General features: G+C 49.3%; 1 protein-coding gene across 1 annotated transcript; it reads left to right on the forward strand.

Annotated features, from left to right (window-relative positions):
- Positions 1-28,547: 28,547 nt before the first annotated feature.
- Positions 28,548-60,296, forward strand: myt1lb (myelin transcription factor 1-like, b). Its single transcript, XM_070920674.1, has 20 exons — positions 28,548-28,568; positions 30,986-31,499; positions 34,300-35,481; positions 38,299-38,433; positions 41,754-41,844; positions 43,254-43,361; positions 44,220-44,446; positions 44,906-45,192; positions 48,695-48,928; positions 50,525-50,646; positions 51,153-51,215; positions 51,904-51,972; positions 53,374-53,436; positions 53,637-53,720; positions 56,464-56,685; positions 57,395-57,489; positions 58,011-58,114; positions 58,215-58,358; positions 59,198-59,260; positions 60,156-60,296. Exons 1-20 carry the CDS (start codon positions 28,548-28,550, stop codon positions 60,294-60,296), a joined length of 3,969 nt encoding a protein of 1,322 aa, XP_070776775.1.
- Positions 60,297-61,219: the final 923 nt, after the last annotated feature.

Genomic DNA, 61,219 nt, shown 5'->3' on the forward strand with positions numbered 1-61,219 from the left:
GTGTGTGTGTGTGTGTGTGTGTGTGTGTGTGTGTACACAGTGAAGCCCGGCAGGTCGTGCTCGCGGTCAGTTCCATCTCTCACGTCCTTGAAGAGAAGAAGCGAGTCAGAGGACTGCTTTTACCTCGGCTCGCTCGTCCTCTCTGATAGGAGCAGGGAAGTCATAAAGAGAGCCGGGTCCACTTCACTCACCCGACAGCTTCTTCCTCCACCCTTGAACCTCGGGAGTCTGGGGCAACACAGCAGCAGCGTCCAAAGATATTAAGTGTGCGAGATTTTTTTATTCTTTTATTTATTTATTTATTTATTTATTTATTTATCTTCAGCTGTAACTAGAATCACCCAGCGGTTGAGATGTATGTATTGTTTTAATACAGGTGGTGAAGTGGTTCGCTCTGTGTTCGCCTGCCTGTGTGTCCCGGCTGGACTTACCTCCAGACCCACAACCCTCAATAAGACTATAGAACTTTTTACAAAAGCAGGTTTGTAGTCTAATCGCTGAATTTTTTTGACGTTGATGTTTGCAAAAAATAATGAATTACCGCGTCATTGCATCATTTTATATATCTAAAAGATGTACCATCCACATTGCCTAGTTTGCCTATTGCTATCGATGGTGAATTAACTCTCTTCCTACACAAATGATTTCACGAGCTCACACTATTTTAGGAGGGTAAAGTGGACAGCTGGAATACGGGACGCTGTGGAGCCCCAAAGCGTCAGTATTAAGTAAATAAACCAGGTATTGTGACATTAATGATCGCATGAATACTTGCAATCGCATATATGAATGAACCCATAAATTGGGAAATAATTTAATACATTATTCAAACTAAACTAAAAAAAAAATTTCAGATTATTTTCATTGATTTTTGTTTCATCTGAGAATTTTTTCATTCTCAAATTTCCCTCTTTTTTTTTTTTAAATTTCATAATGACATTTTCCACTTTTGATGACAGTGGAGTTGTCACCACTTCCTGTCCCTTCGAAACAGACGTTTTGACATTCAAAAGTATATACTGAAACCGGCCACAAACAGTTTTGGGGAAAACTGCATTTCACGGGCTCCCTGTTGTATTTTCTCTCCACTCGCAGGAGGATTTGCTGGTGGAAAAATCCTGCAATATTAAAGTTGTCTAGATGCAGGGGGTCATGGGATTTCTTCCGCTGGTTTCTGCCCGTATCGCTGTTTTGACAGTGTGGTCAGTGTAATGCCTCAGTGGGATTTAGAGGGTTGGGGTGGTTTAGTTTAGAGATATAGTGGATCAGGTGGGGGTTTTTTTTTTTTTTTTTTATAAACTGAAACTCCTTTTGAATTACTAACCTCTGTGCTGTCTGGGCACTGGGAGGACTCGTGGATAGACGCTGAGCAGACAGCCATCTGAAATAACAACAGAACAGACATATATATATCCAAATGTGGGCATGAAGCGTGGCAATTGATCTGCTTTCTGCACAGCTGGACATATAAAGAGCCCTCTCACTGTACAAGGAGACATTCGGGTTTGGGTCAAAATGATCCCTTTAAGTTTTGAAATGATGTGTGTTTCCTGTTGTCTTTACTGTGTCTGCAGTCCAGTAACAAACAACAAACAACACAACGCGCGAGCTCACGAGCACACGCTCATTTCAGCCCTCCTCGTCAAGTTATCCTGCTCTCGGCTCGCTCTCCGTCCCCCGCCGTCTCACCTCACCCTTTGGCCTGGTGCTTGACTCGCAGTGCTTTTGGGGGCTGTGAATATTTTTATTTGCAAACATAAAGGCAGAATGCGCGGCGATACTGCTTCTTGCCTCCACCGGGGAATCCATCACGACGCACGGAGCTGCGCTCCTGACAACGCCAGGCTTCATCTGCAGCACGAAGGACATTCAGGCTTCTTCACCTCCTCTCTCTCTCTGTGTGTGTGTGTGTGTGTGTGTGTGTGTCTGTCCAAGAGGCAATGAGCAGGCACTGAAAAGAACACAGGATATGGAACAGAGAGAGGGAGAGCAATAGAGAGAGAGATTTCATCTCCTCTCTGCCTGTATACATATCTGCTAGAATGTAGGTCAGGCAGCCCCAGTCACTCTCAGAGCCTGGGAGAACGAGATTGCTGTGTGTGTGTGTGTGTGTGTGTGCATGTGCATACACATCACATGAATAAAGCATGTGTCTCTCTTGTAATATGTGCTTATATATGTGTGTGCCCCTTGTCCTCATGTGCCATATGTTTCTTTATATGATGGGTATGATTTTTATTTCTGTGTGTGTGTGTGTGTGTGTGTGTGTGTGTGTGAAATGCCTGTCGTGTACAGCATGTGTCATAGAAAAAATGTCACAGCAGACATCACAGCCCACTTTCTATACTGCCGTGCACATAGGCATACAATAGGGTTTTCATTGCAGTTGTGTGTGTGTGTGTGTGTGTGTGTGTGTGTGTGTGCCAGAGCAGCCAGTCTTCCCATAGCTATTTACAGTGTGTACCCTGGCTTTGATAGATATAGGAGCCCAGGAAAGGGCAGGCACGGTCCCCTCGCATTCTCCAAGGAATAGACTGCGGGAGAAATCACACACACTTGTAGGATTCTGGGCTGAGAAGAAAGTCTCCGGGTCCTTGGTCGCACATTCTACCTTCGCAACAAAAGGGGAAGAATAATAATAGCTTGTGCACTTGTGTGTCTATAAATGCTTGTGTATGGGATCGTACAAGACGTGTGTGTGTGTGTGCGCGCGCTCCCATTGCAGCTGAAGGCCTATTCTTCCCTCGTTGAGCTCTGTCTGTCGCTGTCCTTGGTGCTGAAACTAGCAGCCTAGCGCCTCAGCTCCATGACTGGAACACCATACACAAACACACAGTGCGCTGCACCGCTGAACTGTGTCTCCTTCTGCCGTCTAGTTAGGCTCTCGTCGTTTGTCGCTTTCCATTTTTTTTTGTCTGTCTTTCTTTCTTTGTCTCCCTCTCTGGCGTCCTTTCTTCCCCCCCGATGCACCCGCCCCGACACTCCGGTGCGAACTGTGTGGTCCGTGTCCTGATGAGGAGTCAGAGAGCTGTGATTTGTCATCAGCCTCCACATGAAGACCTTCATCAGAGGACAGACCCATCACTTACACTCTGATTATAATGACCAAGGGGGCCGGGGATGAGCGTCTGTGTGTGTGTGTGTGTGTGTGTGTGTGTGTGTGTGTGTGTTTGGGGGTTGCTTGTATTTCATGGGGGTTGAAGCAGGTTTGCCTAAAAGTCAGTCAGAATACATTGGAGCCACTGTTTTATCTGACATTATAGCATTTTTACATACATACAACGTGCTAGCTACCCACGTTCTTCCTGAATGAAAATGCTTCACCAATCAAAAAACACAAACCAGCCTTTTGCCTACAGATTCCACAGCACAGACAAGACAGTCGTGCAACAAATAATATAGCCGGAGTGGCCCGTTGTTTGTGCCGTCCCCTCACAGCTCGCTCGCACTGGTTTCCAGCTCGGCCGCGCTTTTTTATTCACACTACAAAGGAAGAGGAGCACACACACACACACACACACACACACACACACACACACACACACACACACACAAAAAGGTGGAAAACAGAGGTAGGTGTGTGTGTGTGTGATTAAGAGTAAAATAAAAAAAATAAAAAAAGAAAGAAAGAACCCCCTGCTGGTTCAAAGTAAAGTCCCCTTATGCACGTAAACCACCGCCGCTCCTTTTACATAACACACACACACACACACACACACACACACACACACACACACACACACAACACAGGCACTCTGAGCACTCCCTGTATGCGTATGGTTGTGTTTGTCCTGAGGGACCAGCTATTGTTTTGATTTAAGCTGCTTTGAGATGAGTTGGGAATGACTGTGATGTGTGTGTGTGTGTGTGTGTGTGTGTGTGTGTGTGTGTGTGTGTGTGTGTGTGCATATATGTGTTATGGGCCGTCTGGTAGGCTCCCTATGGGGGCCTTCATTCTTTGTGATGGTCCATCAACACCTCAGTCACTTCTCTCCCATACATTCTCTCAATTAGCAGCAGCGAGTGGAGAGAAACAAAGGCAGCGTCTCAGTGCATATGTTCATTCACACCCCCATCTCTCTCCCTGTCTCTCTCTGTCTTTCTGTCGAAGGTTACATACCTTCTTTTTTTTTTTTTTGACAGAGCAGGACTCCCATCTCCCCCCACTCCCCCCCCCCCCCCCTCCTCTCCTCCTCCAGCTCAGCAAAGGATGGAGAGCCGAGGAGAGAAATCATGGAGGCAGGCACGGATCATTAGCTATATTTGTCCCCACTTCCTGCAGAAGATGATAGATCTGGCTAATTACCCCCATGTTGCCAAGCCTGTCGCACACGACGAGCGGCCGCCGCCACGGCGGAAGTCGGCGCTCGCTTGGCGTGTGCCGCATAGCTGATGCTATATGACTATTCATGAGCCTGGAGTCAAAGGAGAGGAGGAAATATCAGATCCTGCCATGGCTGTGTGTGAATGCGATTGTTCTGGAAGTGATTCTAATGATGCACGCCTCTCCCTCTCCCCTCTCCCCTCTGCATAGAAAATGAGTTCGGAGGAGACGCGGTGAGCCGTTCCCCTCCAGCTGAACGTCAGTAGGTCACGGTGGTAGCAGAGGTCTGGACCAAAGAGCCGTCTCAACCCCAAACCGTTTCAGGTAGTGTGGCTACATCCTGTTTTTTTGTTTTTGTTTTTGTTTTTCAACACACAAACCTGCTCAAATGTGTTTGTTTCTTGTTTGCTCGTGTTCACGAGCTTGCTCTGACGCAGATTTGCTTGATGAGTCTGAATTGTGCTAGTTTCCACTGACACTTTTTTCATTGTGTTTGATTGATTTAGACATTTTTTTACAGAAACACGGGCTCATAGCTCATGGCACTAACAGCTAATTAAAATTATTTTAAAGAAAGAAAAGCACAAAAGTGGCACGGCATTTGCCAGAGTACAATGTCCTAAAGAAAATTACAGATGAAACAATGAGTCGACCAGTCAGGCGGCAGGAGGAGGAAGTTGTTGTATCTTTACAGGTGCAGAATTAAAGCCACAGTGGGCAACATTATTGAATTATAATATTGGTTGAAGTAACTCATTTTCACCGTCGCACGTCACTAGCAACATCTAATTGAAGGGCTCCTTTAAAAAAAATGATGTCTGTGAGCCCCCGCCCCCTATTGTATATAGTCTTAAAAACTGACCAATCAGGGTAAACAACCAATCAGGGTAATGAGGGGGGGGGGGGGGGGGGTTCTGCGTCTTGGTTCCTCTCTTCCGACCGTTCCGATTCAAACTCCAAATCCAGAAATGTGGAACCTTCTGAAGAACGCCCTTTGTTTGTACAGAGTCGATGTGATTGGCCAGTTGCGTGCTAGCTAACCCTGATTGGTTGTTTGATTCAGACCTGGTCCAGACTAAATACAAAAGGGGGCGGGTGCTCACGGATACACATTCTTTTCCAAAGGAGCCCCTCAATTAGATATTGTTGGTGACATGCAGTGGTCAATAATTCTCCTTAGCCAGTAGGGAAGGTTTTGCTTTTAATTATTGATGAATAGTTCCCACGACCTGCATGTTTGGTAATATGAAATAAATGTTTTAATTTGTTAAATATGCCCCCCCCCCCCCCCCCTCCACAACTTACTTTGGTGTCGAGATTTTACGACGGTAAAAGTACACACCTAGGCCCCTCTTCCATACCAGCCAAGACTCACTGCCCAGATTTGAGTCTCCCTTTCGCTCTCTTTCTTCACTCTTGACTGTCAGCGCCCACTCAGATGCTATCTCCACAGCCCCCCACTCTAATTCAGATGCACTCAGCGTCGGTTTGGCACAGGTGTTTACTGTCACCAGATGATGCACGGCGTAAACACCTATTTGCAGCGAAATGCGATAGTGCCCGCGCAGTTTTGGTGGTGGCTCCCTGCTGCAGCGCCACGCAGAATACCAAGTGTGAGAGTGTGTGTGTGTGTGTGTGTGTGGCAGAGGAGGGTGGGGTTGGGCGCAATACGCCTGAAACGCGTTCTCCCAAAACTTCAAGGTGAAAACAAAGAGAAACTGATAACGATGTGAATTGTTGTGACAGATGTCAGAGCAACCCCCCCCCCCCCCCCACACACACATCCCCTCATCCACCCACCCCCCATCGCCACCACTAAAACGATAAACACACACACACACACATACAAAATGCTTGTTCCATCTCTGAGCATATTACAATAATCGTTGCATTTCTTATCATGTTTCATTCCCGATTCGTCTCTATCAGACGGCTTTTTCTTTTTTTATTCCCTGTGTATAATTTGTCTGTGCCACGCTAATAACAGGCACAGCCACTTTCACTTCCAAGGAAGAGGGTTCACTGGCTGTTTCCCGCATTGATGCCCTCCCCAGCGTGAGCGCGCCGAATGGAAAGTTTAGCTGCATTCCGCATCCCGTCCGCAACGGGCCTGCATTTCTCAAAGGATGCCAGTCTTTGCGCCGAATGAAGCATTGGTGTGTGCGTCTCATCCCCAGTCCTCCTGTGTTGTGGAAGTGAATTAAATCCTAGCACAATACATATATATATATATACACTTGCACACCAGCAATTAAAATTCATGGATGCAAATTACAATAACATGGAGGGAAGGAACTTCTGCCGTACACATTTGGAGGCAACGGATGCCAAACAGGAACATGATGCACGACTGGAGTTTTAGCTTATTGCCTGCTGCCCGGCGCTGAATCCCAACATGAAGCTTGTGCGGCGATGCGATCAGTGAGAAACGGCCTGCTCTTTTTGGCGCGATCCCTGAGAGCTGTCTGAATGTAACGTGCCATTGTCAGCCCAAGTGGACTCAGTTAATAATAGCCCATAATTATTATCATTATTATTATTATTGTTATTTAAGTGACAGATCACACCTAATAACTGCTGTTATATAGTGTCAATTAAAGTGGAAGTATATGATGTAAATGAGTAGTAACAACTTAAAAAACATACATATATTGGCATTAAAGCGCTCTATTGTCCGTGTCCTGTGAAAACAATGTATTTTCAACTTTTCACGAACCAATCCAAACCCTGCCCTGTCCTCTGCCATTTTGGCACTGCATTATTTCGGATGATCTGGTTCTGACTGCGAAATGAGAGATTTCCCTCAGCCCCAAAAAGGAGCGCTCGATCCCTCACTTTATCCGGAAAAACTGAAATTAAAATCCCTAAATTCCGCTGGACAGCAGCGCCACGAATCCCGTGTCGAAATTCTACGCATTTCTGCTGGTGTGGAGAAGGAGCCAACCCAAACTCTTGGATCAACGTGCACTCCGCGGTTAGTCGCCGGGGCCCCCCGTAATGGCATTGATCCAGGGTCTAATTGAGACGCAGACAGAGAGAGGGAGTGGGCCTCCTCCTAATCTCCAATAAGCAGGCTAACCTTCATTACAGCCGTGACATTTTCCCACGGGGCGCTAAGGGAGAGGCAGAATATGAAGGGCTCTCTACGACATATGGCGAGCCGCGGAGGCGTGCGCGCTTCCCCGGGTCCGACTCTTCACAAGGCGGAGGCGGCCAGGCTTTACTGCTGGATTCGCTTGTTGTTGAGGCCTGTGCTCAGCGCAGCCTCGCTTAAAACCGGGGTGGGGGTGGGGGTGGGGGGCCCTTAGAGAGAGTCTGACAGCTTCAGATAGGCACTGTTAATATGCTCGTGTGTGTGTGTGTGTGTGTGTGCGCGCGCTTCAGCTAAATATGCACTCCAACGAGTCAGTCTCATATTTTAGTCCACAGCTGATATGTTTACTTCGACAAGGGAAACATTCTGCAAGCAGGTTGAGGCCGTTGCTCATTTTTTTTCAATATTTGCTTCATTTCCCGACCAGGCACAGCCCACTCTGGTAGACTGAAGGAAGTTCTGCAGAGAGAGGCTCTTTTCATATTATTCTAATGTAATTATCAGCGGCGTGCTTTCCCAGCACACGTCCAAGCTTCTGCAGCCGCGTTCCTGAAGGGGGGGGTGGGGAGCAGGAAAAAGAGAAACACGTGAATCAGAGGAGAAGTGGGAGTAGGAACAGGAACAGGAACAGTGCCGTCCATGGCTGAATAGGCAGAAAGAAGAATTGAAAATGACCCAGACACACTTAGGCCAGGGTGCCCATAATGTCGACGTGAAGGAGTCGCTCCCGCTCAGAGAAGCTCTGATGACGACAGAACAATGACGAGACCAACGAGAGATGCTCGGTGAGGGTGGGGGGGGGGGCTAATTCCACTTTGCTCACATGACTACCTTGGAAACATTCAAGGTTACACACTCGGGGTTGATAACTTGTTATTTTCCTTTTCCTTCTCCATTGCCATGGAAACCACAGTTGCGCTTCACGTGAAATATATATATATATATATATATGAATGGTTTAGGTCACCCTCCCCAGAATACTCCAGGTCGTTCCCTCCCTGCTACGCTAATAAGATTTACAAGGTATCCTTGCCTTTCATCACTTTATTTTTTTCCCCCCATTGAAACATTTATGGGCGTTCATAAAGAAACACGCCATTAGGGCTGAGGGGCTCCACAGTACAGTAAGTGTGGTGTTCATAAATCATGTTTAATAAAAAGAGACATCCAAACGGGGCCAACGTCCCCGTCGTAGTCCGAACCTGGCGAGCATGAATATTTAGGGACATCTGGGTTAAAGAACAGAAACAAAACAAAACACAGCGACGTTCAAGGCGTTCGGGCTCCTCAACGATTTATGATGTGTTGGCGAGGGGATGGAGACCTACCTTTGGAAGGGGAGGGAGGGGGGGGGGTATTTTGTTTCTGACGTACATGAGAGAGGGATGGAAGGATCGGATGCCGGGGAGGAGTCGGGACAAAACGCGGGGCTTCATTTAATGCCGGGTGGAGTTCTGTCTGCCGGTCTGCGGTCTGAGGAGGACTGAATGGACGGTCCCACGTTCATGAGTGAGCGGTTGGACAGATGGATGGGGTGGCTGGAAGGAGACACTGATAAATGAATACTGACAAACATGGTGGATTGCATCATTTAAATAATGCGAATGTATATCTATTCTAAAAAAAAAGAAAGAAATGCACGTGTGATTATTCATAAAACATTTCCTCAAACATTATAACCCTTTTAGGCCGCATCCCCCGCCACACTGTGCGCCCATATAACAATATGTGCCTCAAAGAAACTCACTAAATATGACGCGTGCTTACACAAGCTTGAGCCAGCCAATAATATCGTGACATCCACCCGCCCGCCCGTCCCGCCCGTCCCGCCCCGTTTCACTCGGAAATACGTCACGACACACGGAAGCTCTCTAACTAGATCTCGACCTCTAACTTTAACCCGTAACACTGAGCACACCTCTGACGTCACGACCTTTAGGACCAGCGATACACTGAACATTGACTTTCGATCGGAGGCATCCACGCGGATAAAAAACGCATCCTCGCGCTCGCCCGAGTCGGCGGGACGTGCGGTTTGTATTGGCGGAGAGAGTTCACTCTGATGTGAGATGACAGGAACCCAAATGTTCCTCGGGCTTTAAATCGCTGACTGATTGTCGGTAAAGTACACGAAATGTTACATCTAAGTGTTGCAAACATCAGGTGTGAAATTCATGTTTGACAAGCGGGGTGGGGGGTGGGGGGTGGGGGGGTACGCTGAATGTGAAAGAACATGGATCCAAATTAAAGATGATTCTGCGCCGCTGTCTGTCGTGTGTTTAACAGCTTGTTTGTGCCTCCTCTGCAGATGGAGGTGGATGCAGACGATAAGCGCCATCGCACACGCTCCAAAGGTATCTTGCACGGATACACACACACGCGCGCGCACGCACACATTCAGGGTGACCTTCACTCCCCCGGCACAAGCACACACACACACACACACACACACACACACACACACACACCACTGCACAAATCCCAGACTGTCACAGCTGAGTTGCCTTTCCTCGCTGCTCTCCCCCTTCCTCTTCCCCTCTCTCTGTTTTTTTTTAGTTTTGTTTTTTTTATACATCTTGTAGAAACAGCACCACGTTTTAAGAGCTTTGTTCAAAATGAAATAGCCGCGGCGGCGACATCCAATCCTACAAAACGATACGCAGGGCAAAGTGAAAACAACCAAAAGGTAACTCTCAGTTTTAGCTTGCAAACCAACGCACTCTTATTTCATGTTTTCTCCGTTTTTAAAAAATGTCTCGCCAGGAAAGTGTTAAAGACTATCAGATATTGCAGTGAATATACCCACCTACCCGGGCTGGGTGGTAGGTAGAGCCCTAAAAAGCACACACACACACACACACACACACACACACACACAGACACACACACAGACACATTAAAATAAAGCACTAATGGCTAATGGTCAGTGTTGCTGATCTGGGAAATGAGGCTGTGCCTGTACTCGCTCCTGTTTGTATCCTAATGCACACACACACACACACACACACACACAATGCATGCTCCGGTGCACAGCATTGTATCCACCCACGAGTTGGTGTGTGTGTGTGTGTGTGTGTGTGTGTGTGTGTGTGTGTGTGCATTTCGACCAGCAACACAATGATGACCTGGTTGGCTCGCAGCTCAGCGATGCGGTGCGTTCAGTGCTGCCGGTTAACATGTAAACCCACGTGAAGCAAGGAGGAGTTCAGGGACCACCCAGAGCGTCCGGGAGTTCTGGTTTCACACTGAATATTGGGGGGGGGGAACGCTGGCTTTCCCTCAGCTTTTGGTCAGGCATTCGATGATCATTCCAAAACCCCCAAGGTCCACTCTCACGGCTTTAAAGCGCCGAAAAAAAAAAGAACTGAGGACCCTCTTGATGCATATTTTATTTTGAAAGTGTCCAACATCTTTCACGAATCAGAGAGCGAGGCGGCGGCCATTGTTCCTACATCAATGTGGACCTGGCACTTTGTGAGCTGTGTCGTGAAGGCTTATGACCACCAGGCCCCCCTTGTTTGATTGGGTCACGCGTGTCTCGCCTGGGCTTGTCGGCCAAAAAAAGGGCCACTCCATCAGTCACTCATTCTCCCTTCACATTAGAGACATCGGGGATCATTTTGGCAGCGTGTAACGAGACATGCAGAAAGTAGGGTGCCTGCCATTGACCCAACTTTTTTTCCCATTCCGTTCCACTGTGGAAGTAGACCCTTTTAACGGCAGACATTTTAGCTGCGTGTCATTTGTAGTTCCTCTTCGCCTCATTCACTTCCCCCTTCCTGGCATTATGTAACCGCATACGTCGCATGGAGGCCAGTTGGAGGGCAGAGTGAGAGTGGCCGGGTGGGGTGGGGGGGTAAGGACTAATGAAACGCAACTTGTGACTTGTCACAGGTGTTAGAGGCGTAAATAACAACGGCTCCGTTCCATTAAGTGTCCCAGCAGGCCGTGCCCGCGGGTGAGCATGCCACAGCACCACAGTCGCCTAAATGGAACGCAGCCATCAGTAACATTATCAATCGCACCTTTTTTTTTCCCCCTGCTTTGACGAGTCAAAATGTCTGCCGTTGAAAAGGGTCTACTTTTCAGGGCACCATAAAGTGGGTGCACCTCACACTTTAAATGGAAATATAGTGCAAATATAGTGCAAAACACTAAACACTAAATCAGCATACCAATAATGTCCTGACTTCCTTTTTTTTTTCAAAGCATGTACAGCAGACTGGGCACCCCCCCCCCCCCCCCCCCCACCACCACCACCACCACTTTCTTTTTTTGCCACTTCCTGTCATCACATATCGCCTTATAGGTTAACCCATCAAACGCTGCGCGCACACACGTATCAGCCCTCCATATACACTACACACACACACACACACACACTGAGGAACTATTTTTCACTGCAAGCTGTTGAAGTATTCCAGATAAAGGTCACGCGTTGTTGGGCTGCTCACACAACTGCAGTCTAGAATCTGCGCTTTCTGCATTTTACCGAGCTTCAAGCGTTCCGCCGGTGACTTATTTCACGGTAAACCTCCGCAGTACCGCAAGTCGCGATGATCAACTGTTCAGCAGGCTCCTTTTTATGTGCTGCACGAAGGGCCTGTGGATGTAGCATGCACAAGTCAGTCCTGTTTCATAATCAGCCTCTCTCTCTCTCTCTCTCTCTCTCTCTCAGTGCCTGTGGATCCGGCATTAACAGAGCTTTTCAGGTCAGTGGGATTGAAAAAGTGCACTGCACTGACACACACACACACACACACACACACACACACACGAGAGCAACTCAAACACAAATGCACAGACAGGCGGAAAATAGCCAGAGAGTTGCAAACACATACTCATACACACCCACCCACACACACACACACACACACACACACACGCACGCTTGCTGTTGTCTCAGTGGTGAGGTGGAGACAGTCAAACAGTGCCTGGATCAGCTGTCCCCTTATTACCGGCCAGAGACGTTGCAGCCTCTCCTCTGCTGTTTGATGGCTGCCCTCAACATCAGCCACCACAGTGACCTTTGGCGTCTGTCCCTCCCGTCCTCCTCCTCCTCCTCCTCCACCCGTCCCTCCGTTTTCTTCCGCCGCGGAGGAATACCTACGTTAGATAGTTCCCCTTCCCTTTCCTCGCCCTTCCCTTCCTGGTGTCAGCGTCCCACTCTGCCTCCCTCCCTCCCTCTCTCTTCAGACGTCTTCAATGTCACGAAAGACGATAACAGCAGAACAGAAACAACAAGCGGCAGATCCTTTCTTCCCTCTAGTTAACACAATTCTCCCGTATGAAATATTAAATAAGAGGGTTTTCTCCCCTTTTAATGTTCCAACGAGACGAGCTAAATAATTCCGTCTTTTGTCTCGTTGTGCTTGGTGATATTTAGCATGATAGCCAATTATCAATTCATTACCCATGCAGCGCAGCTCTCTCTTCTCCCTCCCTCTCTCCCTACGCCTACAGCCTTGAAGTTCTCGTCGGGTGAGTCGAGTGGGCGGAAGGTAGAACACAACTTTATTTCAAATTTGAGGGTTTTCTTGGTCACTGGAAAAGTTTCTCCCCAGTATGTTTCTGAAGTGCTATTGTCTTTTTTTTTTTTTTATGAAGGCAAAAGTGTGAGGTTGAGCTTCAAGTGAATTGCTCAGCCTGTTAAAGGACAGCAGCTGTCTCAGTTTACATGTTGTCGATACGATTGTAAGGTGTCTGCTTGACCCTGATCTTAGCGACGGTGGAAAACATACGAGTACCTCTGAGAAGCTAGTTTAGGCCGAATAAATAACTTTCTATGGGGTGGGGGGGTTCACTCATTTTTCTTATTTTATTTTGACATATCTGGCATGTGGTTCCTGCTTACCTATCTATGGGATTTTTTTGCAGTTTTTTTTTTTTCTAAATTGTTACTGGGATTCATGCGATTTCGTGTCGCAACCGGTGAACTCCGGATGCAGAGGGAGGAGGACTCAAACGCAGGCAAATATACACACCGGGCAAGCAGGTAGGATGAAGGGAAATCTACTCAAGGCGACGGTCAAGTAAATCCAAGGGGGGGCAAACGGGTGAAAATACAGGAAGAGGCAAAAAAAAAAATAGCAGGAACAAGTTTGGGTTCAGATGGCTGGAGAGCAAAGGAATGAGCAGCATTGGCAATCTGGCAAAGAGCAGGTGGAGATGGGGGGGGGGGGGGGGGGGGGGAGTAATTGGAGAATGAGGAACGGGTGAGCAGGTGGATGAAAGAGTCAGCTAACTGGGACAGGTGGGGAAGTCTGGCGGACGGGTCGACAACAATGGCGATGGCGGGGCGTGGAACGTGAAGACACGGTGACATTTTGCATCAACACACACATCACCCGCAATTACCGGAAATATGTCAGTCACGGCTGCTGCCCATTGCAGCCCAGCGCACCTGCTGGGAAGACATATGAAGTGGAACGCGGTAAAAGGACGTAAATCAATACGGAAAACAGTCATTAACACAAACAAGCGCCGAAGGTTTTTTCGCACAGAGTAGGCTGGAGTAGTTCTTGGCATGAACCTTTGTCAGTGGGTTCAGAGTGCGAGGCTGTGGCTATGTCCTGGAGGCAGTCCTGGCACACACACACACACACACCGAGCTCGTAAAAGTCACTTTTATTCCCCTCTAATTTTCCGGTTTCCGGTGTGGCAGTCAGGTCTTTGTAGCTGTCTTTCGTTGCCCCGCGCACAGACTCACAGGCCTACTTGCCATTGAAATGTACCGGCCGCTCCTAAGCATTGGCTTTAAAGGAGCCCTTATGCTTTTGCATTGTAACAGCCCATTGACTTGCGCTGCACACGATGCACAGCGCAGTCTCTTGGGAGGCCGAGGAGTGTAAGCTGAAGGCATCTAACTGGAGTTCATGAGTTCATTAAGGTTGTCGGCCACTCAGAGGACCTGTCCACACTAGTTCCACTTCTGCCATATACACAAATATATGTGTACCTTCCGATTATTTTCACTATTATTTGCCGCCTGTGAAGTATAACCTGTTCGGGAATTCAAGGGTGGGTATTTCAGTGTCCTCTACTTGTCTTTGCGAGTTGTTTCCACCCCAGTAATGTGTGAATTTAATTTTGTCCTTGGCTGTGTGTGTGTGTTAGGGGGTGGTTGCAGCTAAGATAAGGGTTCCTGCCTATATCAATAAATAATATTCCACCTGGAAGATTACCGTGTAGCCTTTAGCTGATATTCATAGATAGTACAAGGTGTGCTCTCCCTCCTCTCTCTCTCTCTCCCTCCCCAATCCCTCATCCCCTACCGCTTTCACTGTTTTCCCCCAGCTTTACCCATTTTCTGTCAACCCCCCCACCCACCTCTCTCTCTCTCTCTCTCTCCCTCTCTCTGCTGCTGCCTGCAGATAGTAATTAATCAGGGGATCGATGTGGAGCCTATCTCCAGGCTGAGGCGTCCATAATGTCGATAATGCTGCTCGATGGCCTCTCTCCTCCCCGGAGAGCTGATAGTCTTCAGGACAAACGCCCTCGACTTTGCATGGAGCAGTGTGGGCTGTGGCTGTTACGCTTGTGTGTGTTTTTATGAACATACTGTACTGGTACAGCAAACACACACAGGAATGGGCCAAGAACTATGCGCGATAACAAGGGTCGTCGGGTGTGTGAGAGCAAATGACAGCGACTGGACTGAGGGACTGTGGTAGCGTGTAAATGTCCCGGTATCTGAGAGAATCTCTTTTAGGCTGACTGTTCAGGGATCAGGGTGAAGACAGGAGCGGTGATTGTGGTTATAAGACACTGAACTGGTCCCACGGCACCAACAGGAAGCTGTGGGCCCCCGCTCTTCACGCATTAGCTTGATGCCATTGCTGAGGATTGGACGCGAGTCTGGATTTTTCGGTTCCTCCAGCCCGCCTCGAAAAAATCTACCTGAAGCCGTCGACGGAGCGTGTTGCTTTCTGATGCAGTGTTTTGCATTTTTGCAGTTGCAGCTGGATCCTGACATTATCACAGCGCCGTATTGTGCAACGCCACCTAGAACCTATGCGTGCGTGCATGCTAAAAATGCTATTCAAATAAAATCAGTACCCTTAAAGAAGGAGCAATTAGATAAAGGTTTCTAACTGTGATTGGTCCAACGCAACCGAAACATGTAATTATGGACGTTTTAATGTATTAAACGTACTTGTATCGCAAGTACATGTTAGAGCTGCACTGATAAATCACCCGGGCTCATATGCAGGCCGATACATCGGCTCACGGCCGATACATCAGCGTCCGTGTATATGGCAGCCGATAAGGAGCAAGAAACTACAGAAGTGATTCGGAAAGCGCTGACGAAGTTTGTTTTTTCAGCTGTGAAAATGTCCTGCTCAGCGCGGCCCGCGGTTCTTTAGTGACTTCGGGACTGTTATCAAACTTGTTTCTTCATGTTAGGTGTGAAAAATAACCCCTCTCATGTATCGATATTGGTATCAGCCTCCAAAATCAGGTATCTGCCGAGTTGTAGTGTACATGTCATACGCTCAGATGTACTCGTTGCTCAGATGTACTCGACTGCACCGTTTCAATTCGAGTCCGTTTCATGAACGAGGCATGGTCTCAAGCCTCAAAGAGAGTACGGCGGTGAGGTCTCAGGTCTCAGCGGTATTATTGTCGCCTCGTCTCCAGGACGTGGATTCCACGCACAGGATAAAGTTCGGGTCCGGGTCCAGGTCTGATGACGAGGCGTGGGATGAAAGCAGCTGCGGCCGACGAGAGCAGCCGCAAATAAAGAGAGAGAGAGACGGGGGGAAGGTAAAGGCGTCCCTCTCCGTTCAAAGCTCCAATTACATGGTTGAATTTCTTCTATGAAAGAAAAAAATAATAACAATAAAGACAGCTTTAACAGAGACCCCCCCATCTCAATAAAACCTCATCATGGTTTTCATACACGCGAGGTAGGGCTGGGGGGGGGGGGGGCCGTCTCTAGACACAGAGCTCACAGCATAAACATTCCCCTCCACATCTCTGTTGTCATTTGCATATTTACAGTCTGCTATGCTAATCATGTTTATTGGGGTGTATAAGTACTGTGCATGAGCTCAATAGGGAGGGATAGCTTTGTGACAGAGACTGCATGGCAGAGGCACTAGGATAAAAATTGCCCCCCCCCCCCCCCCCCCCCCATTTCTGGAACTAAGTCGCTTCTCCTGCAGTAATCAAATTTCAAAAGACAAAAAAAAAAAAAAAAAAAAGGAGCCATCTTACGTAACTAGGACAGCACAGGCTTTTGCTAATTATGGTGTTAAAGCAGAGGGAAGAATTCCCCCGATTTGTAACAAAGGCCGCGGTTTGCGAAGATATTCCTGCGGCTCTGGATGTTGTGCGGTTGGATCAAGTGCAGCTCTTACGGCGGCGGGGTCTATCGTCTACGCGAGGTGATGGACGCGCGGCTTACGGGGACGAGGCGTTTGTGTTGGTTTCGACTGCATGGGCCAGAAACATTTCTGGGGGAAATTACACACCATGTAAAAGCTATCAATATGTAAAGATTTTCAAAGTGGATGTCTCGGTGCCCGAGGCTGGCTGGCAGAGGTAAACTTATTCACTCCTTATTTGCATTAATCAAAAAAAAAAAAAAACCCGGGGAAACCAAATCCAGATTTTCACGATTTCACCTTGAGCGCGCAGATTTCACTGTCAGTCCCGGTGTGCTTTTGCACTGAGGAGTTGAGAACAGTTAAGTAAGGTGGATAACTGCTAAAGCCCCTCATTTTCCCCCCCCTGTCAGATTTCTGCCTCCACACAAAAGACATAAGGTTTGTCCTCCCTCATCCGGGCTGGGCTGGGCTGGGCCCGGATGAGGGAGGCGTGCGGTCCCGGCCCCGGCTTTAATTGCCGGTGTCAGCGCTGAAACATGGCCGAACAGGAAATGATCAAGTTAATGAAACGTTTTAATTATTCAACATAATTGTGGAACGTGACGAGCGTGTCGGTGGATCCCTGGCCTGGCTGTTCACACACACACACACACACACACACACACACACACCTGTACATTCACATGCAGGCTCTCTCTCATTCCCTTTGTCTCACCCACAGTGAACACTTGCCTCGCCGCGGTGGTGCTCTCCCCCATCCTTATTACTCGCCATTCTCTCCAATGGTGGAACGCCAGAGATCAGTCTGTGCTATAATTACTTGCCCTTGTCTGCTCGGGGTCGTTACTCCCGAGCAGCCCCCCCCCCCACCCCACCCCCCGAGCCTGCGTGCCCACTGGCCTGAGCCCCTGCAGCCATTCTGCACATCACTGCAGGGCTGACGGGCACTGGCGCATCGATCTGAGCGTCGGGGGGAGCACAGGAATGAAAAGAGCCTTTTCTTTCACTCTCTATCACCCGTCTCCCGGTCTGATACTGCACACACACACACACACACACACACACACACACCCACCCACATACACCAACTGTGCACGGCAGATAATTAAAGACAACTAAAACAAACACGAGCATATCAGTTCATCAGCACGCCTGAGACTCCCTCCTACCTCACCCTCTGTCTTTGGTCACCCCTTTCTTCCTTCCCCCCTCCCGCTTCCTCATCCTGACTTTCCTCGTCTCCTCTCCTTCCCGCCCCCCCTTTTTCTCCTCACACCCTGTCCCTTCCTTGCTCCTCTCCTTTCCTTCCTTCCTTCCTTCCCCTTCCTCTCTACCTCCTTCCATCTCTCTCGGCTGTCTCTGGCAGAGCTAATTCCCTCTTCAGATGGCGCGGCTCTCATTTGCATACTTATCAAAGTGTTTGGACTATCCGACAGAAGCTGTAGGAAGGTGGGGTCATTAATATGTTAATTACCCCCCCCCCTTCCTTTTTGTCCCCCTCGGATGGTGGCGCACCATCCGTATCCTCCACCTCTCTCTCCGCTTCACACGCAGCCTTTGAATGTTTGAATGCCCTCAGAGGCCCTGCAAATGCCATAAGACGCTGTAGACATCCACACATGGGGGTTAGGTAGGTTCACAGCTATCTATAGTGGGTGTATTCGCATGTGTGTGTGTGTGTGTGTGTGTGTGTGAACTCCATCAATGAAGCTACCATCAATTACATGGATTAGCTGCATTTGTACGTATGTTCATTAGACGTTTTAGAGCCGTAATAAGATCTGGTTGCACAGAATCCCTCCACGGGACTGGGGTTGTCCAATCATAGCCTTAGCAGCTGTAACCGAGCATGACAGGCCTGTCGACCTTTTGATTTCTCTACACGCCGAAATACTCTGTATCTGAGTGTGGTGGTGGTGGGGGGGGTGGGGACCAACAGCAAACGCGTAAGGATTAAACAGTGTGTTCCTATTCTCTGACGTAAGCTTCAATGGTTAGCATTCCCAGCTTACTAGCATACCACCTGTGTTAATTCTGCTTCTGAAGCTAAAGGGCGTGTCATTTCCTAGCTACATTCGTTCATGGGTTACAGTTTAACACACAGGCTAACGTTAGCAACCCCATCCCCGCCTTTCATTGTAGTCGGGGAAGTTTACGCTCCAGCAACCCCGGCCAACGTTACCCGAGGTAGCGCTACGTTTGCCAAACACATTAGTGTTCAGCCCTCACAACTGGTCAACATGTGGGCGTTTCGCCTGGGGCGTGTGGCTTCAGCCTGAGCCTTTTAGCACGATTGAAGAGCCCTTTTGCAGGGTTCCTCTTTTTAAAATGTCACCCGTCGTGGAGCTAATGTTAGCTTAAATAGCTACCACTGATGGCATCTGCCGCTGTTTTCGCTGTAAACCGCATATGAGCCATGCAAGCACTGAAAACTTGACCGGCATAGCAACAGCCTGAACCGTCTAAAGGCAATCTTGGCCCTCAACAAAGCACAGTTAATGAAGAATCTCTCCATTCATAGTCCAAGGCTACCGTAGACTGAATCTGCACAAAGTACAGGATGCTGTTCCCATGTCAGTTAAAGTAACGTGATTACTGTCCTACGTAAAGGTTGCAGGGTCAGTAGTTAAGTCACTGAGCTGAAGGGGGGGTGGGGGAGGCATCTTGTTAATTCTGACTTGCCTACTCACGCACAAAGGTTAATGGGTCATTTATGTGTTGGCTGTAACAAGGCTTGGTCGGCAGGGCACCGCAGATCAGTCAGTGTTGATACAGGCGATTGACTGACGCTTACAACAACCAACTCTGCCTGACATTACGTTGCAAACGTTGGTGCAAGGTATCTTCGGAACCGATGTCCTTGGCCAAGCTTATTTTGCGGGTTTGAATCTACCGTATGGGGAATGCCAAAATCCGCAGAATTTGAACGCAGTGTTCAGTAACGGGGGACGGCAAACAGAGGCAAGTGGTTCCTGGAATGAAAGGGGACAGAAAGGTAACAAGGGACTCAAATGTTTTCTAAACGAGGTTTCAATAATTGACCCATTAGAGTGAAGGCAGAGGAACTGTTACAAGATTCCTGCTCTCCCGTTTTGATTTGAGCTCTTCAAGGACAAGAAGAAATAGAAATTCAAATAGCTGCACACCGCCTCACTGAACGTGCTCTCTCTTCTGTATGACTCTGCCATCGCTCTCTGCCAAGGGGTGGCTTTTCTAGGTTAGCATTATATGCAGCGGATAGAGGGAATGTAGACGGGACTGTGGTGTATTATCACAGAGCCGTCTACAGTAAATTGGAGATAAATAAGTGTGGTTTTTTAAAGCAAGAGGAGACAGCTTAGACCAGCAACCCTCGTTTTGCACCCTCCATTTTGTCGAATGCTTTTCCTTTTTTTCTGAGGAGAGGAGTGTTTATGCAATTGTATTGTAAGATATACCATTAGGGACTGGGTGGGGGAATGAGGGCAGAAGCGAAGGCAAAGGCAAAGAGATTAGACGAAACAATGGGCGAGACGAGGAGAGCCCTCACCTTGTTCTTAGCGACAATAAAAGCCTCACAAAATCCACCCGGCCTCGCCTCCGAATACATATTTCTCTCTGTGCCAAACCAAGAGGGCGTTCAACTCAAACCACACAGGGCAGCCTTAATAATTACTTTCACTTTGAACGCAATTTCCTGGCTGGGGGAAATGATTGACAGATTGTATCCATGGTGTCAGGGGGCCAGCCACGCCCCCCCCTTGCCCCCCCCCCACACACACACCGACTAAGGCAGAAATTAAAGAACAGCAGGAGCTAAATTACACCTTAGCAAAGACCTCTGGCAAGAGGACAGGAAGGGAAGCATGATGAATGAGAAAAGGATCAGAACAGAAAGGTAGAGGGTGAGTCGCGTGGGAGCATGGAGATGATCGGAGGAATGGCTCGGAAATACATTTGCAGCCACACACACACACACACACACACACACACACACACACACACGCACACACACACACACACAGATGCTGGTGGACACACAAACATATGCACTGAGGTAATGGGTCTGCAGTACTATTGGAGTGCGAGGGGAGAGACACTTAAATGTCATCTCTTCAGCTAGGATGCTATTTACTCCCTCACACACACACACACACACACACACACACACACACATGCACACAGTCATCTCCGCTCTCCCTACTATGTCCTGCTCTCAAAGCACTCAGACTGATATGAGAGCAGCAAGCAACCAGCAGAGTGGCACAATGAGTCTCAGGGTATCTACATTGGAAGAGCTCAGCAACAGCAGGAAGTGCGCTAAGGAGAGAGACGGATCGTTGTTTTGTTCACGCTGTTAGGCAACAACATCCACCCATCGCCACCGCTCTCTTGTGGCTCCGCATTTGGTCTTGGAGCATAGGTGCGGTGGTCCACGTGTCGGGGCTTGGGGCTGAGCGCCACAGACAGGATGGGGAAGTCTTACGAGCGCCGCGAAACACTTTTGTTTGGTTTAGGTCTTTTCGTGGGATGTGTCGACAATAAGAAAAATAAAGATCAGACTTATCCTTGAAATTGCATCTCTTCCCTAAAGCAAGTCAAATCTGCATCACTGACATTTTCTCACTCAGCTGGCAGACGTATTTAGAGAAAAACAATATATTGCGAGCCAATAGAAGAATACAGTGAGTGACTTGTTAATATGGATATAGATACTCTTTGCAGTGTGGGGCGTTGCTGCCTGCCGGTGCCAAACCACTTGTGGCTGCTGTCTGATGGTCCGCTAAGTGTTTGCTGCTAAGACAGATGGTGTACTGTAGGTTTACCTCTATCTGGGTAAAGTGCTGCCAGCCTGGCTTCAAGGGGCCTCGACTTCAGAACAGGCTCTTCACCTGGAGAGAGGGAGGCAAAGGGCAGCACGCCGACACACACATACACACACACACACACACACACACACACACACATCTACACGTACATTCCCACATAGGCTCTCTCAATGCGAACTGACACAAATGCAGACATGCAAGACACACACACACACACACACACACACACACACACACCCCCTAAGCCCTCACACACACACAACCTACTTCACATGTAGAGCAGCATTCCCAGCTGAGTGCCTCTCTCCAACCTGGCAATTTCAGTGGAAAGAGAATCCAGCTAAAGTACACAGGGCGTCGTGCTGATTTCACAACAGGGGGGTTGAATGGCAGAATGGCCTCACCACAGCCCTCGTTACTGATCCGGCAAGATCCAACTCATCTATTTCAATAGCACTCTATCGCTCGCACTCGTGTGCGCATATACAGATGGAGCTAGTCCCAGTTTTGTTGGGGGTATTTTTTTTTTTTTTTTGACAATCTTGCTGCAGCGGCGTTGGGTCGCGTTGCTGCAAACTCTGCTAATCTAATGCAGGACATCGTCAGGGTGGACTCACACACACACACACACACACATGCGCAGACACAGTTCACGCACAGAACGCATTATGCACACGCTCACACGCGCAGCACCATCTGACAGTGATGTTTTGGGTGACATTTAGTTTCTAGGTTGCACAAGATGCTCCAATAAATGAATCATGAGTAAATCTGTGAGGTGTGAATAATAGATGGGAGGAGAGGTAAAAAAAAAAAAAAAAAGAAAAGAAAACACAAAACAAAGGAGTGCTGTTATAATTTGTTAATAAGACACTCTGGAGCATCACTAACTAGATCTCATTACCACAATACACGCAGGCATGCACGCACACACACACACACACACACACACACACACACACGCCCGTCCTCCCACCCACACGCGCACACACCTTGCGCACACACACACACACCCCACATGCCAAACACATGCCGGAGTCTCTCATCCCGCATGACTATTTTTACCTGTGAAGCCTGTCGTTGCCTAGCATCCTGTAATTACATCCCACACTCCACCAACGAATGATTAGAAGCCATGATGGATGGGTTAACACTGTCACCTAAGGATGCCTGGGCGCAAAAAAAACTAATTACGCGACTATACATGTGTCATACGCCCGATACATGCGATAGCCCTCTCAGCCTTCCCGCGCCATAACTGTGGAACAAGTGCGATAAAGGTGGACGACGTGTCTCCTGTTAATCAACAGATAAGGGATGATGAAGTAACTCCGCTGTTGATTAATAGATCTGTGTGGCTCGGCGGCGTCTTATATGCGGACTACCGGAGTGACATAGAGAGCTCCTCCGGTGGCATTTGGGTTGGAGTCCGCCTCGCCGAAAGCCCGCACCTCAAACGGCTCATTTCAGCTTTTTCCTCTCTCTGCAATAAAAGTGATCTCCTTTCCATAATTTGCGTAGCGGGGCTGCACATCTTGCAGACGGACCTGAGCACGTCACCTGCAATCAATGCCCAATTGAGCTTTTTTTCTTCTGTTTATTGCCGTGCACTCTGTGGAGGTGTACGCTGTTTTTCTTTTCCGCCGCCAGGAAAGATAAAACCATGGATTTCCTGTCATGTACGGCAAGAAAGTTGTTTAGACTCTGCCTCTGTGCATAGACCGAATTTGGGTGTTACTCGGATCAGGAGATGGAGCGTGTGTGTGTCTGCTTATACATGCAAAGTGTGCGCGTGTGCTGTGTGTGTGCAGACAGGGGTGATGTGAGGGGCTGCGGTTATGATTGCCACGGCTGCAGCTGGGGCTGTGGGCTGAGTAATTGCCTGTGTTGGTAGAGAGAGAGAGAGAGAGAGCGCGGCAGCGAGCTAAAAGTCAAGTGCTCTCTTCCTGCTGTAGACCTCATTTGGATTCCACATAGCTAGCTAGCAAGCTAACGCCAGCCTTGGGCCTGTATTATTCATAGCTTGACAGATAGCTCTCACTAAAAGCATTGGAAGTGGGCCAGGCGGAGATGGAGCGACAGGGCGAAGCGGCATCACTGCGCCTCACTTTCTCTCTGCCTGGCAGGAGGAGAGGAGGGAAGACGGGACGCAAGTGAAGGAGAGGAAATTGAAGGTAGAATGGAGCGGCGGGGAGAGATGAGCGGTTTCAACAGAGGCAGGGGGGTGTCTAAGTGGGATGGGGGAAAAGGAAGCAGGGATATATGGGGGTGAGGAGGGGACAGAGGGCGGAGGAGGAAATCAGACGGAATTATCGGAAAGGCCGCGTGAAGTTAAAGAACAGCGTGAGTACAAGACGTTAAAGCGCGGCTTACATTATCGCAGAGATAGAGGACGAGTGCGGCAGCGGCCACAAAAGGAGGAAAATGGAGAGAAGGCAGAGGCAGGAGCGAGCGAGCGAGCGAAGCCATTTCAAATGGAGGAGAGAAAGAGGCCTGGAAAAAGAAGAAGAGAAACAGGCAGCCATCCGCCCCCGCCAAGCTCAGCAACCCCTCTGCCTCCATGTGCAGAACCAGATAAGGTCGCATTAATCAAAATCTGCCACTTCCCCTTCCAAAAAAACACAGTCTATGCCATCAACCCCCCTCTGTGAAGTATCTGTCACCGAAACGGAAATTTCCATATTTAATGGGAAAGCTTTATATCACCGGGGAGGGGGGGGAGGGGGGGGAAAAAAAAAAAGGAAAAAAGAAAAGGCAGTGTGGGCTGAGGGTGAGGAGAACAGAGTCGGTTGGATCTGTCAGCTCGGTCTTTAGCTTGTACCCTTCAGACCCCCCCCCCCCGGGGTTCATTTCAGTTTTGGCTCTGACACCGTTGTTGTCATTTTCAACAGCGCGGTGGAGTCGGACCGGGATCGGCCCCCGTGTACAGTCACGTGTGTGACAATAGCTCACTGTACCAGTACCATACCGTCTATACTGACACCTAAAGCGCACTCAGAACCAGGGCAGCCAAATTGACAGTGGCAACTTCCCTCGTCATGCCTTTGTCTCTGATGCCATTTGTTTATTTTTTTTCCCTTTGTAATCCCCCCCCCCCATCCCTTATTTGCCTCCTGTGCATATTATGACAAGCCTGCAGACTACCTTACCCGGCGTCAGATAAACAGGTGGTGTTTACTTTTTCATCCTCCTCTTTTTTTTTTTCTTCTTCTTCCTCTTCTTCTTCTTCTTCTTCTCTGTCTCTCCCTCTTTTTTTTTTATTTTTCATAACCGCCTCCCCGAGGAAAGACATCAAAGGGAATAACAGATCATGTGCGGTGAGTGCAGAGCGTGCCGGGGGGGGGGGGGGGCATGAAGGGAGGATGAGGTTGGGGGGGGGGGGGGGGGGGGGGGCAGCTGCTTAGGGCCAGCTCCAGGCCCAGGCAAATCCTGACCTCTAACCCCTGAACCCCCCCCCCCACCCCATCCCCAGCCAGCACACCCCTCAGAGCAGCTGCCAACTAAATTACATCAATGTCAAATGCCCCCCCCCCCCCCCCCCCCCCTCTGCTGGGGAGATGGAGCCTGGTAAACATGACCCAGAGTGGGAATCGCAGTGTAGCACAGGAAGGGCGGGCCCTTGGGTCTGTATGATGGAACTACAGCAAAGGGGAAGGCTGCTGATATCCTACATTTCAGTTTCTGCCCACAAATCCTGTGAAAAGACCCAAACCAACTTCCTCAAGCCCATCGGCCCCTACTGAGGACGTAAACCTTTATGAGTATGAGTACTTATATTCCTCCTACAACACAAAAGTACTGTACTTTTTAGCACTACATTACTATTATTATTAGTTGGGGAGTATTTTCTTCTTCTTCTTCTTTTTTTTTTCCGGGACCAGGACCAGTATATGAGGGAAAAACTCCAATAACTACAGTGTGTGTGTGTGTGTGTGTGTGTGTGTGTGTGTGTGTTTTGGTCTTGAACATCGTCCACGTTTGTGTCCACGCTGTTCAGCAGGGCTGAAACAATTCAAGCCACTAAAAAAGACTAAATGAAGAAAGTGTGGTTTGCGTACTGCTCTGATTTTTACCTTCGTCAGCTCTTCGTTCCGAGTAAACAGCTGCCGCGACGGCCGCCACTGTGTCTTTACACAGACAAATGGACAAGCTGGAGGGAGGGGATTCCTTTTTCCCCTAAAATGGCTGCTGGGCTAGCAGCTAACTAGCTGGCCCCTCTCCGTGTGTGTCTCCGAGTCGGGGTGATTGATTGAAGTCATTACACCGGTGGAGAGACTCCTTAGCTGGCTAATCCAGGAGTGAATTTAGCTGCAGGATGACAGATAGCCGCATTACACCCCCAGAATCTGCCGCCGGATGAGCCCTCCTGCTCGGGACCGCCGCTGCCAAATTATGCAAACTTGCTTGTATGACACACTTATCAATATTTTACCAGATCCATCTCGAAAAAAAGTCCCCCGACCTCGGAGTTACGCTCACTCCAAGTGAGTCTGAAGACACATGGAATCGTCAATATTGTGTGCTCAAAATACATAATAAATGCTGTTTTGTCCCACATTCGGTCCAAAATCCAAAAGATACTTCGTTTGCTATAAAGTAAGACGACTTTAAGAAGCTGTGGTCTTCAGATGTTTGCCCTTTTTGCTTGAAAACGCCTGAAACAATATATCAAATTTGTTGCAGATTCACTTTCAATCAAATGTCTTGTGGACTAATCTCAGCCCAACATTGTGACTGTCAAGCCCTGAATTCCCTCTGTCCTTCCTGTCGCATCACAGAATCTACAGCAGTAGTCGTTTTTCGGCATCTCAGCTCCTCACCCGCGTCCCCCAACTACTCCACCTCAGCAGCACCAGTAAGGCGCACGGGAAAAAAACCTGCGAGGGCGACCGGCGGCCGGGCAGGTGGAGGAGGCCTCGCGTGGCCTCAGGGGAGCCTGTTGCTAGCCACTGCGCTGTATCTCAGTCATGTCGGGGCTGAGGGGCTTAGTGTGAGTCTTTGGCTAAATTACAGACTGGGTTTATTAGCCGCGGGGCTGCAAACGTTAGCGGGAGCGGTGAATGGGCTGAACAACGCGTCTGCCGGGTGCTGGCGCCTCTCAGCGACTTCGCTCGAAGCTCTAAAACGCATAAACCCCGCTGTATTGTCGAGAAGTGGGGGAATTCGGGATGCAACTGCGACCGAGCATGAAAAGCGTTGCATTTGAGCGTCGCTCGTGTTATTGAGATTATTATTAAGAGCGTAAATCCACGTGTGGACATGGCAAGACACAGCACATTAACTCCCGAACTCACACACGCGGCCAACAATCGTACGTGTCTCACATGACACCGAGGATTATTTCCACACGCACAACTGGGAAGTAGTATTGTATGAGTTTTAGGACAAACTGTCATGCCGCCGCTGCTGCTGCTGCTGTGTGTGTGTGTGTGTGTGTGTGTGTGTGTGTGTGTGTGAGCCAGAGCAGCTGATATGCGAGCTGGAGCCTGAGACGCCAGAAAACGCCCCAAATTGCAGCGTCTGCCATGCGCTGAGCCTCCTGCACCAAGACACTGTCTTTTGTTCTCCCCTAGCTAGCGGGAGAAGCCTGACAGCTCTGAAATGATCCGCTTTCCTCTTCCACACACACACACACACACACACACACACACACCTCTCCTTTTCTTTTCAACTACTCCAACATATATTTCCCAATTTTGCGCGCACACAAAAGAGGTATACGCACACATGCACAAAAACATACATTCTCCTGCCTGTCTCGCTCCTATAGCCTCTCATTTTTTCCTCCCCACCTCTCTTTTTTTTCTCCCCCCTCCCTGTCTCTCTCTCTCTCTCTCTCATTTTTTCTCGCTGGCTGGCTGTGAGGATGGCGAATCCCTCATGGATTTTCTGGAGGGTATCACCATGGAGACGGGGCTCTGCCACACGTGTCTATAGATCCTCTTGCTGGATAGGGGGGCACAGCCAGAGGTGGTGCATCATTCCCTCCATCTCTTGCGGAGGGAGAAGGGGGAGAGACAACAATGAGCCGAGGGTTGAGGGGGAGACAGGAGAAAATTGTCGGGGGGGGGGGGGGGGGTGGCAACAGAGAGAAGGATTGAGGTGATATATACTCTTAAGATATATATGGAGGAGGTGAAGAAAGTGGATGTATGGAAGGAAAAGGAGCAGGTGAGGTTATGATGGGTGAGAACAGAGAGGGACAAAAATAAATGAGGGGGGGGGGGGTGTATGGTGACAGGAGGAGAGAGAGAGAGAGAGAGAGAGAGGAGTCAAGAAAGAAAAAAAAAGCAGCAGTGGAAGGAGGAAGAGGAGGAGGCAACAGCAGCCTCATCCCTGTGTCAGGGAGACAAATAGCATGCGATGCTAATGACTGGCTAAAGCCTCTGCCCCTGCTGAGAGCAGCCGCTAATATGACTGCTAATAAAGGCGCCGTGGAACGCCGTCGCATTCCAGCCGTCGCTCAGCTGTCGCCCGAAATTAGCCCGAACGGGAGCTCTCCTTCTCCCGCCGCCCCGCTCTCCTGCCTCGCGTCAACGCTCCAGAAATGGGGGCTCCCTCCCCGTAAACGTCTCCAGAAGTTGTTTTTTTTTGTTTTTTTTTTCCCTGCATTAAAGGGCCACTTGTTCAGACTGTAATAGAATTTGTTCCATCTTGTAATGCCGAGGATGCCCACTCCATAAAATATGAAGTGGCCTTTTGTGTGTGTGTGTGTGTGTGTGTGTGTGTGTGATCTGAAGCTCTTTTCTTCTTTGATTGCTACCTCTCACGCTCCTCTTGGAGGATTTTGTGACTCTGCCATGGGGACTTAGAGCGGTACAGTGTTCTCTCATCTGCCCCGCCCCCCAGTCCCCACCAACCCCCCCCACCCCACCCCTTTTCCTCTGCTCAACGCCTGCAGAATTTATTTTCTTGTTAATTCAAATGCCACCAAATTATTTTAGGGGATTCTAATTGCCGAGCTCCGTGAGTGGGATGCGTTGCCTGCGATGACGGGCGCCGTAGCCAAGGTCAGGCGGCGTCGGAGCCAGGGAACGTGGGACGGAGGAGCTGCGGAGGCTTCCCGCGGCTTAGTCATCGCGAGGCTTAGGAGAATCGTTGGGGGGGGCGACACCTCTCACGGCGCCACAACAACCTGACAGCGCCTCTTAACACGAGTGTGATTAAAAGTCATTTCCATAAGACGCTCTGCGGCTGCTTTTTCCCGGTGAACCCGGGCCTCTCAAACCAAATATCTGCTCCGCTGTAGGCGGAACTTTTAGCGGAGTCACGTTTGAAAGCATGTTTGCTCTCTGTTATCGAGAAAAAAAAGGCCTCTTTGTTTGCACAGTGCTGACCCAAAACAATGAAGCCCACTTGACTCCTTTTTAAAGACGCAATGGAAAAAAAAAAAAATAACAAAACCCAACCTGGCGTTTATTATTTGCTGTCATTTAGCTGGTGTTGCGACGCAATTATAGCTATTCAACAACTTATTATTATTTTTTATTTTTTTTAGAGTGATTCAGGTGTAGTCACATTAATACCTGTCAGCCACTGAGCTGTGCTGGGGCTCAGTGGCTGACAGCCGACGCCGACTTAAGACTGCTTTATTGTTAAGATAAAGGTAGAGAGGCAGGACCAGAGGGGCCGAGTGTGTGTGTGTGTGTGTGTGTGTGTGTGTGTGTGTGTGTGGGGTGGGGGGAGTGGGCTGGAGGGCCCGTGTTGTCTATCTGCCATTCCCACACCACTTCTCCCTCTTTCCTCCCACTCACCTATCCTCCTCTCCTGCCAGCCCGCCTTGCCTTGGCAGCCGCTAACCTGCTGGGACTGGCCCTTGATTTATTTGGAGAGGGCCCTGGAACGGAGGGGGCCAGGATGAGTGGCATTTTAATGTGCTTTTGAGATGTTTGGTCACAAGCACTATTGATCACGGGTGCCGCAGCCCCTCCACCCCCCCCCCCCCACCCCTTCCCTCCCTCACTGTCCCACAGACCCTCATGCTGCCCTGGGGGAGAGGTCTGGCTGTCAGGCAGGGAATGAGTTTCCATGTGGGCTTAGATTAATGAAATGAGGCCCTTGGTTGCGGGGGGGTGGGGGGGGGGTGCAGGGGGTCAGACCATTAAGGAATCCCTGGGCTGGGCGAGATTGAGCCTGCCAGCTGACTGGACCCCGGCTGACTGATGGACGTCCGGGGCTGAGGAGAGAGGGAGAGGGAGTGAGAGCAGGATGGATTGGATATTAGACTGTGGGACACACTGACATGAAAAAGTGAAAAAAGAGGGAACAGGAATGGATTGTAAGGCTGCGGCTCGCCATCCCGCTATAACCACCGCACCACTGCGACGAGCCTTTTCCACAGCCCACTCCGCCACAAAAGCAGCACACATTGACCCACAACTACCATTTTCTTAGTCGCGCACGGAGCCTTGTGCCATTCATTCACATCAGGTCTTACTCTAAGTAGCACAGAGCCGGGGAAACATCCAGAGGTTGTAAAAATGGGAGCCAGGGATATTTCACAGCCGAGTGAACATGCCCAAAGCGTGTTTAGCTCTCTTACACTCCAGCCTGGACGGGGGGGGGGGGGGTTATTTGATGGCCAAAACACTCAGCAGAACTCATCATAATTCGGACTGTGTGTGGGTGCTTTTGTTCTAACGTGCCAAAGCCACACATGAACACACTCATACATAAATGTACAAGCAGCAGCACTACATTCTGAAGTCACACACAAACAGCTAACATTAGTGTGTGTGTGTGGGGGGGGGGGGGGCAGGTAGCAGCTCGGGGCCTCTCAGAGGTGTGATGAGTGAAATGGATTAAGCCCCTGTGATCAATAGCCTGAGCGAATACACAGATTATCAGATTATCAGATTAGGATCTGTCCCCCATGCTGCCGAGGGGAGCCAGAGAATACATTAAAACCCGAGGTGGCTCGGCAAGATTCAATTAATCAGGTTACAGGTTGCCCCCCCCCCCCCCCCACAGTCAATTCCAGACAAGCAGCAGTGGTTTGCCGCACCCGGCTCGCGTCGGAACAAGGGCATATCAGTCTGGAACAAAGTGTTTGCAGAGCATGCTCAGTGATTTTCTTTTGCCCGAAGAACAAATTGATGTTACCTGAATATAAATGAATGTGAATACAAACGGAATCATGTGCTTTGTTTTGCTTCGGAGACAGGGCTATGTATCCCTTTGTAGCTGTTTTCGAGAAGAAATGGAGCATTTTATTATAATTGCTCAATAGTTAATGAGTACACGTCTAATTAAGGCTGTTCAAGCAAAGTTTCATTTTTTTTTTTTTGTTTTTTTTTTTTCCCCAGCAGAAGAAGTGATATTCTTTCCAAATGTAGTTTGTCCACCGCGGCACCTTGACGCAGAGGCCTGACTGCAAGTGAGCGCTAGCATTTATGGCCAGGTGAGGCTAACGGCTAACGGCTAACAGCTAACGGCTGCCCTCTTATCTCCCCTCTGCAGTGTGTACGGCTGCCCTCTGGCCAAGAAGAGAAAGAGCCTAGACAGACAAACCCTGGAAACCTCCCCCAAGAGGAGCACCTACCTAGATGACATGGACAACTCCACCATGGAGGAGTGCTACGAGACAGACGGGACCGAGGAGATGGACGACAGGGAGGAAGAGGAGGAGGAGGAGGAAGGGGCAGTAGAGGAGGAGGAAGAGGAGGAGGGAGAGGTGGAGGAGGAAGTGGAGGAAGTGGAGGGCTACATGGACTACAACGTAGAGCAAATGGAGCATGAAGAAGGGGAGGTGGAGAGAGGGGACAGAGAGGGTGAGGAAGAGGAGGAGGAGGAGGAGGAAGAGGAGGTAGAGGTGGAGCAAGAAGAGGAGGACGAGGGCGATGAGGAGAGGGTGGAGGAGGCAGAGGAGGAGGAGGAAGCGGTAGAGGAGGTGGACTATGAAGAGGGAGAGGAGGAGGAAGAAGAGCAGAGTCAAGGGCAAGGTGAGATCACTTCTTCATCATATTGTACTAAAACACGTTGGATGGGACCAGAGCAAGTTTTTAGAATTTTAAATCGAGGTTAAATACACTCACTCGCTCTCCAGCTGAGGGTATAGAAGAGCGGAACATCGACACCACTCTCATGTCTGTGTGGTCAATATTTAGGGCTACGCCCAGCAGCTGCTTAGCTTAGCTTAGCTTAGCTTAGCTTAGCTTAGCACAAAGACTGGAAACAATGTGAAACAGCTAGCCCGGCTCTGTCCAAAGGAAAGCAAAATCCACCAGAAGCAGTAGCTCTGAGTCTCACTATGAGCACGTTATGCCTTGTTTGTTTAAGGAATGCAAAAAAGACTCTAAAGACGAGCTTTAGAAGTGGATTTTGTCGCAGCTGGATACCTGTTTCTCTCGACCAGAAGGTAAATGAATGTGTTTCCCAAGACGTCGAAGAATTCCTTTAAACATTTCGCTCTGTCTGTTGAAAAAAACGTCACCATTACTTTGCGTGTCTGTGGGTCATATTTGATGGGCCGGATGAAGCAGTTTACATGCAATACAATCATCATAAACTGATGGCTAAAATCATTTCAGTTGTCCTATCAATCAATCAATCAATCATCAAAGACCTTTGACAGACAGATTAGAGTCTAAAACTAAATCGTGCTGAATTGCTAAACCCACACGAAGTCCACCGACAACGAGGTACAAAAATAGCATCTAGGTTTGGGACTGGGATTTGAGAAACTCCTGCCCAATATGCTATACCCCCCCCCCCCCCCCACACACACTCCCACCCCCACCCCCCGGCCAAGACAAGATTTGGCAGATTCTGCCTTGCGCCCCCGCATCACGATTGGACCTGACAGTGCCTTCAAGTCCAATTAAGAGTAAAGCTCTGAGAGAGGAGTGTGTTAACCCTGTTTGGCGCGCAGCTCTACCACCCAAAGTGTTGATGTGGCATCTCCGCAGCCATGCTCTGATTTCCTTGCAGCATGTGAAAACATCTCCGCGGACTGGTGTTCATTAGAGCCCAGGCCTTACCCTTAACACCGAGACTGTGGACTGCTGCCACTTCAGCCTGTCAACAGCCTCTCTTTCCAAGGGTAGCAGCTGATTACCATTTTATTTATTATTTTTTTTTTTTTGATAAGTGCAATGGACATGCCGCGGTGCGTGTTGCCGTCGCTGGAAGGTATTTACTTTCCTGATATGAATTCTCCAAATCCTTCTCACAACTGAGCTCTACAATCATTATGTTTGCTTTATTGGAATAGAGGGACTTAACAGCATTTTAATCTGCTGGGCATTTTCCCCCAGAAAGGCAAAAAAAAAAATGTATTCCATATGCATCATTAGCATGTTCCCCATTCACCCCAATACGGCGGTGGTGGATGGTCGCAGGGCAGATTCCAATCTCCTCAATGTAATAAAGGTGACATTCAGGAGCGCCTCAGTTTTTCTCAGTGGTATGCACATCTCTGTAGCTAATCCAAAGCCAATTCAGGGCAGGGCAGCCCCTCCGTTCCCTCCTTAATCTGTTTCGCTTCCATATCCCTTTTGTGTACCTTGATTGCTCTTCAAATTGCTTCCCTGTGCCACGTTTCATACCATCAAAAATTAAACCCCTGGTGGGTTGCTGTAAGAAGCCTTCCACTGTCAAAATATGTGCCTGGTCATTCGTGACTGTTCCCTCTTCCTGCTCTAAAGCCCCCCCCCCCCCCCCCCCCCCTCACCTCGCCCAAGCACCAATACTGTGTTGTGCTCATTAGATTGGGGTGTGTGTAAACGTGTGTGTACAGTGTGTGGGGGAAGTCAGTAATGTTCAGATTTGTTTTTGAGTGCATATTCCAATGTGTTTGCATGCTCTGACGAACACAGTCAAGTTCAGACTACAATTACAGATAAATCTTTGATTTGACTGATAATTAATATTTCATCAACAGTTCCACTTTTTTCTATTATTATTTTTTAGGTTTTTTTTTTTTTGTCTCATGATTTGCTCGCTCCCACAAGAAGTCAAACGCTCATGTATTATTTACCCATGTGTGGGGGGGGGCCTCTGGGTTCATTTTCTCTGCAGGAATGTAAGTGGCGAACGTGACGCCAACGTGAGCGATGTGCTCTTGGCGGCTCTGGGCGGAAATGTGAAAGGAGAGATTGGAAGTGCTCCAGGAATGAGTGCTTGAAATTACTGACAGAAGAGGTTCAGTAACCTTTTGCAGCCTGTCAGAATCAATTAGGCAGTGAAAGGAATTCTGAAGATACTGGTGATTGAATGAAAAAGAACCTTACTAGCGAGCGATGAATAGCTCCTGACTGGGGTTCATCGTGTTGCAGATGGAACACCAGATTATCTCTCAGATTTTAGATTCTCCTGTAAAAAAAAAAAATGCTCTCTCTAATTCAAAGATTTCTCGCAGTGTTTTGATTTACATGCTGAATAATGAATAAAATGTTCTCATTTGCAGCTATTTACAGAATTCTTTAGTAATATTATTAATCATAAGACCTATGAATATCTTGTTCTAAAGACATAAGGGCAAAAATAAGACTTGCCAAAGATATATTCCCTGGTTTCAAAGATTCTCATCTACCAGAGCTTACCCCAACCGCTATATTTAACTTCCTGTTCTGATTCACAATTCAGAACACAATCTGCTGTTAAGACTCTCAAAGTAAATTATTAGGGGAAGCAAAGAGCTCCTTATCCAATTTAGATGGACCAAGCCCAGAAATCTGATTTACCAGTAAAATAGAATGACGGAAATGAAATTACAAGACGTTTGTTCTTTCTTTCCAACAGAGGATGATCAGATGAGCAGCGGCGAGGGGGGCGAGGGTGATGGTGGCGGTGGCGGCGGTAAAGCCAAATCTGGCCCGGCGACGGAGAAGGACGACAACAACAACGACAACGAGTACGAGAACTACGACGAACTTGTGGCCAAGTCCCTCCTCAACCTGGGCAAGATCGCAGAGGACGCTGCCAACCGAGCCATGACGGAATCTGAGATGAACAGCAACTCCTCGAACAGCGCTGAGGAGGAAGAAGAGGAGGAGGAAGAGGAAGAGGAGGAGGAAGAGGAGGAGGAGGATGAAGAGGAGGAGGAGGAGGAGGAGGAGGAAGAAGAAGACGAGGAGGAAGAGGAAGACGAAGAAGAAGGGGAAGGGGATGAAACGCAGAGGGGTGATCTGAGTTTGGACGTTGACAGTGATGTGGTTCGGGAGACGGTGGACTCCCTCAAACTGCTGGCACAAGGTCACGGTGCAGTATTATCTGACAATTTAGACGGGCAGGAGTTCGACACAGCCGAGAACGGGGATGAGAATGACTGTACTCACAATGGGGGGAATGCGCACAACGGTGGACAAGTTAAGACCGCCGGTAACGGACAAATAGAAAACAGCGATGAGGAAGTGTGTTTGAGCAGTCTGGAGTGCCTACGGAACCAATGCTTCGACCTGGCTCGGAAACTGAGCGAAACAAAGTCTGCTGACCGAATTGCACCATCCCAGCAAAATCATTTTTCATGCGGGGATCCCAATCAGCAGTCCCAGCATCACGGCTATGGGGATTTCCACCACAGCCAGGAGGACAGGCGGACGCTTGATAGGAACTATTCCGACATGGACAATCTCATGAAGCTCGAGGAGGAGCTGAGCCCGCGCTCCAAGGCCTTCTCCAGTTGCGCACAGGACGACCGATATCACACCAACCACCGGGACTTTGATGAGGACACAGCCTCGGTGACGTCGGACCGATCCGAAGAAGTATTTGACATGACAAAGGGTAACCTGTCCCTGTTGGAGAAGGCCATTGCACTAGAGTCAGAACGCGCCAAGGCAATGCGGGATAAAATGGCGGCCGAGGCTGCCAGGAGAGACGGGGTGAGGTATAACCATGAAGACCATGGCCCGCGGCATGGCTACGGCGTTGAGCGGAAAGCCCGGCTTCCTGATGGTATGAAGAAGCCTTTCTACCATAAAGGTGAGTGGGGTTCTTTCGAGCGGACACGCTCCGATGCACGCCAAGCCTCCACTGGAAACCACATCTACGCAAGTGAAGACATGTTTACCTCATTTAACAAGCTCAGGTAAAATGTTTGTCTGCCACTGTTTGGCTCTGTATTCTATCTATCCTGTACCGAAGACTAGACAGCCCACATGCATTCTGGGAACCTCGCTATAACCCCAGGACAAGCTTTTTCAGCCAATTTGGAAATTCGCATCTCGGTAGCAGCGGGAGCGGCAGCAGCAGCTTATGTTGTTAAAATAGGCCAGCATGGAAACATCAGAGGGTAGGCTTGTCAGGCATAAGTAATGGCAATCTGCACGGCCTGTTAGGACCGCAAATCTCATCCCTGCGATGCAGCTTGGGGTAAAGCTGTCTATTTTTAAACCTGCACAAGCACTTGGGAGAGGAAGCTACAAAACAGAGGCCCTCTGCCTTTTAGAAAGGAATTATTCTGTAGGGAACAAGGACGCTTTTTTTTTTACGTTTGTCGAAGACGCTTAAGACCAACCATTCAGATCGATACTGAGTGATACCACGGGAAGACAAACACACATCCTCGGATTATCACACAGCACGAAGACCGGCAGCACTCCATCAGTGGTAATTGGCATACAGTGGACTGGACGGAGCTGGGTGTCTGCTTGTATGCGTTCGGAGTGGAGTTGCAGCCGCAGAGACGTTGCAGTGGCATTCACAGCGGTCTGATTTCGAGCTCTCTTGTTTCACTCCCCAATTATTCCTCTCATCATATCCTTTATAGTGCAACAATATTCCGACTTTAGTTAGGTTAAATCATTTCCTCCCATAAGGAAGACATCAGATGAGGCCAACAAATAAGAGCGTGCTAATTCACAGCAGGGTGATATTACACCTTAAATGCCACACAACTCACAGCGGGTATATATTGCGACTTAAATGCCACACAAATGTTAATTCCAAGAGCCTTCCGCGGCCCCCCGTGTCTGGCTAATGTTGGAATAATGAGAGGACGCGAGACAGTTGCGCCGCGATTACATCTTTCCTCGGGCGAGATAGTAGCAGACACTCGTTGACCAGGGTTCCTGTGTGATTCATAAAACGGAGCATGGCGAGGGAAGGGGTGGGGGGGGGTGGAGGGGTTCAGAGAAGAGCCCAGTTACCTAAGAGAAGCATGAGGCTGGGATGAAAATTGAACAGTATCAGAATGACCGATAACGAACGACAGGCCCACTGACTGCACATTAATTATCCAGAGATGGTATGGTAATGGGGGCCATTTGCCATGCAAAGCGCAGACCGTCCCCAGCCACAATCAATATCCCCTGCTTTCTAATACGCCCTGCATATGCACTTGGCCGCCTCCGCTCTCTCTGCAATGGAAGTGGGGCAGGCGCGCATCATGTATGTGTGCGTGTGGACATGGAGAATTATTTACTACATACTGTTCAAACACTAACAGTCAATGCAATAATGTGCCCCCCCCCCCAAAAAAAGGAATCCATTATTAAGAGGCCACATTTTACATGTGCAGACCAGGTGCTTTATCAACATGAAATGTCCCTGCCTTTATTGCACTGGTGCCAGACAGAAGAGCCAGACATGACATAGCAATATTGTACCAAACTCATACGCCTCTAACGTGACATAGACAGATGACAGCCACAGAGGATAATGAGGTGGTGGTGGTGGTGGTGGTGGGGGGGGGGGGTCCAGATGAATGAGACATGGGATGTCATTTGGTGACTTTCTTATAAATGCATGAGGTGTCCTACATTGCTCCAGCTCCACAAGCTCTGCTTTAGTTTGGTTCGCCGGTGAGTGAGTGCCTTAGGTGGAGCTACTGAGTTACACAGGCCTGTAAAACTTTAATCAGCGGTCTGCCTGTCCGGTGGCGTGAGATAATAGCCGCTCCCCTGTCTGTTTTTGCCGAACACTTGGTCCAGATGAAGGTTCCCGTCACTCAAGTGGCTCCAAGCGATTGTGATTCTACGATCTGATACAACAGACATTCAGGGCCGTTAATGCTTCGCGAATGTTCCTAATTTTTGCATTTGAAGCGGTAACATAAACCGCACCCCGCAAAGAGCCACCGCGTTGTTGACTGTAAGAAGAATCCTTGACCTTGTTGGAGAGTCGAAGTGTTTTTAAAAGGGTGGACGGTTACATCTGCAGAGGCGATGCCAGTTGGCACGGCTTGGCACCGCTGCCTTTTGGTGGCAACTATATCCGATCTGGGTTTTGGAAGAAATAGGAGAATCCGGTTTTGGGGAGGGAAAGACAATCTCATCCGGCGCGCGCGCATGTGTGTGTGTGTGTGTGTGTGTGTGTGTGTGTGTTTGAGCTGTGTGTGCCTTGGTGAGCCGTGACGGGCCTGTACATGACAAGCTGTCATGTGTTGGATGTGTTTTAATGAATGAGGGGCATGATCAGTTCTTAATGGAGTCTAAACTGAGACGCTGTGGTGTCGAAGGTCACGAACACAGGAGTTGTGATATTTCATTCAAGTCTTCGACAATTTCGACGCCGTTTCGACAAACTTCATAATCAACAGATCTGTCGTCGAGCCAACTGCCGCATCTTTGTCCCTGTCAGTCTCAAACTTGAAATGTGTTTGGTTGCAGTAATCAAGGGCGTAGATGTGGTTTCAGGTGTGGGTGAGGTGGAGGGTGGGGCACATGAAGTCAGTGATACTGATATACTGAGATATATATATATATATATATATATATATATATATATTTCATTAAGACAGATAGAAACACACATTTTGTGTTCAGGTGTGATCACATCAATATGACTCTCTGCTCACAGATGCTTCACGCGCCGACAAGAAGGAGAGCCGGTGTCCGACGCCGGGCTGCGACGGCACGGGCCACGTGACGGGCCTGTACCCCCACCACCGGAGCCTGTCCGGCTGTCCGCACAAAGACAGGGTGCCGCCGGAAAGTAAGCGCTCCAGTGTCGCACGCCAGACAAACATTGGTTTGACTTATTCACTCAGCCTGTGGCCTTCGTGTTCTTGGATGTTCAAGAATCGGCATGCCCCCCCCCACCCCCCACCCCAACCCCCACCCCTTCGTCCTGTGTGCTGTGTACTCGCTGTCGTGGTTGGACTGTGTTTGATATGTCAGCGGGGAAGGGGGTGGGGGGGTGCACAGTGATGGGGTCAGACAGGTTCCAGCTGCACTTCTTTTCTGACCTTTTTTTGCATGGGGCCGTGGTTTTTGCTTGCTGATCGCCAGCCCGGCGGTGGCGGCGGCGGCGGCGGTGGTGGTGACGAGGTGGGGAATGAGACCTTGGTGACGCGCAAAATAACGGCAGCGCAGCGATTGGTGGGACGATCGAAAGCCGTCAGTCGACGGTGCCACTTGAATGCATGAGGCTTTCTCCTCCACTTAACTGACTGACCGGGATTGAGAGCATTACGCGCCCCATCCACTGTTGTCGGCTTCATCATCGTAGGGGGGGGCATATATGGGCTGCATGCCTCCTCACAGCATGGTTTGTTCTTGCATGTGCGTCTGATAGGAAAAGGTTAACTGTCGTGCTGCTGTATTCCATTAATTTGTGAAGCTCTGTAAGGCCTCCGCTTTTCGCTTTGTTTTGTTTTTCTGGCAAAACTTGGAAATGCTCACAGACCTTGATAACGCTGAGCCTGCTTCAGTCATCCATGCCATGAACCCCCATTCATTCATTTATTTGTATTCCTTGCTCAATTAAGTTGTGTTGAATGGCAAGGCGGTATCATATCTGGAAGCCACGGATCAAGTGAAGTGGCAATAAACATTAGCCTTGAATGAATGGTGAGTTTTTCCCTTTCAAGACTTTCACCCCGGCTATTTAGTCTCATTCACCTTGTGCAAACTTCTCAGTAAAAGCCCCTTTACACGTTTCATTAACCGCAGCGTGAAAAACCAAGTTATGATCTGCCGCGACCCAGACAGCAATCAAAATAAAAGAGGGGGCTCAATAATGGCGAAGAAATTAGTTACCATTAAAGCCCGGCTTGTAAAGACCAGCGGCGCCGCGGATGACTCTTGTTCCGTGCGGCGGCGCTCACACAAAAGGTCCCCGACCTGAGATGTGCTCGTCTCCCAGAAATCTGAAATGGCTCGGAGCGGCTGACCTTGACCGGGATCAAGAGCCCCGAAATGGAATTTGGAATGGGTTCGAATTGATTGTCACTGGAGATTTGGGAATACAATGTCTGTGTTGCCTCCTCCTCCTGTTCCTCACTCGAGTAGGCTGACTTGTTTTTTTTGTCGGGGGGGGGGGGGTGATACAGCTAATACATGCACAGGATGCTTTGGATGACAAAGAAAAGTTCTCTTCTTGATCCTTGTGGCGTCATCTTCAGTCCTTCTTCCCTGACTTCGAAAGGATACACGAACCTGCCAGCTCATGTTTTATTTGCGTCTGACCCCCCCCAATTCAGACAGATTTCCATCACAACTGTTGATTAAACTGTCTAATATGGGGCGGGTTTCGGAATCTCTTGCGTCAGTATTAAAAGAACTGGACGGCAGTTCACGTTAAGTGAGTGTTGGCTTCTAAATCATGTCGTGCCAAACGTCTGCGTATTACATTGAACTAGAAGCCATACGGACTGGAACCTGGAGCCAGCTGCCCCGCCTAGCAGCCTACCGCTACGTCACACGGATCGCGTTGCCGTGATCGGCCGTAACGTCCGCAGGCATTTTGGTCTGGAAAACGATAATGAACCGAGAGGTTCCGGACTCATTTGCATTCGCTGTTTAAAGATGACCAGCTTTCGGTGACACGCGAGTTGTCGTCACCGTAGCTCTCTGGAGTTGTCAGCCACGCAGCCTGCCGGGTGTCCGTCAACATGTGGCCGATAGGCTCTTTAAAGGTAAAGATGAGCCCACACGTCACACATGTAGTTGGCTGTGGGGAAGATTCAGCTGTGGGCGAGTCTGTCTCCCCTATTAACACATTTGCCGTACTGAATGGACAATGTATTATTAATGCATGGGCTTCGTTTAATTGGGAAATCACACAGTGCAGACTGCTCCTTGGGAAATGTGAAAAATGACGATTAAATTACATCTCAAATTCATTAATTCCCATTCCTGTTTGCTCATTGTGGCTCTTTTCTGCAGGATGCTGAAATATTTAACCACCTCACGAGGGAGTCCTTTGTTTTGGTTTTTCTGCCTTTAAAGTGAATTACCTTTGTAATATACAAGGCATTCGGAGCCGCATCGCCTCCCGTTTGCGCCCTTGTGTTGTTCCTTTCCTCGGCGTCCCCGCTGTTCTATCTGCGCCCGCTGAATCGGCGGTGGGGGGGTGGGGGGGGCCCAGCGCTTCAGTTTCTCGCCATTCCGCCTGTGTCTTCGCAGAGGGCAGGGCAGAAGTGGGATATGCATAATGTATTGGCTTGTGGCATGTTGAGGTGGCGGGCTCTGTCCAATTACCTGCGCCGAACGCCAATTAGTATGTAAGGGAGGGAGGATGATGAGGGGTGAAAGTTTAAGGGGGTGATAATGATGAAGCTGGTGCCGATGGGGTTTTTTTGCCCTGCTCCGAGACGACCCTTCCCCGTAACCTACCCCCAGCCCGCAGCGCTCCGACGGCTCCTCTTGGACATCCATAGATCATTAATCTAATTGGCTGGTTGCCGAGGGGATCTGAGACAGTTATGGACTGTTTTAATGGTAAATGGTATTGAAGACGGCGCTCTCTACCCTCTAACAACGTGCGGACGACAACAAGGCGCACTCTATCAAGGAGCTGGATTCCGTCCGTCCGTCCGTCTGCTGCTTCTTCCTCATTGATTTCGAGGCTCGTGTTTTGCATGATTATTAGCTGTTGGTTGCTCTGCTCTCTGCATGCCCCCCCCCCCCCCCACCCTCCCTCCAAAAAAAAAAAAAAAAAAAAAAAAGTCCCTCCATTTCCGCCTCTCGCTGGCTTTGTCCTGTTAAACTTAAATGACATCTTTTTATTCATGACCGTCCCCCATTCCATGAATACTAATTTGAAAGGGCCGGATAAGTGGAAGCAATATGGTGGTTGGAGTGGGGTGGGGGCGGGGGTGGGGGTTGGTGGTGGTGTGGGGGACCTCGCCTGCCCTCTCCAACTAGTGTTCATTAAAATGAAGAAGAGGTCATTTGGGTTCACGCAGGCTCATTTCTTAATGATGTTTAGAATGCCAAGCTCCTCACACACTAATAGAGCTCACGCGTGATTGCAAAGGGGCTCCTAACCTTCCCTTGTCTTTCACTCCTGTCTCCTGTCTGCGCGTGAAGTTGTGGCTATGTATGAGAATGTTCTTAAGTGTCCTACGCCTGGCTGCACGGGACGCGGCCATGTCAATAGCAACAGAAACTCCCACAGAAGGTAAGTGACGGCCTGCCCATGTGAAACTGGCACTGTCCATGTTGCACCCTCCTGGTTTTGTTTTTTTTGTCCTTTTTTCCACTGTGGGACTTTTTTTTTTTTTTGGGAAGTCAATCCACCCCCCCCCCCCCCACCACCCCCATGTCATCTTTTTGTTCAGCTGTTGTTCAGCCCATTCTTTTTGTCTCTCCGACACATTCTTTTCTGTGTGTGTGTGTGTGTGTGTGTGTGGATGTAAGTGCAGCCTCTCTTATGACGTCGGCCAGGAGGAAATGATTAAAGTAGTTCGGCTGCTCAACAATCCCACAGTTTGACTGATTAGAATGCAGCAATTCGCACCCTCGCTGCATAAATCACTTACCAGCTCATGGCGGAGGGTGGAGTGCTGTGGGGGGTGGGGGTGGGGGGTGGTGGCATCCATCAGGTGCATGTTTGGAGGGAGAAACCGAAATAGCAGGGCGCTGTCAGACGGGGCGAGGTGACAGTGAAAGAGGAGTGTCACCCACAGCAGATGCTCAGGGAGTCGGGCATAGCGGCAGCCATTAGCACCTTTCTGCCACTCAGCCGGGGTGACAGGAGAGGTGCAGACCTGGGAGGACCGGGATGCCTCCACGCTGTGCTCAGCGACACAGCTGCGGCGCCAAACGGGCGCAGTAAACCTTCACTTTTACCAGAAAGAGCTGATATAAACCTGCACATACGAGCGCACACTTCCCAGGCCGACACACACACACACACACACTCGTGCCTCCTCGCACACATTTGTGACAGGTGCTCATGAGCACGGCTCTGTGCTGGCTTCAGGCCATTGTCAGAGCTCATTTTTTTCACCGTGGCCCGGCACACCGCGGTTGACAGACTGGATGGAGAATAATAGGGGTTAAGGAGAACAACATCAACTTTTGTCACATTTGGTCAGTGAGTTGTCAGGAGGAAGTTTTACAGCCTTAAATTCTCTCAGAACATACTGCAGGTGTAGATCCGAGGAGTGTGTGAGTGTGTGTGTGTGTGTGTGTGTGTGTGTGTCTTGTCAGCATGTGTTTGAAGGGAACAAGATGCTGTGGAATGCACATTAAAAAAAAAAAAAATGCACATTTGTCCATATGGGAATATCTATTCTGAGAATGATTTCAAGCCGCTCAACCAGAAACACGCAAGCTGTTGCCAGTTGCGTTGTTATTTAAAGTGTTAAAAGTGATGAAAATTCATGATTTTGCGCTTTTAAAGAGAGACTTGCTGAGCCACAGCCAGGTAGCCGTTTGGGATCGATGGGCCGACAGACAGACAGACAGACAGGCTGGCAGACTGGCTGACAAGTGCTCTCGACAGCACGCGGCGGCGCGTTCAGCGTAACATCGGGGCGTGTCACGTTCCACTGTGCCTCGCTTAACCCCGCCTTCTCGTCCCAGTCTGTCAGGATGTCCCATCGCCGCAGCCGAGAAGCTGGCCAAAGCCCAGGAGAAGCACCAGGGCTGCGACGTCCCCAAGTCCAGCCAGGCCTCGGACCGAGTCTTAAGGTAGTGTTCACTCTTCGCTTCAATCTACAATCGGAGGTAGCCAGAATTTTGACATGCAAATGAGGATTTTATGCTAAGGTGTCCTGTCATGTTGGAATCTCTTGTGCCCCCCCCCAACCCCCCCACCCCCCCGCCTGCCTTTTGTAAAGCTTTGTTTTTTCATTTTATGTGTATGCCCCCCCCTCGTCCCCTGAGAATACTTCCGAGAGACTGCATGTTCATTCCCGTGCTCACCTTTGAAGGCAACGTTGCTTTATTAGATTTCAACCAAACTGGCCTTGTTTATCATGGCGGAGACAGGGCCTTTTGAGTAAGAGTCTCTTTGATAGTCCTGAAAATGGTATGATGAAAAGTCTTAAGTAATTTCCATATTTATGAGCAAAGTCCACATTTATATCTTAACTGAACATCAGCAGCGCCGCCAGATCTTACATTTCATTTCTCCCTGGTCTTTGGATTGGGGACATAAATGCATATGAAATGATAAAAGCACATCAGGAGTGTAATGAAAGAAACGCAGAAATTCAATTTGGACTGTTTTCTTTTTTTTTTTTTTTTTTTTTATTGACTTGGCATGAAAAACACTTGTTATGAGGGAAGAGAACATCCATGCTATGGTGTATAAAAGGAATGCCCCCCCCCCCCACCACCACCACCACCACACACACCCTTATTCACTCTGCCATCTACCAGCATCATCCTCCATACTCTAATCCTGGAGTATTACCATAACAGCCTGCCCCCTCCCCCTTGCATCTGCCCATTTTCTTTAACCAAACCCCAAGTTCCCTCTCCTTCCCACTGGGCAATTTTGAGTGCCTCGGTCCAACTTCCACCCCCTGGTCATTTATTTTCCAGGCCTATGTGCTTTGTCAAACAACTGGACTATCCACAGTATGGTTACAAGAACAATGTCTCCACCAGCACGCCCCGCTCCAACCTGGCCAAGGAGCTGGAGAAGTACTCCAAGACCAGCTTCGACTACAGCGCCTTCGACGGCAGCAACGGCCACCAAGTGTACGGGAAGCGGGCCATCGCACCCAAAGTCCACGGACAGCGGGACACCTCCCCCAAAGGATACGACGGTACTATTTTACAGCTAGATAAAATGGCATCTTTTTCTCCATTCCCCACCGTGGTGAATTTACTGTTGGAATTGTTGCGCGCACCCATGAGTAAGACCGAGTAAACATTTCAGGGTCACAAGCATATTTTGTGCCACCTCCTGATGTGGCGTCTTATTTCAGACTTCAGACACAGAGTGTCGATTAAAATGCCAAATCTAATAGACTGATAATTAACATTTTTGTAGGTGTTTTATGCGTCTAAAAACTATAAAAGTCTGGGAGAGAAGGCAATCATCTAAATTGGTAAGTCTGTACAGTATTTGACAGGTTTGCAGGGTCTAACCGTCTGAGACCCCTCCGGCTACTCACCTTGTAATGAATGGGAAAGCAGTTCCGTGTATGTAAATGGCATGTAAGTCTATGTAGCGCATCGCTGTACGTATTTATCAAAATGCATTCCTTTAACGCTTCCCGCAGCCAAGCGCTACTGCAAGAACTCCAGCTCGGCCAGCAGCACCACCAGCACCTACGCGCCCAGCAGCAGCAGCAGCAGCCTGAGCTGCGGAGGCGGAGGAGGGGGCGCGGGAGGAGGTAGAGGGGGCGGGGGCAGCAGCGCCAGCAGCACCTGCAGCAAGAGCAGCTTCGACTACAGTCACGACATGGAGGCGGCCCACATGGCGGCCACGGCCATCCTCAACCTGTCGACGCGCTGCCGGGAAATGCCCCATGGCATGGGGGGGAAGCCCCAGGACCTGTGCTCACAGGTAGGAGGGGTGAGGACACACATCGCCACCTAAAAGAAGTGAGATCAACAGGTGTGGGTTTGTTTTGTTTTTTTGGTTTGGTTGAGCGGGGCGCTCTTATTTTGTTAATGAAAGGAAGTGGCAGCCTCACATGACTCTGTATTTACTCCACCTTTGTGAGGCCTCCTGCTGCAGTCACACACACACAAAAAAAAGACTCCACTGACAGATTATCTCTGCGCTCCCTTCATTACACTAATGCTGGCAGTGAAAACTGACAAAGATGGGGAGATTTCGGCTGCGCAAACACACACACACACACACACACACACACACACACACACACATTCCATTAAAGATCCGGGGCTGTGTCTTACACTCAGGGCTCAGCGGGGCAGTTTTTTATTTTCCATCTGGGGATCAGATAGGAGCGGGACGAAGCGCCGCCTGACACGGCGTGAGCCCGGTGTGTCATTTCTGAGGAGATAAGGCGACGGTGTCCCTGCATTATCTGCGCCCAGATGCTGAGCTGGAAAATGGGGGCCAGGAAGAGAGCACCCAGCAGAGGGCTAATGCTGGCTTAATGCTAATGTTGACGGCGGAGGCTGCCGGCGGAATGAGAGCCGGGCCGACCGAAACCGACGATAAAGGGAGAGAGAGCGAAGAAAGCCCCTTCCGTGGGGAGGTTTTCCAAACGTCACGGCCTGGGCGGGGGAGGAGAAGGAGGAAAGGCACCGAGGAGACAGAGGAGAGGAGGAGGAGGAGGAGGAGGAGGAGGGGATGAAAGCCGAAAGCAACGCGCTCCCAAAGAAAAGTGGAACGGAATGAACTTGGCGGGAACAAACGCCTGAAGCAGTCAGGACTTCCTCTGGTCCTGTACCTCATTTCATTGTCTGTCCTGCTCCTGCTCCGGGGGGCCAGACGGGCAGGATGCTCTCGGGGCAGGATGGGAAGACGGGAGACTTCAGAGAAGGGGGGTATTTTTTTTCCCCTCCTCCTCCTCCTCCTCCTCCTCCTTCTCCTTCTTCTTCTTCTTCTTCTTTCATCTCAACACCTCACCTCGTGGCACACACTGTTCCCTTCTACGTCTGAATGAAACTTCACACGCGCACACACATCTATTCTCGCCTGCTTGTTTTTCCAGCCTGCCTGTCCTCCTGTTCTCCCCGCTCCCCCTCAGTCTGCTCCCTTCACTTACTAGTAGCTTGAAATGAACTGGCTGTATTTAATGTCTTTAAGACGTGGGCCAAGTCAAGGCTGCTCTGGCTTGTTAAAGGGGTGGTGGGGGGTGGATTCAGTTTCCTACGTCAAGGAAATGCGAGTTGTGTTTCTGAGCGCGAGGTGAGATTAGTCTGGTTTACCTCAGTTGGTGTGTGTGTGTCTACGGCAGCGGTTCCCAACCTTTTTGCGGCCCGGCGGCCCCTTTAAATGAAGACGCGTGTGTCTGAGTTGTGAGCCGTTCAGGGCCCAACGTGGTTCTGGACCTGGCTGGACCTGTATTCGGATGTGAGGCCGGAGGTGGGCGTGGTTTGTGTTTGACCTAATATCCACTGGCAATGCAACTGTTGTGCCTTCAGCGCATCAAACTGATGCAATATTGGCACATCATTAATGATGATGATGATGATGATTGTATACTTTGCCGAACAACGGATTCGGACCCGTCGCTAACTGGTCATACGTGGCGTCATTTAAGAAGAGAGAATATAAGCACTTTGTACACACTGTCGGAAAGTAACAAGGGCAGAGTTTACCAAAGTAAGGTAACGTAAACGGGCACCCATTGTTTGAGTTAGAAACCCCCGCAGCATGTATTGCAGAGAACGCGCGAAGAGGAGGGAGGAAGAGGAGGGCGGGACCCGGCGCTGGTTGGAGTAGGTGGGCAAAAGGTAATTGCGGCGAGAATTAGCCGGCGACCCCTCGCGCTCTGGCTGTCTTCCTCCCTGCGTCTCCGTGGCAACAGAGGTCAGGGGTTACCGGCGTGACTGAAGGAGGTGGTGGCGCGCCCTCATGTGTCATTTCCTGTTAATCTGACATGAGGAGGCGGGGGGGGGGGCGTTAATTGTGACGTATTCTCAAGGACGAGAGCGTCGCATCTCTTCCTCAGCGGCTCGACCTTCATCTTCCAGAGGCTGTCCTTGTTGCTCGTGCGGTCTTCCTCCTCCTCCTCCTCCTCCTGCCCCCTCTCTCTGAACTCTTGGTGGAGTTTTAGTAGCGTGACAGGAGCGGACGTGGAGTAAAGTGCTATTGTAGAAGCTCAGCTTTACAACCAACAGCGTTTGTGTTTAGCGCCCCATCACCTCTGTGTCCTGCATGAGTCCCCAACTTTCTTTTATTATTCATAGCCAGATATTTTTCTCCACAGACTAATGATCCGGCAGTAATAAGTGTTTTTCTGCACCCCCCCCCCACCCTTTTTTTTTTCTTGCTCTTCCGTGCTACTATTTTTAAGCCCTTGGTTCATCCACAGTTCTTGCAGTACCCAGTCTCCAAGTCTGTCACCCCCCCCCACCCCCCCAAAACCACCCTTGTGCGTTTGAGTCAGCGTGGATCACGCAGGTTTTTGGGCTTCAGACACCAGGAGAATCCACCCCGAGGGACACTGTGTCGGCTGGAATCAGCATTAGAGCGGGCTTTCCTGCTCCTGAAAGGGAGCGAGGAGGCAAACACATGCCTACCAAAACATAGGAGTTTAGGGGAGTGGGTGGGTGGGGGGGGGGGGGGTCAGGTGGAGATAAAAGGCAAGGCATGTGTGCAGAGATATATGGGTGCAGACCTGCGCTCGGCAGGCAGCAGCGCGCAGGCTTTTGTCTGATGTGGCCCACTTTGCTCCCGAACACCGTCGAGTTCTGCCTCTATTTTTGGGTTTGCAGCGGTCTAGTTCCAGCCACCGCTGCTCATCACTGCTCCCCCCCACCCCCTAACCCTCATCCCCTGCTAGTGATGTCCACTCACATTAGCCTCACACACACACACACACACACACACACACACGCCCTCTCTGCGTCGCAGAGAACCACAGGAGGACGGAAGGAAAGAGAGAGAAAGAGAGAAGGGAGGGGTATCTCAGAGGGGCGGGCTCGTCCTTGAGCACTGGTGACCTCCTTGTCCTTTGACCCTCTCACCGCCGCCACCGCCTCTCCTGCTTCATCCCAGGCCCACTTCGGAAGTGAATTGGAATGTTGTTTTTCCCGGGTATTAGGGTGCGCAGGTGGTGTTGATCCGTCCCTCTGCGGGGTGCCCAGAAAGATATTTTGTGAGCCCAGGACTGGAGGAGCAGAGACCTCCAGCACCACTTGTGAAGCTCAGAACCTACAATACCAACATGTTTGACTGCTATTTAATCAGAACCTCTCTCTGTCTCTCTCTCTCTCTCTCCTTTATCCCTTTCCCTCCATCCCTGCCTGCTTTTTACCCTCCCTCATATTCACCTTACTGAAAACACGCACACCCATCTCCTCCACACACACACACACACACCCCCCCACCCAAAAAAAAAAAAAACCCCACATCCACTTTCCAGAGTCCCGGTCTAGATGTTGATGAGAACGGTACGCTGGACCTGAGCATGAGCAAGCGTCTGTGCAGCGGCGGCGGCGGAGGGGACTCGGTGCTCACCCCTCTGGAGCCCATGTCCCCCCAGAGGCAAGCCGCCCTGCTGGGCTCTCGCTGCTACGGTATGGGGGACGCTGCCGACTGCTGGGACCTGCCCGTAGACTACACCAAGATCAAACACATAGACAAGGACGAGAAAGAGGTAAAGGAACTAACGAGGACACATGTTGGAAATTCACTTGAGCCACTGGATGGATTAGGAGGGTTCTCAGGGAGGGGGGGGGGGGCGGTTGGGGGGCAAGACCACTGCGTTGATGGGACCATTCTTATCCGTACAAAGCCGGTAGGCGGCGCAGTTGGCGTGCGTCACTTATACTGCCTGCTCAATGTGTCTCAACCCAAATTACCCCCCCCCCCCAAGCCATTGATTCAACACACTATCTCCAAGTCAAACATTTGCACTGCCGCCTGACGCTTCTTCTAGGGTTCTCACCTCCCTGCCCGACTCGCTGCTCCATCTCGGGTCATTACAAAGTCATATCAGGGGTTTTTTTTGTGGGGGGGGGGGGGGGGGGGGGGCGGTTTGCGGGAAACCTATTGAATCTGCATGTTAATTGCTGTCAGCGTTGCCACGCACAGAGGTGTGTGTGTGCTCCGCTTCTGTCTGCGCTGCCGTATGCTGGCTCTCTGTTTCTGTTGCTGTTGTTGTTGTTGTTGTTGTTGTTGTTGTTGTTGTTTTTTACTTCACATTTCGTCTCCTCTCTAAAATGAATTATGCAAAGTAGCACCTTGGGAGGGAATCGGAATAGCTCATCTCATCAAAGAACCGCTGGAAATCAATGCTCCACCGCTGGGCGCGCCTGTCGTATAGCCTCTGTTGGGGGGGGGGGGGGTGTGCGGGATGTGCGTGTTTATACTGAGCGTGCGCCCGTGTGGATGTATGGGAGCCACCGCCGTCCCCAGCCGACTCTCTGCTCCGCGCCCCCGTACGGTCCGCGTGTGTCGCCCCCCCCCCCCCCCGTCTGCTGCCTCCCAGCCGGCTCTCCCTCTAATTGGAGGAGCTCACCGGCCGACCCAGCGTCCCGCGTTCCCGAGACAGCTTGAGCGCCGGGTAATTTGGGGCTGTATGTGGACCCGGGGAAGAAACAGGGGAAGGGGGATTTGCATCGACGGTCCGCCGTGCCCCGGCTGCACGCACTGCAGACAAAGCGCAGCCCCCCCCCCCCCCACACACACACAGCACAGCACAGCCGGCGACGGCCTGACACTGCGCCGCAGTGCCATCTAGTGGCCGCGGGCGCGTTGCAAGAATGGATCCGGCCAACTCCCTGAGTTGCTCTCTGTTGGCACACACACCGGAATGCGCTATGAACATCTACACACACACACACACACACACACACACACACACTGTTCGTTTGACACTGAGTCATTATTTCCTCCCAGGGATTCTATTTTCTAGCTCCAGACTGACGGGCGAGGCTCAATAGTCACACAGGCTCAACCATTAGCATTCAAATTGACAAGACTCTATGGTCTGACAGGTGTGTGTGCGTGTGTGTGTGTGTGTGCGTGTGCGTGTGTGTGCGTGTGTGTGTGTGTGTGTGAAACATGCAAAGAGGTAACGAAGGAAACAGATTCTCCCAAAGAGTTTTCACCATGTGCCACTTAATGAAATGCATTCTAATTTTCAGACTGTTGAGTGTGAATGCCTCTTCATCTCTCTCTCTTCCGCTTTCCCTCCCTGTCTCCCTCCTTCTCCTCCCCCCTTCGTCTCCCCCCCCCCCCCCCCCCCCAGCCGGACGACCTGGACCCGTTCCATGACCTGCTGGAGGACCGCTCCTACGCCACGGACGTTAACATGCCCAGCCCCAAGCCCAAGTATGTCCAGTGCAAAGAGAGTAAGAAGGACCTGATAACGTAAGAGCCCTCCTACAGTGTTCCTCCAACCCCCCCCCCCCCACACACACACACACACACACACTCTTCCTAACTCATGCTTTGCCTCCCCCCTCCCCTCACCTTCTTCCTCTCTTTTGTTTTCACCCTTCTCTTTTGACTCCATGTAACCTCAGAGAGCCGCTGCCCCCGCCCCCCCCCCCCCTCCCCCCTTGCTGGATGACTTTTATTTAACAGCTTTGTCCATTTGTCCACGCACCGATCTCAGCGCTGGTAGCTTCTCCCGATGCCCTCCTTGCAGTTTCCCCCTCTATCTTTACAACACCGCCTGTCAGTCTCAGGCCATCTCAGGACCCCCAGTGCTAATCGCCGACAGTGAAGCTAAACTGGAAACAATGAACAATGACAAAAAAACAAACAAACAAACAAACAAACAAACAATCAGAAACAACTTTATTCTGTAATTTTCACACTCTCCTCTCCTTCCCTTTGGGCTTTTATGAATCTGTCTATTTTTCCGGTGGCAGATGTCCCACACCGGGGTGTGATGGAAGTGGTCACTTGACGAGCAATTTCGCCTCACATCGAAGGTGTGACTTCCTTTTCTCCTGGCGGAGTCCATTTCTCTTTATTGTTTTCAGCTTACCTCGACTATGCTGTCAAACACCTGTAGGGCAGAGTGTCTCTCTCTCTCTCTCTCTCTCTCTCTCTCTCTCTCTCTCTTATTTTGTTAGCCCTTTGACTATTGGCGACTTCCTGGGTGTCATGAAAAAAAAAAAAACCGAGGGAAGACTAGATGAATTTAAAGAATTGGATACGTGCTCATTTTTAAGCTAAACCCTGGCATAGACTTATTTCTCGGTGGGCCACGTGCAAAGCCTGAGCTGACGTTTGTGCAGTCCCCCAGGCCCCCTCCCCGCAGTGCAATGCAGGCTAAGCGCTTGCCGCTCACAGTGGGGAGGCTTAAGCAGCATTGTCGAGCGTTGATCGCGAGAGGACAGACCATGCGCGGGAACGAGACTTCCCAGTTGTTACATACGAACACAAATATTCAGAGGGTTAACTTGTTTCAGTCAACTCCCTGCAACTTGCATCATGGCTTTTTTGTTTGTTTGTTTGTTTGTTTGTTTGCATTTCCTGGTTGATATTGTACACGCATGCATGTGTTTTGTGTATGTATTTTTTTGTTTGTTTGTTTGTTTGTTTTTGGTGTTGCAGCGGCTGGGGGGTGACGTGTCATTTTGGTGTCACTAATGTTCCCCCTGGTGTATTTTCCAGTCTCTCAGGTTGTCCTTTAGCTGATAAAAGCATTCGAAGTATGCTGGCCAACAACGCGCAAGAGCTCAAGTAAGGCGTGAAACGACTCACTCATGTATGTGTATGATTCGTATGTTTTTGCTGCGGGTGGGGGGGGGGGGGGGGGGGGGGTCTGCCGTGCTAGTGCTCGCGCATGGGACTGCAGAAGGTGGTCATTCAAAGCTCAGTGTGGACGGAAACAAATGTTATGGAGCTTTATTTGATTGCTTTTGGTTATATTCTACATCTTTTTATATTGTTAGCAAATCCCACACCAGCAATGCATTGATCCTGCTCACAAGTATTGTGTGTGTGTGTGTGTGTGTGTGTGTGTGTGTGTGTGTGTGTGTTGATTCAAAGCCTGATCTATCTTCCTCCCTCGTGCCACAGAGCTCCATTGTTGTCCAAAAACTATTAAAAACACATCAGTGAGCCCCGCCGTTACACTGGGTGACATGTTCCTTCATTACCATGAACACACACACTGTTGTTTATTTTGGCCCAATCCCGCGTACACCGTCCTGCCGCCCCCAGTGCTCACTGGAGCGCCAAAATGTGGATTAATCCGCCACTGAAAATAGTTCTGTTTTGATGTTTGAGTGGCGCTTGCCAAAAAATACAACTGAGCCCAGCTGGTTTAAAAAAATGTTTAAAAAAAATGAAAGTAAATCTTCATGAGCCGTTCTGACAGGAAGTAGTGATACATGGACTAACACAGGTTGGTCTTTTCATGGGATTTTGCGGACAATGAGGAAAAATCTAGAATATTGCCAGCCTCGCTCTTATCTAATCTATTAATTATCACCAGTGTTTGAAACACATTGAGACTCAGGGGGGGGCACGCAGAGCCCTTAATTAACACCTAGGACCACCTGAAAACTTCAAAATCTCTTTTTTTGGGGGGTATTTATTTGTACCATGAGGTTAATTTGATGTTCGAAATCTCGAAGGGTCAGCAGCACAGAAAATGAACAGGGAGCAAATGTACATTTTGCAGGTGCCAGAGCTGCTAGCATGGAAAACACCAGAGTCGCCTGTCGTAGCTGTCCAAATAGAGATATATAGGAATGTAGTCTAACCTCCAGCCTCTCTGCTGTGCATTGGAAAAGTCCAACAACAAAAAACAGTCCACACCAAAGGTCCAAAACAAAAAATAAATATAGATAGAGCTTGAACCATGTAAAGGTCCTCACATTCCTAGGAAGTTTAGCACAGCACGGAGGTCCTGGTCCGTCCCAGCCCACCTGGCCTTACACGGGACCACCTCCCGATTGTCTAACTGTGACCGCAGTGGCGCAAATGTTTTTGCTTGAATGTTGTCATATGCAATAGACAACGGCTATAACGGCTGCACCAGGTTTGAATTATATCCGCAGTGTGGGGGGTATTTTAGCCTGGAGATACGGCACTTTTGCTGTAGGCCCTGAGCCCTTTCTGTGTTTTCTGCCCCAGGTGCCCGACACCAGGGTGCGATGGTTCGGGACATATCACTGGCAACTACGCCTCACATAGAAGGTACAACACACATTCTGCAGCACGCACACACACACACGAATGGGTTCCTCCCATTGCTCAATACGTCTCTAAAGTTCTTACCTTACTCTGCTTTACCCCCCCCCCCCTCCTCCCCTCTGTCTCTCTTTCTCTCACACACACACACACACACACACCCGTACTGTACGCTTCAACTGTGTAACACTGTCATTTATCTGCAGTCTCTCAGGGTGTCCGCGGGCCAGGAAAAGTGGGATAAAGATCATCCACAGTAAAGAGAACAAGGAGGACCAGGAGCCTATCAGGTATAGCACAGACACTGATCATCACTCTTCTGTCTCCCTCTACAAAACCCTGACACTTAGACTCCTTCCTCCTGCTGCCAGCACTGCCCACTCTACATGTCCCGTGTGACATATAAAGTGTTGTCCTGAATGAAAGAGCAACGCACCGTTTTACAACCAGCGCGAGCAAGGAATAAATCAGTATTAGCTCAGACAAGACAAATGTGGCAAAGTTTCAGCCTGGATCTGAAGGTGTCGGGTTGTAGCGGTGTAGAGAGCGGAGAGTCCGCAGTCTCTGGTGGACTCCTGCAGGCTCCGCAGGTAAGGAAAGGCAGGGAGGCAAGCAGAAAGGGAGGGAGGGAGGGGGAGAGAGAGAGAGATTGATCGGACTCCACCTAAATCCCACAATGGGCTTCTCTGGCCTCAGCCCCTGCAGCTGCATTGATTTCTCCGGTGGTGCAGAGCACAAATAACACCCTTTGGCCATTCATGATCTCGTCATTCTGTTGGATTCGGGGGACAGTTCTGCCACAGGTAGCCGCGCAAGTGTGCTCCGTTGGCGTTGAAGCATCTCCGCGGCATATTTGAATTCACCGTCTGGGGTTGTAACCGTTGACTGTGCATAAAGATGTTCCGATGCCTCTCCACTTCCTCCCCACTGGACGAAAATGAAGCCAAACTGTGGCTGGCTGGCATCTTGCACCGGTGACGTCATTTGGAGCCAGAGTCTGCGCGGCGGTGAACCCTAACCCAGTCTCAGCCGTCAATCGTGGCGTTTCAAATAGCTAATTGGAACCAAACGTATTTGACGTGTACGTTTAGATTTTTTTAGTCTGGCCCATGTCCCATCCACTAACACGGAGGGGGTCAGCATTGAATGTGAAGGAAGGGAGTGAACTTCACCTCTCTGGATGATGGATGATGACATCATCCTTTTCACTCTCTCTCTCTGTGGCTTATGATACCCAGAGGGGTTGGTTGCTGACCCCTCCCTCAATAGCCTCTGAGCTCTGCGTGATCATTTATTATCTGGTATCTGTCACTGGGAGTTTTGCTCTTAGAGCTTGGCCAGGAGGCCTGGTCTAACCCTCAACACCAAGGGACTGAACAAAAACGATCAGGGGACGACCTGCACTTGAAACCCTAGTGTGTAAAGCAGGAGCTTACCGGTAGCGTAGCAGTCGGCAGCTCTTGTTTCAACATAGAAACATAAAATGTCATGAAAAGGAAAAGTGAAAAATGGCCTTTGTTATTCCCCCACAACCCAAGGTGTCGTCTTCACATTGTCCCGTTTAGTGCGACCAAAAGTCCAAAGATTTTCCACTTCGTTTGTGTTTTTTCCTAAGCCAAAGAAACTATGAACGCTTGCTTGTTTTAAAACATGAACCAGTCCCTAACCACTGCGCTCACCAGGCTCTTCTTGCTGGACTTCATGCATTCCTGGATGGCAGTCGGTTACACAGCACACACGCAGCCACAAACAGCACAGCTCTGGATCCGGTCTGCAGCCAGGTCGCGGCAGTCCGGCTGCCTGGGTCGCGAGCGGCTGAAACATTTGGGGCTTGAAGTGGCGCCGTTTCTTACGCCGCAATGAGTCACAGCCCCAAAGTAATTCACAGACCTGTAGAGAATGAAATGTCACAGGCGTGCTTTCGTTCATTGAAAACCAATTTCATTTAGCCTCCGAAAGAAAGTTTAAGCCTTTGTTTAAATAGTAAAAGTGATGGACAAAGCGGGTTGATGAGAGGTTTAAAAGTTTAAATCAGCTGATTCTCATCCTCAGTGCTGGGACAGAGAGATTCAACAATAAGAGCAGTGCTTGGGACATTCTTACAGCGTGGACACCGTGTCCAGTCGTATTCAAAATTTGAACTTGAACCCGCTGTCACTAAACATTTAAACAAATACTCTGCGGTGTAAAATAAGTATTCTGAAAGTCACGGTAACCCCTTGACCCAGTTCTATAGACGTGATGCTACCAACCCCATCACCGCCTGGTAAATCTCTCCGTCCCGTCGAGGAAGTTCAGAATGCTTCATCGTCACGTGGACTTCAGATAGTTCCAGGAAGTTCTTGGCGGGCGATTAGAATGCGTAGATATCATAGAGAACGGAGTTGACGCGACTCTCTCGCTCTCTCTCTCTCTACATGGCACTGGGCTATATTTGGAGTTTGAACATGACTAGAATCTGGTCAGAATGTGGCAACGATGTTAAGGAAGAAGGCTGGGTGGGTGTATGAGTTAGTTCAGCAAAGTCCTTTTGACTTCTGATCTGAAATGCCACAGAAAAAGACGCTGTGGAAGATGATCCCCCCTCCCCCCCGTATCTTTTTTTTCCTGTCAAAAAGCACCTCCGAGTTGAACTGAAGCCAGGTAGCTGCTATTCCAGACAGAACTGATACTTTCACAACTGTAGCTAGCTGCAGCCCGTGATCCGTTTTGGTGAGGTGTGACATTTGGAAGAATTTTACTGCCTCATTGCACCTGCGTAGCACCGGTGTTGATGCACTGTCAGCATTCCAAGACTGTGATAAGGATGCCACTGATACGGCTTTAAATAAGGTGACGGTATCTTTGTTTCTATCAAAGTGAAAGAGGTGGAGGGAAACAGAAAACTGATATTTGCTTCTACAGTATATTATGTGGCAGAGAGCCAGCAGCTGAGCCTCAGCAGGTCACCCTGCAAACACAGGACGATGAAAAGGTGGCGGTATCAACTTGGAATAAACAAATGAACGGTTGTTCCACTCTGCCCCCCACCAGGTGTCCAGTCCCAGGTTGTGATGGTCAGGGACACGTGACGGGGAAGTACGCATCCCACAGAAGTGCGTCAGGATGCCCCATAGCGGCCAAGAGGCAGAAGGACGGCTACCTAAACGGCATCCAGTTCACGTGGAAGTCTGGCAAGACGGAGGGCATGTCCTGCCCCACGCCAGGCTGCGACGGCTCGGGTCACGTCAGCGGAAGCTTCCTCACGCACAGGAGGTGGGTCTAGGGATCTTGGCTGGACTGCTACACGTCGAGAGATAAGGGGAGGATGAGTTGTGTTACTGCCACCTGTGGATCAGTGGCATGGTGGGGAACCATTGGCGGGAGAGTGTATCACATCCGCCACGTGCGCAAGCATAAGATGAAAGACCTGGTCATAGAAAAACTGCTCCGTAGCGCTACTAGAGGTAAAATAAAAACTCCACGGGGGACCTTTAAATGTCGTTCTATAAGAGCTATTCAATGAAGTGTACTGCCTGTTGGCTTAGCTTAGCTTAGCTTAGCACAAAGGGTGAAAGCACTGGTCCTGGCCAAGAACTAGTTTTTTTACTTTGTTCAGTTTTGCATGGATTAAACAAACAACACGTAACGTATTGATTAGTGAGCTTCCGAGGTGCTGGTAGGTACCTTTGGACAGAGCCTGGGCAGCTGTTACCCCCGTTTCCGGTCTTTATGCTAGGCTAGGCTAAGCTAACTGTAGCTGCACATTTACAGTACGAGCCATATCAATCTTCTCATCTGACTCTCTGCAAGAAAGCGGATGTGGAACTATTCCTTCAAGACTGACGTTAATGGAATAATTCTTATCAACCTCAACCCATGAATCTAGTCTGCAAGCCATGTTGGCTCACTGTGTGTGTGTGTGTGTGTGTGTGTGTGTGGAATATACTGAAACAATGCTTCCTCTCCTTGTTGCTGCCCCCAGTCTCTCGGGTTGTCCACGTGCCACGTCCGCCATGAGGAAAGCCAGGCTCTCCGGAGTGGAACTGCTAACAATAAAGCAGCAACGTGCCAGCAACGGTAACTACAAGCACCACTCACCCGCACAATACAGCCAATCAGGAACACGGACGAGGCACAGTTTGCTGAACAGAGCTCCAATTTCAGATAATAAACCAATCAGGAGAGGGTGTGCGGCGAAGCGGGCGTCTGAGTAAAGGCTTGAATTGGAAACGCACTGCCATTCAGGGGTCAGGGTGTAAATAAGGAGAGGAGGTTGGGCTCACTTGGTGGCCGGATCAGACGTGGAACATCTGAGCTAGCCCCACTTCACCCTGGGCTGCAGTGAATTGTCAATGCCTCGTAAAGGGATGTGACAGGATCTTAATTTGACTGTAGAGTCTTAATCAGCTGAAATGACCTGCCCCACTTCCATTGCGGAGGGGGAAGACTGGCGGAGCTCTTCCGTCGCCACAGAGCCACGCTGTGTCCTTTTTAAAGCACTTGGGGCCGACATGAAGGCTCTTTTAATCTGATCCATGACTGAGGCCTGCTCCCCCCCCCCCCCCCCCCCCTCCCCCCCCCCCCCCTCCCCCCTGCAGGACTGGAGCACGAGGATGAGATCAAACAGCTGGATGAAGAAATCAAAGACTTAAGTGAATCAAATTCGCAAGTGGAAGCGGACATGATCAAACTCAGAACGCAGGTGAGCGAGCCTCCTGTCTGCGCCGTCCACCCGAGTCAGCAGTGGCGTGTGGTGTCCTGTAACGTCCTGTCACCCCCCCCCCCCCCCTCTCTCTCCTCAGATCACAACAATGGAGTCCAACCTGAAGTCCATAGAGGAGGAAAACAAGGTGATTGAACAGCAAAATGAATCTCTCCTGCATGAGCTGGCCAACCTCAGCCAGTCACTGATTAACAGTTTAGCTAATGTCCAGCTCCCTCATATGGTAAGGGCCACCGGGAAGAGCATAGCTAGCATAGCAGTAGCATCATAGCAGCTCGCTCGTTTATTTGTGTGTTTAGCCACAGCCGATTGTGCATGCCTAGTCCGAAATGCTCCGAGGGGGAGTCGTGAAATGAGGTTTGAGCGGGCATTTTTGGTGTTTTTGATGATTGCTGCGTTTAACTCTGTAGCTTAAACGAACGTGCGTGTATTGAGGTTTTGTCCTTGCTCGTGGAGAGGTGTGGTGATTGTAGGTTTTATTGTAAAGTGTACTGCAATGCAATCTCATTTTTAATTCCATAGGTTCCCCTTTTTTGAGGAATGACTGTTTTTTTGTGCTTTTTTGTGTGTGTGTGTGTGGTGGGGGGGCTCTTGAAGATAAAGCAACCCCCCCCCCTCCCCCATCCTTCACAATGCCACTCTGTCATGATATCCTCTTGTATAATGAATTAGCTAACATTCATTGACAAAGGCATCCATTCATCACCGGTTGAGCATCCTTCTCTGAGTGGCAAGCTATTCATCGTCATGTCCTCCTTTTCTATTTCAGCAGTTATTGAGATGACAAAAAAAAAAATAAAAAAGTGTCCATGGCACATGGAGTGAAATTAATTTTTTTTTTTTACAAAAGACACCTCCTTGCAACACCAGTGGGCCCGTCTGACGCCATTGGCTGGCCTAGCTCTTGTGTTAGTCTTCATTCATGTCTGGCCTCCATTTTTCCAGTTAATTCTGTGCGTGGCTGTATGTCAAATACTGCCACCTAGTGCCTGAATGCAAGAACAGCAACTCGGGTTTCTCAAAGCCAGCTAATAGAAATGTGTCCCTCCTTCCCTTCCGTAGAAACCACTGGCACACAAAGAGCCTCCTCTAAGGAATAACAGCTGCTTACAGTTGCACCAGCAAGTAAGTCACTATATCATTTCAATGACTCTGAATTTCAATGTTGTGTTAGTTCCTTTATAAACGTTGTCATTATTATGGAAGCAGAGAAATGAAAATACAATCTTAAAAACAACCAAACCTTATTGTGATACTTAATAATTAATACCAACATGTTGACATTTGAATAGCACTGAATTTATGTGGTTTGAAAGTATTTTTGTTGGGGTTTTTTTTTTGGCGAGGGGGGTCAAAACATCAGGTTGCTCAAATTGGATTGGTTTAATTCAAAATTCAAGATGGAAAATGTGAACTTAATTAATTGGGATAATTAGTCGAGCCTTGCTGCCCATCTGTCCCGGTGGTCAGTATTACAATGAAGAAATCGTTTTCCCCCATAGACCACCATTAAAAAAGTCAGGTCTGTAAAACTGTTGACAGGACCCCCTGCAGCCGTTCGCTCTATGAATTTTGAACTGGTGGAGGTTTTGTATTTGCAAAACTTTTCCAGAGCCTAGAACAGTGGTTCCCAACCCCCCAGCAGTATGTATATTAGTGAAATTAAAAAGAAAATCATAAGACGGACGTACAATAATATCAAAACGTTGCAATATCCACAGGAAATAGTCTGTTCAGAATTCTATACAAACTTCGGTTCATTGTACAGTTAATTGTTCTGTGCTGTTATTGATTTTTATGCATTGAATACGATGAAATAAACATTAAGATATTTCAAAAGAAGTAGGCTACTTTTTCCCCCTTTTTATGTGGGTGGGGGTCGCCAGCGTATACACGGTGGTAAAATGGGGGTCCCTTACGCAAAAAGGTTGGGAACCACCGATTTAGGAACCACCTTAAATCCTCCGCCACCTCTGTTGTTCCTCTAATAGCCCCCATGCTGTGTCTTTGGTTCCCGCAGGAGCCAATAAGCGATCAGAACTTTGACGCCTACGTGACCACTCTAACGGACATGTACACGAATCAAGACCAGTACCAGAGCCCAGAAAACAAAGCCCTGTTGGAAAACATCAAGCAAGCCGTCCAAGGGATCCAGGTGTAGCCATTCAGCGAAGGGAGACTTTTGTCCGTCCAGCAGGCGAGGGTGGTGTATCAGATCTCTTCGGCTCGGTGCAGTAACTTACAGTATATAGTGTTATATATTCTAAATTCTGTTCTCTCAACAAAAAAAAAAAAAAAAAAGGGGGTATTATGCTTAGAAAGACCTCTCGATAATTTCTTTCTTTTCTTTTCGGGCCTTGCTTTGAGGAAGAACATAAAAGAGTAAGCGGCAAAATAGTTTTTGAGGACATTCACATTTTGTACGTTTTCATATGAGCTGACATAGTGTCATGTAATGTTTCTAGCTGCTCATGTATGCACATTTTTAGTGTATATTTCTGAACAGTAAGCTAATGATAATGGAACGCCGGTTCCTTTTTGTTGCTTGACGACAAAGGATTTTAGATGAAAAAACTGGACAGCGGAATGAAAACGGAGAAAAAAAAAAAACAGAAAAAAAAGAACTACAAGCAAGGAGGAAGCGACTTGTTTTTCCTCCTCGCGGGAGGAGATTTTGGACTCGACGATTTTAGATGTTTTTCCTTCTTCTTCTTCTTCTTCTTCTTCTTCTTCTTGCGTGTAGGTTGTTCAAGAGCAAGAACTGGTTTGCGATTCCGCTTTATTTTCTGACAACGCTTGAGAAATGTTTGTGTTCATGTTTTTGATGGAGAGAGAGAGAGAGAGAGAGAGAGAGACAAAAAAAAAAAAAAAAAATAAGAGGTGTAGCTGTAGGTGGGGGCATTTTTCATTGGTGCTGTAAATGAATCTGGAGAGGAAACTGACCTGACGTATGTATGAATGTATGTATGAACAGTTATATTGTAAACATCATTACACGGAAACCCGATGGTGGAAATCCCATTGTCTAGGAGAGCCAATTGATTCCTAGAGGAACACATCTGTGCGGCGCATGCATGTTCACAT

The sequence above is a fragment of the Enoplosus armatus genome, chromosome 15 (assembly GCF_043641665.1).
Source record: "Enoplosus armatus isolate fEnoArm2 chromosome 15, fEnoArm2.hap1, whole genome shotgun sequence".
NCBI classification, from domain to species: domain Eukaryota; kingdom Metazoa; phylum Chordata; class Actinopteri; order Centrarchiformes; family Enoplosidae; genus Enoplosus; species Enoplosus armatus.

Excerpts from the sequence above, each read along its gene's own strand:
- myt1lb (XM_070920674.1), top strand. The coding sequence starts at position 28,548 with ATGACGGGCGCCGTAGCCAAG. Across the intron at positions 48,929-50,524 it reads TAGACAAGGACGAGAAAGAG|CCGGACGACCTGGACCCGTT; the intron begins GTAAAGGAACTA and ends CCCCCCCCCCAG. Across the intron at positions 53,721-56,463 it reads GAGGACCAGGAGCCTATCAG|GTGTCCAGTCCCAGGTTGTG; the intron begins GTATAGCACAGA and ends GCCCCCCACCAG.